General features: G+C 44.6%; 4 protein-coding genes across 4 annotated transcripts in view; 2 read left to right on the top strand and 2 right to left on the bottom strand.

Annotated features, from left to right (window-relative positions):
• The window catches only part of LOC118207487 (peptidase inhibitor 16-like), a 15,525-nt gene extending 10,136 nt beyond the window's left edge, over positions 1-5,389 (bottom strand). Inside the window, exons 1-2 of the mRNA XM_035381120.1 lie at positions 5,375-5,389; positions 630-872 (exon numbers count right to left, since the gene is read on the bottom strand). Coding sequence (XP_035237011.1) covers positions 630-785 — 156 coding nt within the window. The 5' untranslated portion in view covers positions 786-872; positions 5,375-5,389. The remainder of the gene's footprint in view (positions 1-629; positions 873-5,374) is intronic.
• Positions 5,390-22,008: 16,619 nt separating this feature from the next.
• Positions 22,009-38,816, top strand: LOC118208633 (tyrosine-protein phosphatase non-receptor type 7-like). Its single transcript, XM_035383497.1, has 10 exons — positions 22,009-22,193; positions 31,372-31,560; positions 32,242-32,425; positions 32,798-32,882; positions 33,226-33,305; positions 34,588-34,725; positions 35,794-35,904; positions 36,879-37,036; positions 37,579-37,692; positions 38,494-38,816. Exons 2-10 carry the CDS (start codon positions 31,400-31,402, stop codon positions 38,675-38,677), a joined length of 1,215 nt encoding a protein of 404 aa, XP_035239388.1. The 5' UTR covers positions 22,009-22,193; positions 31,372-31,399; the 3' UTR covers positions 38,678-38,816.
• Positions 38,817-40,736: 1,920 nt separating this feature from the next.
• Positions 40,737-54,985, top strand: LOC118208241 (ADP-ribosylation factor-like protein 8A). The gene is made up of 7 exons (XM_035382727.1): positions 40,737-41,155; positions 48,478-48,558; positions 48,939-49,012; positions 49,467-49,560; positions 50,333-50,400; positions 51,262-51,332; positions 52,083-54,985. The coding sequence occupies exons 1-7, from the start codon at positions 41,033-41,035 to the stop codon at positions 52,133-52,135; spliced, it is 564 nt and encodes a 187-aa protein (XP_035238618.1). The 5' UTR covers positions 40,737-41,032; the 3' UTR covers positions 52,136-54,985.
• Positions 54,986-61,440: 6,455 nt separating this feature from the next.
• On the bottom strand, positions 61,441-67,120 carry gpr37l1b (G protein-coupled receptor 37 like 1b). Its single transcript, XM_035380838.1, has 2 exons — positions 65,738-67,120; positions 61,441-64,725 (listed from the first exon to the last, which is right to left on the bottom strand). The coding sequence occupies exons 1-2, from the start codon at positions 66,470-66,472 to the stop codon at positions 63,859-63,861; spliced, it is 1,602 nt and encodes a 533-aa protein (XP_035236729.1). The 5' UTR covers positions 66,473-67,120; the 3' UTR covers positions 61,441-63,858.
• Between the last annotated feature and the right edge of the window lie 4,459 nt (positions 67,121-71,579).

The raw sequence follows: 71,579 nt of genomic DNA, 5'->3' as shown, positions 1-71,579 counted from the left end.
TTCTCTCATGTATTTCAAATCAGTGTTCAAAGAACTGCTGAGACCATGCAGCACACAAAGCTGAAGCTTTTTTTTTTGTTCTCAACAGGGTTTAAAATTCAGGACATCCCGGTTATTTTCCTTTGTAAGTGTGTAAATGCTAAACGTCATTTACCTGACGACGAGCGTTCCAAATCACATCTGCTTCGTCCATTCCTTCAGCGAAGCGAACTCATTTTTTTCACATTTACAATTACAGGCACCAATTAATACGGAAGCGGCCGTGCGGCCGTGCAGAGATCCCTCTGGATCCGCCGAAACGAACCCGCCCCAGCAGAACCATCGCTCCTCCCTGCCATCGCTGTCCCTCAAAGGGTTAAAGAGAGAGACGGCATGGAGACGAACCGAAGGGCGATTCAAACACCCCACGGATGTTGCCGTAGCTACGGTCCAGATGTGATGCGTATGCGCCGTGGGTGTGCCGTAGACACGGGGCAGGCGTGGTGCCTATATGGCGCAGGTGTGCCGTAGACACGGGGCAGGTGTGATGCGTATGCGCCGTGGGTGTGCCGTAGACACGGGGCAGGTGTGGTGCCTACATGGCGCAGGTGTGCCGTTGCTACGGCGTCGGTTTCGCGCGCGGTTCTTACCATCCTTCGCATGTTGGCGGCGCCGGGCCACACCAGCGAGCGGAAGTGGTTGTGCGTCTCCACGATCTCGTCCCGGTCTTCTGCGGTCAGCTGGTGACAGCGGGCGAGCCAGCAGCGCCCAAACACAACGGTCCACACCAGGGAAATCCACAGCATGGTCACAGCGTGTGTGTGTGGATATATGTGTTTGTGTGTATCTCCCACAGTGCGTGCGCCCGAATGTATCTCTAACAATGTGTGTGTGTATTTGTGCGCGTCTCTTCTCCACGCTGATGTTTCGTGTTGCGGGCTCTTATAAAGAGGGACGGGTCAGGGATACACCCATTCCTCAGAGAGAGAGAGAGAGAGAGAACTGGAGCTTTGACTCACTGCCTGCAGGTCTAACACATTCCAGACACCGCGTGGAGCGGACACAGAGAGACCCCCCCACACACACACACACACTCACTCTCTCACACACACACACACACACACTCACACACACACCGGTACACCTTATTCAACAACACACTCGCCCTTTTCACACATCTCACTCAAACACATTCTCACACTCTCACATTCACACACACACACGCACCTCACTGAAACACACACTAGTACCTTCATAAATGTGAACACAAACACACACACACACACACATTCTCAGGCACACACTCACCCTCTTGCAGACACGCACACTTGCTCAACATGAACTTCAGACTTCACACATTTATATCTCTGGAATGCTAGTGGGGGTATTGGATGCACACATAGTTACAGCTTCAGTTACACTAGTGCCAACATGAACCAGTGGTCTTAGGTAAGGTTGTGTGGGTATGGTTCTGCTGATAGCATTTCCCTCTCTCTTATTTTCCAGTTGCACTCTTGCACGCACAAACAGAATGGAATTTGTGATGAGAATCCAAGATTGTTTGTACAATTCTGAGCACAAGACCCAAGAAAAAAAAAAAAAAAAAAATCATCTTGTGAAACATGCTGAATCTTGTGCTCATCCTCCTCTCTAAACCACTGACAAGCCGCAAGTTGTGCCATTCAAATTTAATTTGAATGGCACAACTTGAATTTGAAATAATTATAATTTATAATGTTGGAATTGAATTATTGTATTTGAAAAATAAATTTGAATTGCATAACTTGTGAGTTCAGTCTCTGAGTTGTTGGTATCAAGCTTCGTTAGTGCAATACCAAAACAGGATAGAAAAAATATTGGCACTGCTTAAGCCTTAAGGTGATAATCGCTGTTTGTAGTTCAACTGAATCTTTGCTTTGCGTTTTCTGAATACCCAGATGCGAGTTACAGAAAATTTAAATTGAATTGGAAGAACTGAATGAGAAAGCATACTGAACTCAAATTTTTAACTTGAAATTAAAAGTGAAAATTGGTCTTGACATTCAGGTGAAAACACGGATACGTTTGGCTGAAAAGTGAAAGCTTTCTAGCCAACTAGGACATAGCCAGGCTATATCCATGTAAAACCTGAGCTAACCTAGTCCGTTTATGTCGAACATCTCTCAACCAAGATTTCCACCACTCTAGATGTCTAGATTTGGGCAATGCTCACTGGGGAAGACCAAATTCAATTCCAAATCTTGATATTCAATGTCAAATAGTGAAATACAAATTGCTGATCTCAAATGCGGTATCTGCTGGGACTAATGGCTTCCCATACCTGCTGTGGGGGAAGGAATCGTGAGGGATAACTGTATGAACTGTAAGTATGTGCATTGTGCACGAACAGAGGATGGAAAAAAATGTTTGAATAATAAAAATTACTGAAGGTAAACTGATTTAAACATCAGTTTAATCCATAGATACTGTTCCAGTATCTGAGCCTTCTTCTCAGATTAATATTCCCCGGTATTGTGAAACGAAAAGTCAACATGGCCTCTCTCTCTCTCCGTTTTAGTTTTCAGCATGATTTTCCCAGCATGCCAAAGCACACCCTGAGCCAACAAACATTCACGAGCTCTTTGTTTTTTCTTTGTTCTTCGGTGCGCTCTGTGCCCCTCCTTCCCTGCGGCTGCCCGACCCCGCGCTCCGGGGCTCCTGGGAAGAGCCCGTTTTGGGAGATCTGGACGGCGCGAGGTTGTCGCGCCTCTCCGCGCAGGTGGAAACGCGCGTGCGCCTCCTCTCCCCTGAGGCGGTTTTCGAATGTGGAGACTCCCTGTCCCTGGCTCTCCCTGTCCCTAGCTCTCCCCGTCCCCTGGCTCTCCCCGTCCCCTGACCGGATCTCTCTCGGCGAGCCAGCGAACTGCCTTTCTTTTTTTTAAGTGTCCTCGTTCGTGATTTAACGGACCGTGCGGCCAGCGGCGCAGGGCCGGCCCGACCCAATAAACAAAGTCAACATTTGTTTAGGGCCCCGCGATTGGTTTGCCCCCCCCCCCTCCCTCCAAGATATATATAAATATATATATATTTAAAAAATAATAATAATTGTGTTCCCTAAGACAATGGCTTTTTCACTAATCTAAATATATTTCTCTCGGTGCCAAATCTTGCTGGCTGGGGCTTGGGGGGTGGTTCTCGACCGAAACAGAGGGCCCCATATTGAATTTTTGTTTAGGGCCCCCAAAGACCTTGGGCCGGCCCTGTGTCAGCGGGGGGCTCTGGAACTTTCTGAGCGCTCGGGAATGTCCCCACTTGTTTGTCTTTTGTTCTGGATTTCGTGCGTTGTAATTTCCTGTGAGTCGCCGTCCCGCGGCTGTCTGAGTGGGAGACTGCAGTGCGCTTCAATACCAGCCTGCTCCGACGAGCTCTGCTTGTTTCTGACAATAACACTCCCTCCCGAGTCTTCATTTAGCACTTATCCCATTATACCTCTGTTTATCTGGGTGGTCGATACGTCCATTTATCACGAGCGGACTTGGTTTCTTTTTGCCTCCCAAGAAGTCTATTGACACCTGGAAGCTTGTTCAACATGCAGCTTGTTCAGAATGTAGACTAATGCTAACCGGGACTAAAGTGAGAGTTCACACCCCCCCTGTTATTACTGCCCTGCATTGCCTTTGCGTGTCTTTTAGATTTTATTTATTTTTGTTGTTATGAAACTGGTTTAGTGGTATACTAAATGGTTTAGCTCCAAAATCACTGGCTGTTCATCAAAATGGGTCCCCATTAGAGCCTCAAGGTCTTCCAGTGCTGGCTTGCTTGAACATCCCGGCAGTAAAGCTTACCAGGGGTGTAGTTTTTCATCCCAAAAGTTATGTAATGCTCTATTAGATTCAGATTGCCCGCACTGACATCATTAAAAACGGCTGAAAACATAATTGTTTTTAAATTGGCTTTTATTTTTTTCTCTGTTCAGCATGTGTTTTTCTTCAGCTTGCATTTTGCTTCGTTCTTATGATGTATTACCTCAAATCGACGTGCCGTTTCTGTTTTTTTAACGCATTCTGTTTTGTCTACTGATGACATTTCCCTCCTGAAGACAGTTCACCCTTGTCCGGTGCACATTACTGCCTGACACAACTCAATGCATTCGTTTCTGTAGTGCGCACTGCGAGTTAATGGAGAGAAGGAAGGGGGATCTGGACTGAATTCCTCCACGTTGAGTGCAAACTGGGAGTGATAACCTGTATGAAGGGGGTAGCAGAGCATAGCAATAGCACAGATCTTTTCATAGTTTAGCACAGGCTGAATGACAGACGTGATTTATGCACCTTGGGTGGGAGGGCTGGAGGCTGAGGATGGGCAGTAGATTAATATTATTTTTTCAAATTTCTTTTCTTTTTTTTAATTTTTTTTTTTTACATTTTGTGTTTATTTAAGACATTTGTTGAGCTGCCAAAAAGCGGTTAGCTGTGTGTACGGTGACATGAGCAGTGTGTAAACAGTGCGCAGACACACAGTGTTATGTTACATAACCTCGGCAGTTAGAGGGCAGGGTTACATTTGGGTTAGCCGTAGGGAGTAAGGACTGGGCTGATGAGCTTGATGTGTTTTTACAGTCACAAAAAAATGTAACATGTAGCCACTAGTGCCAGGTCTGCAAAGTAACACATGAAGATCTGGGGAAATGATCCAACCATCATTATGAATTATGTATTCATCTGGCAATTAATACAACATAATACTACAACATAATGTAGTGCACAGAAAGTATTAGCGCAATGATTAGGTACAATGGATTCCTATTCTGTCTTGATTGGTGGAAACATGTTTTTTTTTTATTTTTTTATCCTGAGAGTATGAAAAACATTGCCAATAATAAATGAGCGACAGGGAACCATTGATAAAGCAGTTCCGTTTGCAGTGGGGGCGGATCCCAAGCGCGGGACGAAAGCGATGTCCTCATTTTACGGCTTCGTCGCCTTGTCTCCAAAGCCATCCATAACCCGCCGGCTTCCCTCTCAGGTTCGGTGTTTGCTCGCACCCGCGTTTGATGCTCGGTGACCCGGAGCCGCTGGCGGGGATGGGATGGGGGGGAGGGGGGGGGGGTTAGGAACCGCATACTCTACATCCTCTGTCCCGAAAAATGTATTTAACGTGGGACGCCTGCCAGGGATTTCATTGCAAAAACATTGTGTGTGACGTGTGAAAACGGAGGAATGTAAAAGGCCTTTAACGAGCTGCAGATGTGCCGCTGATGCCGTAGGACGGGACGCGATGGGACGGGACGCCGAACCAGATATTTATTTTGCTCTCGGGGAGAATTTTGGGTGGAGACCATCTGACCGCTTAAAGTCATTATGCTGGAGTAACGTAGCCAAGTCCCTCGCACACGCATAGCAACCAAACACCCGATGTGTGTGTGTGTGTGTGTGTGTGTGTGTGTGTGTGCGCGTTCCCTGCTGTCTCTGCCCCGCTTCAGAATTAGCGCTCCTACATGTCAGTTACCTGGCGGCTGTCGGGACAGTTACCTGGGTGGCTGTGGGGACAGTTACCTGGGCGACTGTGGGGACAGTTACCTGGGTGGCTGTGGGGACCGTTACCTGGGTGGTAATGTCTGTGGCTTTGTGCCCAGGGTACATGGATTATGGATCTGTACACACTGGCAGGAGGGCAGTTTCATTCATGACTGGATGACAGTGAAATGTCTTGCCACTGGGAGACACCACAGAACAAGAGCGGACAAATAAACATCTCCCTACAGCTGTGCACCAGGCACCTTCAGTGGAATGCCACCAGGGCTGAACTTACAGAACAGAACATTGAGAAACACGTGGTATACATGTGCAGGAGAAAAGCAGAAATACATGTATCATTCATTGACAATGTCAGGGGGAAAAGATTCCCGATGATCTTCTGAGGTAGCGTTCCCATGGAAACCAACAGGCTTTTTTTTTTCCATTGGTAGTCCCAAAGTCAATTTTCTTCTGTGTGTAATGATCAAAATGTCCGCGGATTTCAGTGTGTGGCCTGCCTACTCGTACACTCTCCCTGAGTCATACTTTGAACATCATTTCCTACATGCCATGTTCATCACTGGTCATATTCAATTCAGGCTGCCTTTTTTCCAACGGTCACAAGGCTTCAGTTTGAGTCAAATATCAGCCCCACAGAACCTTTACTGATCCTTTACTAATCTGTTACTACCCTTACTAATGAATTAACTTATGAATCCCTCACTACCATTACCAACCCACTAATACCCATACTAATCCTTTACTATCCTCTTTCCACCCATACCTACTGTAGCCCATGGAAATATGTGAGTCTGTTCTTCCTTCTTCACGTGTTTGCATGCAGTTTTGCAGAGTACTCATCTTTGAATTGGACAGTTTTCAAACTTTTGGAGCCGGTTTCCTGTAGCTTGCATCTGGGTTCTCTCCAGATGTTCTGGAGTCCAGTGCTGTCCACGCCCTGACTCCTTATGACAGGCAGTCAGAATGTCCATCCTCTCTACCCAGTACTTCACGACTAGCGGTCTCACCCAATTACTCATGTTCCAATCTCAAACTGAGCAGAGCTCTGAACTCTGAAGAGAGAGACGTGGTGCTGGCACCAAAGCCCTCTTCCAGCCGATGTCCTAACGTCTGGCTCCTGGTATCCAGGTTCCTGTGACTTTTCCCAAATTTCCATGGCAGCAAAACATTACCTAACATTACACTACAGTCATTTAGCAGAAGCACTTATCCAGAGTAGTGGAGAGAATCTCAAAAATACGAAAAAAATGAGGTATCACACCAATAAGACAACAAGAAGAAAACCAATAAGAAGAAAATCTATTTTGTGTAACTGCATCATAAAATGAATACAATTTGAGATGAGAACAAAATTGCTTCCTTTTTACTAGTGATTATTTGCTATAAAAAGCAGGAAATTATGTTTGTAATTTTTTGTTTGTTGTGGAAACTGCCAGTCTCGGAATCATGACTCACAGATTCACACTGTTTTTAATGATGGTCACTGAGTCTTCTTAAAACTTACTGCTCTGACAGAAATATGCAAATATATTGTCTTTCACAAAAGCATTTTGAGATGAGATGTACTGTGGTATTATACAAGGTATGATCTGATCTCTTCTCATAATGACAATTCAAACATAATCACATTTATGTTATCTGCTCTGGAGGTATTCGTCAAACAACATTTTACATCAATGGCAACTGCCCTACCCCTCCTGAAAGTGAAGAGCAGCTGATTTTCACATGAGCACGTGTTGTATAGATATGCCACCTGCCATCACCCTGAACATATGTGTAAAATAACCTCTTCAATGAGGAGATGTGGGGCAACTTGCATTAATACAAAAGTGGTTTACATTTCAGATGTAACATTGTAAATGTTCACTTACAGTGTGTGGAATGGATGCTGGGTAATAAGTTGAAGAATTTTAGTATTGCATTTGCTGTTGTTGCATGAGACATTGTGGCAGTGTAGTATAATGGGTAAGTTCTTGTAAACTAAAGGTCACTGGTTTGATTCCTGGGTAGGACACTGCCGTTGTACCCTTGAGCAAGATACTTAACCTGTTTTGCTTTAGTATATACCTGCTGTATAAATGGATGCAATATAAAAGTTGTGTAAGTCACTCTGGATAAAAGCATCTGCCAAATGCTTGCATTGTACTGATTTGGCCTTCAACTCTCCATCAGATGCCTCCTTCCTGTTTACCTGGATTTTGAGATTCACAGAGGTGGTGGAAGGGGTGAAGAGTAGGTTTCCCTGGATTCTGGGCTACACAGTGGTGGTAGATGGGGTGGAGAGTAGGTTTACCCGGATTCTGGGCTACACCGTGGTAGTAGATGGGGTGGAGAGTAGGTTTACCTGGATTCTGGGCTACACAGAGGTGGTGGATGGGGTGGAGAGTAGGTTTAAGGGGCAGATGAGCAGTTGGGGGAGTACTGTAGATGGAGGTAAGTTCATCAGTCCTAGATTCCCAGGTTGGCATAAAGCTTTTCTGAGTCTGTAAATCCAGGAATCAGTGATACTAATAAGCTGAGAGATAAAGAGAGGATAATAAAAAAATCCACCCAAACTGAGATGAGTCATGTCATAATAATCGATTTGTGACTCAATCCCAAGATTTCGCAAATTTTGTTTAAAAAAAATGTTTTTGAGATGTCTTTTCTCCAATTTCCTGCTTTCTTCCAGGGTGGAATACCCAAACGTACGCAGCTGCACTCATACAGCAATCTCTGCACGGGTTGCGGGAGAGCATAAACCAGCACACACTCATATCCGAAGCACGCAGTGTCACCAGCCACTTTGTTTCACTCCGAACGGTGTCTGTGCAAGCTTGGCTTTTCACCCACAAGCCAAGCTTGCACGGACATCAGTCGGGGGAAGACGCTCAATGTGCAGCTTCAGCGAGCGGAGTGAGAGAACCCTCCCGAACCCTGAACCACGCCCCTGCCCGCTGTGCTGGGTTACCGGCATGCTTGGGATTTGATCCCAGATGGTGGGGCCCTTCCATGCAATAGAACAGTGTCTCAACATGATGATTCACCCAGGTTTCAAAATGCGCTTTTCTGATAGAAAGCATGAGCCATTTCCTCTCTCCCTGGATGTGCCGTTTCAGTATCGGGTAAACACGTCCAGAAATCCTGCTTGTGCACTGACCCTGGCTGCAGGATGAAGGGATGAAGGGATGACTGGAACAGAGGGATACGGAATAATGTGTTCCAGATGCAGAGTGGGGAGGGGGTCCCCTGGGTTTGGCAGCTGGGCCCCAGCGCTGAGGTCATGCTAACAGCTGTGTGTGTTTGCGCACCCCACCCCGAATCTGCCGCCGCGTTGATGTCATCCCCAGGCGACCACCAACAGCCCGGGCCGAGGGAGGAATTAAGGGCTGCACCCCAGCCCGAACGGTCCCTGACTCCAGCGCCGTGCCGGGCCGAAAAGAACCCACTGAAGCGAGACTAGAACCCTTCGCATGCCAACAGGACGCTTCCTCGGCTGGGAGTCCTCTCCCACTTGTCCTCAGGTTTTACCTCCAAATAAATGACATCATACTTTTCTCAGAACTGTTTTTGTCCGTTCTTTTTAGGATTTAGGAGTCGGAGTTTGGGAAAGTGGCAGATAAAATCCAGGTCTCTGTCTGTAAGACCTGAGTGAAGGTGAAGTGAAAGGTAACTTATAGGAAAGGAGTAAAGTAATACTACAGAAAACAGGGCTTTTTTTGGCTCTCAATGAGGCTCAGGTGCATTACAGTGACTGCATTAGGTTCAGCTTTACTGCCACCATCAACTCCACCCATCAAATCCCTATATTTCACTACATTTAGAATGTCAAGTTCTGGTCTTCAAGAGACCACCATTTTGTTTTGAGATGTAAGCTATTAAAAAATCGAACGCGGGACAAAAATAAAAAATTGGAATGATTTAAATATTTATTGAAGGGCTACAAAATATAGCCTATACTGAAGGATGAACACCTTAGGGGGATCATTCTACAGGAATAGTGGTATTTGAAATGTGTTTCATTTTTGTCTCTCAAAACTTAGGGTACAATATTATTTAACCTTTAATCTAAATTAATCCACACAAATGGCAAATTAAAGTAGGCCTATTTAAGTTATTCTGAAACATTCACTCAAAGAATGCTTACACCATCGTTTTTTCAGTGACTTAAACAACATCAAAGGTTTCTTGGAATTTTATTTATCAGTTCAATTTGCACATATAGGCAAATACAGTGTAGGTGAATAATAATACAGTAGAATCCACTTAATTGCATAACAGATCACTGCATAGCCTAATGTGGATATTTGAATAGAACTGTCAAATCCCGTCCCATTTCCCCATTCCTTCCACTGTAAAGAGATTGCATATTTGCATAAACCCTCATCACCATTATTATTATTTCCCTGGAGTTACATCCAATTACATTGAATTATGATCTATAAATATACATCAAAAGTCAGCAGATGCGGCATAAATAATCAGACAGGTGCCTATAAAGACACAAAATGGCCGAAATTTCCAAAGGTAGGCAGTTTCTGTTGAAAATCACGCTGGCAGCGAACACCAGAGTGCCAATCTGCCAAACGGTTCATTACACAGTTAAGCAGATTCTACTGTAATTAGCATGTTTAAGGTTGCATGTAAACTTAAAAGCAGTCAACACTTTAAAAACCCATTCACGACCAAATTGTACCAATAAATGCATGAACCATTTCTCATTGTTTTACAGGTGTTTTTTTTTTTTTTTTTTTTTTTTTTTTGCACAATTTCTCCTACAGGCGGCTTAAGAAAACACTACCTAAGGCACCCAAGCCAGGCAATGCAGGGAAAACCCTGAGCATGTCATCTGATTTAATGAATTTACACAAACTTGATTTGTTGGGGACTGAGGAGATGAGCCATCTACAGATGTAACTGATGACTTGGCATAAATTAGGTCAGAATAATGTTCACTGAGTGAACTGAACTGTGTTCTTGGCTATAAGTAACTGTACGAAATGAGTATTGTACCTTATCAAACCTGTGTTTTGTAGTTGTTCCATGATATGCACTTTTGTACGTCGCTTTGGATAAAAGCGTCTGCTAAATAAATATAATGTAATGTCTCCCCTCCAGGCTCAGAGTATGGACTCATGGAAAACCTGGTTACCCCAAACTATGATGGGTTGTCTTGGGCCATTTTGTAGTGAAAATTTAGTGTTGTGTTTGTCAGTGGGGCTCTATAGACGTAGTTGCCGCTACTAGTCCAGGTTTAACCCTTCCCTACTAAAACACCAGAGGTAAATTAACTCTGCACTCCATTCTCTCTCTCCTTTCTAGCCATTCTCTCTCTCCTCTGTCCCTCTCTCTCTCTTTGACCTTCTCTCCTGTCCCTTCAGTGGCCAGAGGATTCCAAATACGCTTGGCCCCCCTGGGGCTATAACTCTGTGCACCAGTGCTGGAGACAGCGCCCCCTGCAGGGGTAACACTGTCAGCGGCATCCTCCACATTTTATCCCTTTGAAAAACTCGACCCTTTAAAACCATGGTTGCTCGTGACTCATCTCAGTTTGGAATGGTCAAAGAATTAATGATAAATAAATTTTAAAAAGCTCTTTTGGTTTGTGTCTAATGTAGTTGGCTGATATAATTTTTTTTTTAAAATCTACTTTAGGCTGTCAAGGCGAATATTTGCACCCCTAGTTGAAACAAAATATGGGGAACACCCAGCTCCTCCCATAGCTATAGCCCAGTCAGTGTCAAACTGTTGATGTAATTGGTCTGGAGAAACTGTCTGTGTTTTTCCTGCTTTCCCCTTTCTTGAATGGCGACCACGAAGAGTGAAAAAGTCTTCCAACGATTTGTTTTTTGTTTAAACACAGCGGTTTGAAACAATGACAATTCCGCAATGGGGTTTGACTGTTTTGTTGTTTTGTACTCCAAGCCTGTTAAATGTGAGAGGACAATATTCGTGATGGTTTCCATGTGCGCTGGGAGGTAGTGCCACACCTCGTATGTCTGCTGGTGCCTGATTGCTGAGTACTGCGATCGTCCAAGTGAAGACATCTGTCTTTCCTCTCAATCAATCAGTTGATGTAACTTGTTTACAATCATGTGGGAAAAGAGTACTGTGGGATGTGATATATTTGGTCTAGCTATGATAAGAGTTCAATGTGGATGCTCTTTTCATTGATGATATCTGGGCAACTAGCACACAATTCATAAAAAAGTGTTTGCACAGCAATTGAAGAGCACAGCCTGAATAAAATAATGTTCTACAGCATAGTACATGTTTTGATTAACATGTTTTTAAAGTAAGACAATTTACCTAGCCACGATAACAAGTTTAGCCATGGTAACAAGTTTCATTCAAGGCAATCCTAAAACATTCCAAGATTACAATGCATTGCTTCCATCAGAAAATGACATAATTCTGATGTGAATCCTTGTGTACCTTACTCCCACAATAATAAATGAAACAAATGAATTAGACATCCACTCTAATCAGAACCTTCTTTTCTGCTAAGGCTAGTTTGAGGCAGCAAATCCAAGGCCTCTGCTCCTCTTTGCAAAGTGATATCACTGTTTTGAAAATTATGACATTATGTGTCTCTTGATTCCGAGATGAATAATACATCTGACAGTTGTGTTTAGCTATTCAGATGGGGTATACTTGTAGAATAAAATAAGGACAAAGACGGGGCATTGCTTTTGAGATCTATTTACATAATTTTGTAATTTTTTGAGATGTGTGAGGTTCTTATGAGAAGTGGAGTTGGGTATGGATTGGGAGGATGAGGTAAGAATCTGTGTGTGCGTGTTGGGGGTGGGGGGTGGTGGGTCAGTGCTTTTATAATGAGTGTAACTTTTTTTTTTTTTTACCTTTATTTGATTCAGAAGTAAGGGGCTTAGATTGGTGGCTTTGGGTGATGTCTTCAGATCTTGTGAGCTGCACAGACTTGTGAGCTGTAAGCTCAGCCAAACTTAAGATAGGATCTGCAAACAGGCCTTCTGTCTTTTGTTGTTTAGTCAGTGTTATGAAATATCCCCATTGTTATGATATGTGCATGTTGTCTTTTAACCTCCTTGGTTTGTATAAATTACTAGCCTGGCGTGGTGAACCGGTACCCTGTTTTTGTTTGAGATGTTAGGCATTGTCATCCTGGAAGATACCACACCCATCAGAATAGAAATGTTAAATCATAGGATAAAGCTGATGACCCAGAATAGCTTTGTATTGATTTGCTGTGACCCTTCCCTCTAATGGGACAACTGGACCCAAACCATGCCAGGAAAATGACCCCCACAGCATAACAGAGCCCCCGGACCCCCTCACTGTAGGGGCCAAGCATCCAGGCCTGTACCGTTCTCTCGGTGTACGCCACACATACACTCGCTCACTATTCGAGAATATGGTAAAGGATGACTCATCTGACCATATCACATATCTCTGTAGACCGGTGCCTATGGTTTTTGCACGGCTGAACTCTCAAATGTACATTTGTCTTTGTACTGTGGGGTTTATGCACTGCAACCCTATTATAATATCCCTCCCTGTGCAGTTGTTGTCAGACTGTTCTTGCTAACACAGTTTGATCACGTCCTGCATTGACGTTCTCAGTCACCTGAGGAAGAGTTGCTCTTCCGTTTCCTTACATATCGCAGTAATGCACAAGCATCATGATCATCGAATGTGCACTTGCGACCACAATTTCCAGCCCTGTTTACTGATGTCTTTCCCATAGATATAAAAGCAGATGTCACTTCAGTCACTGTTCCAATTGAAACACTGGCCAGTTGAGCAGTCTTTGGGACTGAAGCTCCTGCCATCCGTGCCCCAATAATGAACCCTCTTTCAAAGTGACTTCGATCTTTTCCTTTTGTCATCTTGATCCAAAATCGAGGTCAACTGGGCCTGCTCAGCATTTTTATACATGGCGCAGAGCCTGATAGGATGTTAACTGCTTAATTGTAACATGCAGTACATCTGTATGGAAACATCTGTATTCATTATGTTTCTCCATTCGTTTATTCTGGCTTTTCCTTTAATTTGTCACCTGTCTGCATGGAAGCCATAAGGATGATGTTATTCTGGTGGAACGGATGACACAGCTCATGTAAGGACCGAGAGAGACCCACCGGTTGGTAGACAGGTTTATAGGGGTGACAGACTGTCTCCATGTTCTTTCTGCTGCCCATATTTTGGCCAGCACTGCCACCCGCAGGATCCTCGCTGCTACAACAGGAGACGGAGTACAGCGACACAAGGGCGGCACATGCTCGCCTGGCACCGGCGCTCTTTCCTCGCGGGTCTGTGTAAGCGTATCCATCCTAAATCGCTTTTACCTCAAATTTCAGCGCACTGCGACACACGTCCTTGGGGTTTCAAATCGTTTCTAATTTTGTTCTTGTTTGTCTCGTTAAGGCTTCAAAGTCTGTAAAAAAACAAAAAAAAAAAAAAAAAAATGCTAAATGAGTTTGCGGTAGTATCACATGTTTAACTGAAACTACCATGTACATATAGATTCCAGACTGCTCCGCTCCCAGCAAATATCAATACAAATATCAATGCAAAATATCAATGCGAGGATGTTCTTGTGTTTCTTTTTCTGGGTGGAAAAGCATGGAAGATTGAGGAGTCCATAGGCTGTGTAATTCTAGCTGATATTTTAACCCTTTACTCCTAAGTCCCAAACTGTCACTAGTACAGTGTTGCTTTTCCCTCATTGCCCAATGAGGCTGGACTGTCACCACTTTGAATTCAAGAGAGTGTTATTCCTCTGCGTAGGAGATTTCACATGATCACAAATTCAGTTGCATTGCTCCAGTGATAACACTTCCGCAATGTGTTTTCTTTCTAGAAAAATGCTAACATTTAAATTTGTGATCCGTTGCAGTCTTTTCCATCTGTGAGTATAAGACCTAGAGTGAGAAGGAGAGAGTTGTGTGGACGACTGCATTGTGTTCATTCTTGTTTTATGTGGCAAATGAGTCCCATTTATGAATCAGTCACATTCTTAATGCCTATGTGGAAACAACCAGCTATTTTTAGACCCTTACTTCCTTCAGAGCTAAGACCTTTACTGAATGAATATAGGTACAATTCTCTGACAAGAAACCAAGATTAGTCATCGCGAAACCCTGAAATTTCATTCATGTACAAGCGAGCCCCGTTTGGTGAGAGAGTTCAGCTTTTCACAAGGAAGACGCAAGCATATGCCCAGAGATGTGACCAAGTTATGCAAGTCACAAGCAAGTCTCGAGTCTTCCAAATCAACTCCCCAGCAATAACAGTCAAGAGTCAGAAATGTTCCAAGTTAACTTTGCTCTGGTCAAGTCACAAGTACCTAGTTTCACAATTATATTCTTTTATATAAATTGTCATGTAATAGTAAAGTTTAAAGGACATAGATACATTCCACTGATCATGTTACAAAACATTGTTTTTTATTTTTTTTAAAAATAAAACAAAACAAACAATTTTCATTCAAAATTAAGGGACTAAAATATTTAAAACGATAATAAATAAATAGGTAAAGTAGCCATCTGAGTTATTTTAAGAGAGCAGATGCATAGCACCTAGAATAGAGAGCGAGAGGAAATCTTCTCACGCACCTAAGACTGACGCACATTTAGATACTGCGAGCGGTGTGCGGAACTGTGCGGTTGGGCTAAGAAAAATGTCGATCTGTGATGAGGGAGATGAATGTGTGATGAGTGTGTTATGAGAGGGTGATGAAAGCATGAATTTGGTTAATCAGTGGGCCATGCACAGGTTTCGTTTGAACATTGGGAAGGAAGTCGTTGCCCCACTACCTGTTATAACCACTCTTGCATCACAGTGCAACAGCTTTCAGAATCTCACATGCTCTGCTGTGTTTGGAGAGATCAATCAAATCAATATATCTTGATTTATACCCCCCAAATAAATATATTGATAAACTACGATCGAAATGGTGGAGGCACAGGTTGCTATACCGGTGTGGCACAGGCACAATAAATCATCCAAAAAGTGGCAAGCAATCGTTACTGCACAAGAAATACTGCATTGTTCACCTTTGACAAAAGATGTTTTACATTCATTCAGTATACAGTATTTGTTCAATAGATTTATTGAAAATATTGGAAAGGAAAATGTCCAGTACCAGCCATTGTAGAGCCAACAGGCGAGAACAGAGAAGGTTGGCAGAAACTCTAAAGATCGATATTGTCCTTTAGTGCACACAGAAGCCGCCTAGGCGGATGGAAAAACACACTAAAACTGAAACGATATCAAAGAGAGAGCTCTGTAGGCACGAGGGACTATCGTGTATTTCTAGCATTACCTTTGTCAAAGATGCAGTAATAATAATGACCTAATAATGACCTAATAATAATAATTACCTTTGTTTTGTATAATATATTAGGCTATGAAATTATCGCGTTTTGCTGTTGCTGATATTGTTTTGTGCATCACACATTAAAAATATATCCAGTACTATGATAAGATGATGCTACATCAGTTTGAAATTTTGCCGTAGAATTTAACACGGCCTGCTCAACTTTCTGAAATAATAAGGAAAAAAAAGGACAGTGCGTGTAATTGAAGGAAACTCATCATCAGATCCACAGCAGATCTGGTTTGTGAGAATGATCATTTGTGAAGTGGTCTGCTATTTAGACATCCTGTTTTAGCAGACAGTACAAACAGGTTGTGCAATGTGCAGGTTTAGTTTTTGCTGAGGAAGAAACTAAGATGAGTATTATGTGGGAAGGAAATTACCGTGCGATTTTTCTCCATTCTTTTTTTAATTATTGGCTGAGCATTATTACTACACATAAATTACATAGAAATTTCGCAAATATTGTTACGACACCGTAAAAGAAAATGCATTTAGAATGGATGCAGGTTGTACTAGCCCCTTCTCAGTGCAAGGTCTGAGGGAGGTTCACAACCTAACGACTGATTTCGGCAACTGAAACAAAGGTCAAACTGTCATATCTGGAAACTTTTTCACACAGACAAACGAGTGAGCTCATGCAATTGCTGGTACAGGCAACGGTGGCGCACACGGTTAAAACAAAAAGTCAGCGCGTCACAATATGCATGCTGGCCTCCGTGCATCTATGGCATACTCTCTGTGCGCGAAGGACTGGAATGGCGGTGAGGACTGTTAGTCATTTAATTAAAAATCCCCCCCCCCCAAAAAAAAAAAAAAAATAAATAAATAAAAGTAAAAAATTATGGAAGTAAAAAAAAAAAACGGAGAATGGCTCATTTCCGGGACGTGAGCGCACAGAGAGGGTGCTAACAGGGTCCCGGCCGGCGTGAGACAGAGTCAAATCCGTGGGCTCGTTTATTTCCTTATCAGAGACCGATGACACGTCAGCCACACTTTCAGAAGAGAAGGACGGCGCGCCAGAGAGACCGAGACGAGTCGCGGGAGGAGGCGAGAAACGAGAAGCAGGAGAAAAGCGCGCCGGCAGAGAGCTGTGCAGCTCTCACCCCATTCAGAAGATCTGGGAGCTCTGTGATTGGTCAGAGTACCCAGTCTCTCTGGCACTGTAATACAATCCTGACCCACTGTCTGGAGCAGCTCTGGATCAACCTGCAGAACTGCAGCCTGCTCATGCAATGGACCGAATGTGGAAACTGACTCACTTGACCCTCTTCAGTGAAACAAAGGATATTTATTTTGCGAAAGAACAATTCTAGTCAAGTCATAATCACAAAATGTTTATTGTTTACGACCTGGTCCAGGGATAGACCGTAACAGGGTGAACGATAAGGGAAATGGGTAAGGGAAACGTACTGTGAACCGACCAGTAACTCTACTGGGCACACTTTGAACGCTGAACTTCGGACAGATGGCCGATAATCTGAAACCAAAAGTTTGAATAGCGTACCTCCTACGGAGTGTTAGATCTCCACCCAGAGTACCTTCAAAAATAATAAAGGAAAATGACAAACTTGCGTCCCGCTGGAAGGATCTGTAGTCCGGCTGGGAACGCACTAACTAACCGGAGCACTATACGGCGAGAAGAAGACAAAACGGACAAAATGAGAGTCGAGGATGAGAACGAGCAAATGGTCAAACACAGAATCCAGTCAGCAAACAAAGCAGAGGGGCTAGGCGAGAATCAGAATTGGAATCGAATACGAGAGCGGATGGTCAGAAACATAAAATCACTGGCAAACAAACCAGAAGGGCTAGACGGGAATCGTCTGATTTTACACTACATGGTCAAAAGTATGTGGACACCTGACATCCAACATCTCATCCACAATTATGGGCTTTAATATGGAGTTTGTCCACCCTTGCCTGCTATAACAACCTCCACTATTCTGGGAAGACTTTTTACTAGATTTTGGAGCTTTGCTTCAGGTATTTGCTTCCATTCAGTCAGAATAACAATAGTGAGGTCGGGCACTGATTGGGCGATTAGGCCTGGCTCACAGTTGACTTTCCAATTGATCCCAAAGGTGTTGGATGGGGTTGAGGTCAGGGCTCTGTGCAGGCCAGTCCAAGTTCTTCCACACCGTTCTCTTCCAAATGGACCTCACTGTGTGCCCGGAGGCATTTTCATACTGAAACAGGAAAGGGCCTTCCCCAAACTGTTGGGTAAGCACAGAACTGTCTAGAATGTGATTATATGCTGTAGCATTAAGATGTGCCTTCACTGGAACTAAGGGGCCTAGCCCAAACCATGAAAAACAGCCCCAGACCAAGCGGTGTCCATATACTATTGTTCATAAACTGTATATTGAGCCTTTTGTTTCTTCCCAAGGATCCCGATGTACGTATACTCCCCCACCACAGGCCACAGCTTCTAGGAGGGGGTGGGGTTTATTCGACTGATTGACAAGTCAGAACACTGGGGGACCTTGCTCGAGGGATCTCGCCCTAAAGATGACACTGTGAACGGTGTCCCCAGCAATGCTATGGGGAATTGGTGAGCACTTAGTGGCTGTCATACCACAGGTACTGCTAATACTGAAGCTGTCACCATGAGGGGAAGTGTGTGTGTGTGTGTGCACGTGTGTATGCGCACGCATGCATGTGCATGCTTAATAAGTAATGTGTGACAAGTAAAGACATGTCTAGCTTTCACCGTCACTGTTCTGAAATATCTAAAAACAGGAAATGCAATAATGCTGTAGTCCACATATTTAACAGGATGTACAAAGTTTCAGGCAGACATAAAAGGGAGGAAAGAAAGGTCAATACCAACAGGAGCAAAACAAATAATAATCATTATTATTGGTTATGTGCTATTGTTAGTATCTGTTCTTTTGCCACAGGGCAGAATTTGGTTACAATAAACCAGTGGAAATATGACACACTAATGTTAATGCTAATACTAGTATGCATGGAAATCACATGGCAGGTAGAACAAATGCGACCGGATAACAGTTAGCGTAGCCGGCTGCAGGACTGGGCCTTGACCAGGTCTTGATCCCCTCAGTGGGTAGACTAGTCATGCAGTGAGTCACATCAGCAGTGTACGTGTTTGTTGTGTTTTTAAGAGGAAATGCTGACAGTGCTGTGCAAGGCTGACTAGGGGGGGGGACGTGCGCCCCCCCCCCCCCCCCCCAGGCACCTACCACCCTTCCCCCAAGCACCCAGTGTATTGATTTGATTAAAAAACATCATTGTTGCTGTCATGAAATTTTTTGATAAAATCCATCCTGTACAATAACTGTGCGTTAAAACAGCTGTTCTAGATTGGTGTGCCCTTGTCTCACTTTGAGCATCCGCCCCTCAAAGGGTCTCTGCACAACCCTGCCGATTAGGTACCCAAAATCGACCAAGCTGTGCAGGAGACACTGGTGCGGTGGGAGGCTCTGAATCTTTTAAAACATTTTAATATAATATAACAGATGTTCATCTCCAAACCAAACCAGTCTGTCTTTTCTGAGTCGTCTTTAAAATATGTTTTCTGGGTTATTGCATGGTCTGCAAGAGTGTAGGAGCCAGGGCCTAATATTTTAATTTATTTATTTTTTACAAATGTTTATTATTTTAGTGATTCTTCAGAAGTTCTAGGATCTTGCTTTTTCATAGTACTCCGTCTTGAATTACATAAAATACATTTTACCTGTCCTGTTGTGTGCAGCTGTGTGATACAGTACGTGTGAAATATAGCACATAACATAGTCCTGTGATTTTTCTTACGTTGGAATCCTTGTTCTGCTCCAAATCCTATTTATTATTCATAGACATTATACCAAACCTTTAATATTAATTCCTATAATAATGACAAGGTTCATAGGGATAGAAATAAAGTGTGCTGTATCGACATTCAGCGGAGGTTCTGAATGGCTGTTAATAACAGGAAGTGCTGTGTCACTGCGGCAGGAAGTGGTTTGCTCAAGCCCTGGCTTCCAGCCTTGGGCTCGTTGTTAGGGAGCTCCCGCCCCCGTAGCAACTGCCGGAAGTGCAAGTTGACTTGGACAGTGGGTGTCTGCCTCTGTCATGTGGTTCTCAAACCCCGAGCGCAAACTTTTCTTTGTTTGTTTGCTAATGGACCGTATACTGGAGCGAGAATACACGCCCTGTTTTCCTCTTAGGCTCTCCGTGTTAGGCATCCATCGGCCTGAGCAAGCGTCACGCTCGTCCGCGCATTCTTTCATTTCAGCCGGTGACGGCGAAGGCCAAGCTGGTTTACCGTTTTCGTCTCTTGCGCGCCCTTGACCTTTTGCACGATTTCACTCGCAGGCTGCGGCAGATCGTGTGCAGATCAGACTCGCAGCGGCATTCTGGGAAGGTTCTGTGAGCCGGGGAGGCGCAGACCATCGAGAAAAAACACCTGCTGGCAAACAACCACTCTGCATAACTGGTTATGGTAATTGCAGAAAGTGCCTGAAGCACAAAAATTGGTTCGAAGGAAAGAAAAAAAAAAAAAAAAGAGGCAGTAAAACCAAAAACAAAAAAAAAAAATCTGAAGCTGTTTTTTTAATACCCTTCCTTTTGCAGAAGGAAAGATGAGCTCTGTCGATCCTTCACCAGAGACCCCTTGACATTTGTGTGACCGGAGGCATGGCTGTACGATGCACTGTAGCGGCGCTCATGTCTGTGCGCCTGTTTACAGCAGCGCTCACGCTAGCCCGTTAGCGTTTCGTTAGCATCTGCTGTACCGGGCCCCTGCGGCTCCCTGCGCGCACGCATCTAACACTCTTTCATACCGTCATCGCTCTGTGCATCCCAGCTCGGGAAACCGAGGGGCCCCCTCTCTCCGAAAAGGCTCGCCCGTCCACGCGGGACTCGGTTAAGTGCGAAACGGGGACGCCAATATCGGCTTCTCGCTCGGTAACAGCCGCAATAGCCCGCCGCGCTAATTAAGGTTTCAGTTTGGCGGCGCTCATCCCGTTTACGAGGAGACGGGGAGCGCCGCTCTGCTTCGCCACGTCGCTTCCCTCTCACGTCGTGTGAAATGAAACCGCGGCACGATTTGAGCCGGGGGGGTTTTGGGGGGGTGGTGGAACTGGGAGGGGGGTGGGGGTCTCTGTTTGCCTCCCTCCCTCGGATATGGGGGAGCACCTGTTCTTTCCCATGTTCTGTTTTTCACAGGGACGTGCAGGGTGTTGAGATGGAGGGGGGCAGCAGGGTGTTGAGATGGAGGGAGGGGGGGCAGGGTGTTGAGATGGAGGGAGGGGGGCAGCAGGGTGTTGAGATGGAGGGAGGGGGGGCAGGGTGTTGAGATGGAGGGAGGGGGGCAGCAGGGAGTTGAGATGGAGGGAGGGGGGCAGCAGGGTGTTGAGATGGAGGGAGGGGGGTCAGGGTGTTGAGATGGAGGGAGGGGGGCAGCAGGGTGTTGAGATGGAGGGAGGGGGGGCAGGGTGTTGAGATGGGGGGGGGGGGGGGGCAGCTCGAAGCAGGACCCACGCATGGGAGTGCCGCTGGGCGGCGTTGTTTACTGAGCCGCTGGGTGAGCCGCGCTCGTGGCTTCACTCCTACGACTGCTTCGCGTTCGCCGCGTTCATTCAGACCCAAATCGCTCTGACTCTGCCGCCTCTTCCCCCCCCTGCTCTGATCGTTAGGAGAGGCTGGCGCTTCGCGTGGCCGAAAGCAAGCAGAACTGCCCCCACAGTGGCGGAGCGAAACCCCCCGTGTCGGTTCGGTCGGCTGGGAGCGCGCCGCGCAGACCCCGTCCCTCAGAGTCTGTCGTTTTCAGGACGTTAAAACGCAACAGGAAATGTCTGCGCCGGTGGGGGCACAGCCTTCGTGAGGTAGCGGTAGTGAAAAATTGGTGAGTGTGTGTGAGAGAGGGAGGGAGAGAGAGAGAGAGAGAGAGAGAGAATGTGTGTATGTGTGAGGGAGAGGGAGAGAGAGAGAGAAAGAGAGAGAATGAGTGTATGTGTGAGGGAGAAAGAGAAAGAATGAGTGTATGTGTGAGAGAAAGAGAGAGAGAGAGAGAGAGAGAGAGAGAGAGAGAGAATGAGTTTATGTGTGTGTGAGAGAGAGAGAGAGAGAAGGAGTGTATGTGTGAGAGAGAGAGGGAGAGAGAGAATGAGTGGGTGGGAGGGGAGGGAGGAAGCTGCTGAGAGGTAATAGAAAAAAAGCTCTCTTCAGCTTCCCCTACAACTCAGCAGCACAGTGCCTGTCTCACACACATCTCTGCTCCTGCCTGTGCGTGTGCGTGTGAGCGTGTGTGTGTGTGTGTGCGTGTTTGCGCGCACCCCGGGCTCTAAACAACCGAACACCCCTCCGCGTGGACCAGCGGGACCATGGGACAGCTCTGAGCCGCGCCACTCCAGGTGAGCTCCCTGCCTCCGAGCCTTCCTGCTGCCGACAGGTGCTCGTTTCCAAGACCCGCACGCACTTCCAGGTGGTAGGTGGTCTTTCGGATGTAGACGGGCGCTTTGCGTGAACGTAGCGTTCTGCGTGAGTGTTCAGACCGGGGCCAAAGTCAGCTCAAGAGGCTGCTTCAGCCGATGTTGTTTGTGTGCACAGCAGAAAAAGTGGTTATCACAATTTGATCTGATACGGTGTGTGTGTGTGTGTGCGCCGCTGTTTGCAAGTTTGTGTTAGTGAGCCAGTAGAAGCTTCTTAATTCAGTGAAAATGTAAGTAGTTACTGATTCTAAGAGGTACCAAGTCTCTTGGTAATAATGAACTTCATTCTACTGCCCACCTCCCTCCTTTTTTCTCTACTTTTCCAAAGACTCCCCCATCCCATTCTTGACATGATCATCTCAGTATTATAGCCCTCCCCTGTGAAATAGGAACAGAGGAGTTGGTGATTGCTTAACTTCATTCAACAGAAACCAAAAAATATCACAACTGAATGTGAGTGAAAACCGGAAGATTTTGGAATACAAGTGGAGGAACGCGGATGTTAAAAAAAACAAAATCCAAAAACAACAGGGCTCATCGTAATTCTTGAAAAAAGCCTTTAATATTAAATTATGGAGTTATGAAATTAAAATGATGATAGAATCATGTGCTTTAGGTTTCTAAACTTTACTTCCTTTGTGAATGAAGAGAGAGTAGTTTTCTCAGGTATACAGTTCAGTGAATATAATGAAATATTTGTGGGTTATAAGCATCCATAGGCAGAATTTTTTCACGCTAGTGGCCAAATATGAGCAAACAGCTTTAAACCGGAAAAAGCCGAATTTATGTAATTGTAAGATCTATGTGTCAGAATTCATGAATTATTTTGTTTATTTGTCCACTGTTGATGATTACTTTAAGTGGACTAATTAGCTGGGCAGCTGACGAAATCCCAGTTATGTGTTTGTTCGAGCACATTACTCACAGCACATATATTTAGCACCTGTGGTGCCCGGTCTCAACCCCTCCACATCCAGCGCTAACAGCCCTCTGGGAGAGATCTCTCAGCAATTACCGTGTCAGACACCAGGATGCCGTGCTCTCCATTATTTCATTAGCCATGACACTGAGGAGCAAAGGCTGAGGGGTAACACCAGCCCAGGCGCACCTCTTCACTTAAAGGCTTCACTCCTGCCAGGTATTATTATTATTATTTATTATTAACAATAATAATAATAATAATAATAATTATTATTATTATTATTATTATTATTATTATTATTATCATCATCATCATCATTGTGTTCAATATGGTATTCTAAAAATGTTTAAACAAGATGCTGACTAGATTAAATAGTAGAAATAATAGATGGTAGAATTTAATAGATTAGTAAAAATTAGATTAGATTAGTAAAATACATACTCTTGTAATAAGATGGCGCCGCGGATGGCTGCCTCGGTGTGTTGGTGCGCACTGTTATGCACCACCTGACCAAAACAAATTCCTCGTATGTGTAAACCTACTTGGCAATAAAACCTGATTCTGATTCTGATTCTGATTCTGATATATTGTATATATGCATTTGGTGTGTGTGTGTGTGTATATATATATATATATATATATATATATATACATCTCAATTTAAAGGTTGATAAGAGACAACAACACTCCCTTATGATTCTAATGTGTCACTGGCAATTTTTGGCAGGGTCATTTTGATATTATCTAATCATTTTTATAATGTCATATACTGTATAATGTCTTTTTTGTTTGTTGATGAAATCACATTGTTTCCAATGGCAACAAAAACACACCATGATATTCATACTTGCAGTTCTGCATGTGTAGAGCCTAGACGAGGGGCCACTGGTCCGATCTGCTCTTCGGTCACGAAATGCGTGAAGATGAACCTGCCAAAATAGGTCAAACATAGTGATCGCAATTCAGTGTGTCGTGTTTTAGACAAAAACAGATAACTTGATCTCATTTTATTTTGTATTCTACCTTTGCCAATAAAGGGCATGATTGTTCCCACTGGTTCAATAAAATCAACAAACCAAAACAATCCAATGATGAGCCATGGATAAGATCTATAGCTTCAGCACAGGAAGAGGGAAATTGAATTAACAGGAAGTAGGAAGAGAAAGTACCAATAACATGATGACAACATAGCTGGTGTCATCATGCTATTTGGTTAACAGGTCACGATGGAAAACACACAGATTTTGAGCTGTTAACCTAATACACAAGCGTTTTTAGTTTAGATATTTTTACATTTTGAGTTTAAATGTGAAAAGCAGTTTAGATTAGTTATGGACTTTATTCTGTAGCACTGCTATTCCAGGTACTTATTATAGTAAAATGAAAAATATGAATGTATTTCTTGAAATATAAAAACAAGTAGCTTGGTATGGTACATTTCTTTATTCAATGAGACTTTTGGGCATATTAATATAAACACTTGATCCCTAATTTCTGGGAAGGGTAAATGTTAATCTGTAATGGTTCTTCCAATCTACCTGCTGTGCTATAATTTGTCAATACACTGTACAGCCAAATTCATTTGTGTAATCACAGTACATAATTCTGCCATTGTTGAAAACAATAATTTCAAGTGCAGATTACAAAGCCGTCCTTCCATTATTTATACCCGCTTATCCTGAGTAGGGTTGTGGGGGGTGCTGGAGCCTATCCCAGCGTGCGAGAGGCAGGGATACACCCTGGACAGGCTGCCAATCTATCGCAGGGCACACACACCATTCACTCACACGCTCATACCTATGGGCAATTTAGAGTCTCCAATTGGCCTACCTGCATGTTTTTGGACTGTGGGAGGACGCCCACGCGGACACGGGGAGAACATGTGAACTCCACAGAGAAAGGCCCCAAGCCGAGATTCAAACCCACGACCTTCTCGCTGTGATGCGACAGTGCTACCCACTGCACCACCGTGCCGCCCTGCTATATATTAGTGCATTACAAAATTATACGTGAATACTGTAGACATGCAGGAGTAACTTTTCATGACACATGTGCTTGCCATGTTCGCATGTGTTCTCCCTGGTCCTTGACTTTGAGGTCAGCCTGTCTTATTTCCTGGTAGTCGTGGCAAACCTCTGGTGAACAGAAGGGCAAAGTTTAAGATGGACTTTTGTGGCAACGTCGCAGTAAAGACGTATTCTGCATCGTTCCAATATTCTGTGTGACCTATGCAGAAACGCCTCTGAGCCGACAGAATGAAATGTCCAGTGTTGATTCAGCTCTAACAGTGTTAATTCAGCTCTAACAGTGTTGATTCAGCTCTAACAGTGTTACTTCAGCTCTAACAGTGTTACTTCAGCTCTAACAGTGTTAATTCAGCTGTAACAGAACACATTTGGTCCCAAAATCACATTTTACTGTGTACCCTGTGTGTAATTTTGGAAAATACAATGATAAATACATTTCAAAGTCATACATTATTAAAAAAAACTGTCTACAGTATATTGCTATATCTGAAGGCGCCAATATATTTGCCCATATTTTGTAATCCAATATCATTTTACAATTTAAGAACGTGGCAGACACTTTTGGCCAGAGCGACTTACAAGGGTGATCATTTTTATATTAGAAAATATTTTATCTTATATTACGGTCTTATATTTTATGGATATCTTTTCTGATCTTGATCCTGATCAATGTATCGCAGTATATTTAATCTTGGTGCAAATTAAGCCCCAGCACTATAGAATCTTTATTAAGATGGTGAAGACTTGTGAATTGTTTCCCTGAGCATGCTTTTATATGAAACAGTAAAGCAATATGACATAAAAAGCTATGATGTAATGTGTACATTTCCCAGCTTGGGCTGTCTTCCTCATGCATGTTACCATGCCAACCACACAGAGAAACAATCACCTTTAATCATTGATCACTTCAGCTGTACATACACTAGTTAACATTTTCCTAAGCTGACTTGGCTTGATACTTGAGTTAAAACTGTATTCATAAAGTTTTTGATTTCATACTGTACTGTACCATCTCTGCAGCTCCATTGCCTGTGGGAACCATAGACTTTGTGATGCTCTGCGCCGTGGTGATCTGTGCCTTTTCCCATCCCCTGTGTTCTTTAAGCGCAAAATCAGGGGTTGGTTGGGGTTAGATTTGTATAAATCAGGAGTGGGTTGGGGTTAGATGTGTATAAATCAAGGGTTGGTTAGGGTTAGATTTGTATAAATCAGGAGTGGGTTGGGGTTAGATGTGTATAAATCAAGGGCTGGTTAGTTAGATATGTATAAATCGGGTTGGTTGTGGTTAGAAGTGCATAATTCAGGATCGGGTTAGGATTAAATTTGTGTAAATCGGGTTGGTTGGGGTCAGATGTGTATAAATCAGGATCGGGTTAGGGTCAGATGAGTATAAATCTGGGGTTGGTGAGGGTTAGCTTTGTATAAATCAGGGATGGGTTATGGTTAGATGTGCATAAATCAGGGGTTGGTTGCGGTTAGATGTGTATTAATCAAACTATTATATTGTGCTCTTATTGGCTCCAGTGTACGCCATAATGCTACCCTGTGCTCCTATTGGCTCCAGGTTGAGCCGTGCGATTATCCTGAGCTCCTATTGGCTCCAGGTTGAGCCATGTTGTTATCCTATGTTCCTATTGGCTTCAGGTTTAGCCATCCCATTATACTGTGCTCCTATTGGCTCCAAGGTTATCCACAATGTTACCCTGAGCTCCTATTGGTTCCAGTGTGTGCCAGACTGTTAACCTGAACTCCTATTGGCGCCAGTGTGAGCTATACCATTATCCCAAGAGTTTATGTTTTTGAGCAGCAGACAGAAGGCAAGTGGGTTTGCAGATAGAGCAGAGGAGGAACCTAAGAAAAACCACATAACATAAGCAAATTCCCCGTTTGCCAGGATTGGAGGGCTTATTCATATGAACAGAAATGTGACACTTTTACAAATAAATTAAGAAGAAGAAGAAAAAATATATTCATATATATATATATATATATATATATATATATATATATATATATATATATTTAAATGTACTTAGTTTAAATTTTTTTTTTTTTTTCCCTTAACTGCTGTATCTTCCCTTTATATTATGTATTCCTATGTGCATTGCCCTGTCATTTAGCTTGGTTTGCTTTCTCTGAGTCCTTGTTTGGAAAGTGTATGAACAAGGCATTTTATTTAATCACGAGCATCTCCAGTCAACACGTTGCAGTGTGCACACGACAGCAGTGCAGAATTATGGGCTCAGGGGTGCTCTGCAAACGACCCTCTGTACATCGGCTTAATTTGTGACTCCTGCAGAGAGTCGGGGCTTCGGGGAGCGCCGGTACCTGCTGCGGTCAGCACTTTTCAGACAGCCCCTGGATCCCGAACGCTTTTAAAACTCTCAGAGCTCCACCTTTCAGGAAGCAGAAAGGGAAACGGATGGCCAGTGAAAACCAGCTCTGAATGCATCACTGCCGAGTTCATATTCAGATTTTTTAAAGATCTCCTCGCTGATTTTTAAGTCTCCCTGTGCCGGTTCTTGCCTGGGGGGGGGGGTGTAATCACAAGGTTGTGGAATGGGGAGACTCAGTCGGGTATAGGACGTGGAGATTTGAGGTACGGTGGGGATGCTTCATTCACCGCCCTGTGGGCTAGTAGCAAGCCTGTAAACGTTATGAGGGCTGTATTCCTGTCTATGGGACAACACAATCACTAGGCTTTATACTAGATGTTGGAGCATTGCTGAAGGGATTTGCTTTAATTCAGGCACAAGAGTGTTAGTGAGGTCGGACACTGATTGGGCGATTAGGTCTGGCTCACAGTTGGCTTTCCAATTGATCCCTAAGGTATTGGATGGGGTTGAGGTCAGGGCGCTGTGTAGGCCAGTGAAGTTTTTCCACACCATTCTCAAAAAAAAAACATTTCTAAATGGATTACGTTGTGTGCCCGGGGGCATTGCCATGCTGAAACAGGCAAGGGCTTTCCCAAAACTGTTGGGGAAGCTCAGAATTTTTTGGAATATGATTTTATTCTGTAACATGAAGATGGGCCTCCACTGGAACTAAGGGGCCTAGCCCAAACCATGAAAAACAACCCTACTTCAAGGGGTGTCCAGATATTTTTGGTCATATAGTGTATGCACACTGATATCCCCACTATATGGCACCAGTGTGAAGAAATACCCCTCAAACAGGGTGAGAAAAAGAAAACAGAAATGTAAACGGAATAGGAACTAGATAATTACAATCATATAAACTACACATGTAGAGACTTGAGTATAATATGAAAAAGACCCCAGGGTGCTACGCTATGCCTGTACATCTACAAGACATGAGCAAGTGAACGGATGGCGCCCTCTGGTGGATGAATATGAAAATAATTTTCTTGGCTTCGGTTAATTTACTTTCAATTTACTTTCGGTGAATGTTCGATCAGAGCAGGAATCAGCAGAGAATTAATGAGTACCCAGAGAGTGAAACTGCATGAACCCTTTAATGTGTGGGGCCATCAGTTTGTGAATGAAACCGTGGGCGCAATTGACTCTGGTCCACAGGTTAACTTGAAAAGGTACTCTATTACCATTGTGTGGAATTAGAAGTTAGGTCATAATTCAGGTCACCGGAAAATGAAACGTTCCTCCATTCATCATCACGATAAACGTGATTACAAAATCATACAACGTGACATTGTTACCAATGCTGAATTTGCATAATTGAAATGTACATGTACAGTGCTCTCCAAAAGTACGGGAATGGGAGAGAGAAAATTATTATTTTTAAGCCATCTGGATTTGAGATGAAATTCTGAATTTGAGACAAAGGTGCAGATGATCAGCTTTTATTTCATGGTATTTAATTTATTATATACATGCGTATATGTTTTACTATTTTACAGAAGCAGCTGGAGTCCCCCCATTTTCAGTTTTTATTTTATTTTATTTTTATACCAAATGTAAATGCCTTAAGTATGTCGGGAAAATATCATTTAATTCTCCCATTCTCGTACTTTTGAGCACTTCTGGTTATAGTGCTTTCCAAACATACTTCCCAATAGGCTACTTAGGGTCGGTCTACGACTGCTTATCTTGGGGGTAAAACAGGCTACTTGCTTTCAGTTAAGTGATACACTGCATACTTTCTGATGCCAAATCCTGACAATGCTGTTTCGCCTGTGGCCAGCCAGGCGAAAAAGCCAGTGCTGCTTATGTCTGTATTTAGTTTTATCCCGTGTAAAATATTCTATCACATGAATTGGCCTACGGTAGAACCAAACCGAATCTTCAAACCCGCAGTTATGAGGCTCATATTTGAAGTGAGTGAAATGATGTCATGGGCATCCTAACTTTTGCCCTCAAGGAAATCTCTCCGCAAGCATCTGCTTCGCTCACGTTTAGACATGCGGAGGAAGAACGCCCGAGGAATAGTTTCTTCACTGCCGTGTCAAAGCTGCGCGTCAAAAAAATAATGCATGTCCGTTCCTGCTTTCACTCTACTTACCCTGGGAGAGACACCTTTCCTCCCACCCTGCTCCGAATCCTAATCACACGAAGGACTAGCTTAATCCATTTTGGGATAATTCTCAGATATCGTGTGTCCGGATAACAGGTATGGATCCAGTTTACTTGCGTAGGCTACAGTGGAAGAGAAAGGAAGATTAGCGTTCGGCTGTATGGTGCTATCTTGGCTAATTAACAGAGGAACTAGTCTGCTTTTATACATTGCTTTCTGTCTTACATTCTTTTATGAATCATGCTACTTTTAAAGTGCAATGGAAATAACAACAACAACAATAATAACAACAATAATAATAACAACAAAAAGAAGAATAGTTATAATAATAATTAATAATAATATTATTATTCATATTGTTATTATCAATTCTGTAGCATGAAATTTTTGCATTAGAATTTTGTCCAGACCTTAACGTGTATTGCCGTGAACTTGGTGTAAATGGTAGTCAAGCACTGTTCTCTACTTTGGTGAGGCGAACAGTACCCGTGAGTTCGTGACTCATGTTTGTTAAATTAAGAAGTGGATGTTGTTAGCGGGAATGCTAGATGGCCTTTAAATTGTGCTTTGATGATACATAAAGCAATTAGGTTACCTCATAATGCAGAATGTCATTAAACATACACAAGTAATTCATGGTAGGAATCAGTTTTAAGAATATTAAACGTTAATTGATATTTCTTAAATTAAATATTTCATTTCAACATAAAGTAATGAAAATTATTAAACTACCCTACCGGGTTATATCCTTGCTGAAAAGCTGGTGGTCAACTGGTGGACTAGCTGACTATATAGGCTGGTCAGCTGGTAAACAGCTGGAGCTGGTTGACCAGCTAAAAGTGTCAAAAACAGCTTAAACCAGGCAAAGCTGGCCAAGCTGTGTTTTTGACATTTATAACTGATCAACCAGCTGTTCACCAGCTGACCAGCCTATATAGTCAGCTAGTCCACCAGTTGACCACCAGCCTAGTCTACTAAATTAACCAGCTTTGTTTGGCCGGAGACCAGCTTTGACCAGCCACAGACCAGCTACGACCAGCAAGAAATGTCGAAAACACAACTTAAACCAGTTTAGAATTTTCAGCAGGGACACCGATTAGCATAAAAAACTTCCAAGATGTGAAATGAAAAATAAATCCACCCGTTTTCTTCCTGGCAGAGGAGATATACCTGTATTCTCTTCATTTTGAGACCACTAAACAAACACGTTTGTCTTCCAGCTGAAATACAGGTTACCCTGCGAGAAGCCTAATGTTAGATAAATTAACCCTGCATGCCTGCAAGATAGATACAGCCAATATTTACATTACATTCGGCACAATATGTGCAAGCTGCACCTGCTTTATCCCACTTTAAAAAGCTGATAGGATATATCAAATATCGCTTAAAGCTATGATATTTTGATATTGTATGTTCCATTGCATGGGAGATTTAACATTTGGTTGGGAGATGTAGTCTGCGGTTGGGAAATGTAGTCTGTATTTGGGAGATGTGGTGTGTACTTGGGAAATGTAGTCTGTATTTGGGAGTTGTGTGTAGTTCAGAGATGCAGCTGGCCAGATTTTATGTATACAGTGATGGATGTGTAACACAAAATAACTCTGTGAGGAAAGCACTGATGTGATTTTTCTTCCTCTTCCCTTCTCCCTCTCTGCCCCAGACCCTCCCTAATTTGGGGCCCACACAGTATGGTTGTGTTGCATTCCTCCAAAGTTCCTGTCCATTCACCCCGTTGTCAAACTGATATGGACCCCTCCACAGAACCCCTGTCTGACCCTACACCCGGGGACCTGTGTGGTTCCCCTCCGTCTGTCGCAGCCCCTCGAAAACAAATCCGTCTCCAGGAGAGGTAAAAACCATCAGTGGTCACATCTGCCATGTGTGTCAGTGCCTCACACTCAGACTTCTGCTCAGTGTGTCAGTGTCTCAGCCTCAGATTCTGCTCAGTGTGTCAGTGTCTCAGCCTCAGATTCTGCTCAGTGTGTCAGTGTCTCAGCCTCAGACTTCTGCTCTGTGTGTCAGTGCCTCACCCTCAGACTTCTGCTCTGTGTGTCAGTGTCTCACCCTCAGACTTCTGCTCTGTGTGTCAGTGCCTCGCCCTCAGACTTCTGCTCTGTGTGTCAGTGTCTCGCCCTCAGACTTCTGCTCTGTGTGTCAGTGTCTCACCCTCAGACTTCTGCTCTGTGTGTCAGTGCCTCAGCCTCAGACTTCTGCTCTGTATGTCAGTGTCTCACCCTCAGACTTCTGCTCTGTATGTCAGTGTCTCACCCTCAGACTTCTGCTCTGTGTGTCAGTGTCTCACCCTCAGACTTCTGCTCTGTATGTCAGTGTCTCACCCTCAGACTTCTGCTCTGTATGTCAGTGTCTCACCCTCAGACTTCTGCTCTGTGTGTCAGTGTCTCACCCTCAGACTTCTGCTCTGTGTGTCAGTGCCTCACCCTCAGACTTCTGCTCAGTGTGTCAGTGCCTCACCCTCAGACTTCTGCTCTGTGTGTCAGTGCCTCACCCTCAGACTCCCTTGTGTCTGCAGGCGGGGCTCCAACGTGTCCTTAGTGTTGGACGTCAGTAGTCTGGGCACAGTGGAGCCCCTGTGCTCCATCTCCACCCCAAAAGAAACCATTCTGCACCTCCTGCGGACCAGCACACGCCCCCTGACAGCTAGCCAACTGAAGGAGGCCTCTGGCCAGGCCCAAGCCCTGGACAAGGAGTACCAGGTACCTGAGCTAATTACGTTTGCAGGAAAGCTACCATTGATTTACATAAGATCATAATGCCCCTCTCTGATGCACCAATCACTAATGGATAACTCAACGAAACATCTACAGTTCATGCTCTTCAGCAGTGTAACCAACCCTGTTCCTGGAGATCTACCGCCCTGTAGGTTTTCACTCCAACCCTAACAAAGCACACATCATTCAACAGCTATAGATTTCATTGAGCTCCTAATTAATAGAATCGGGTGTGCCAAAATTAAGGTTGAAATGAAAACCTACAGGATGCTAGATCTCCAGGAACAGGGTTGGTTACCACTGCTCTACAGGGACTAAAAGGGCCGCATAAATCTTTTGTTCTCTGCTCCGTAACAGAAAATACCTCCAAACTTTGTGAATTCGTCGGAGTTGGACATCCCGGGCCACGCCCTAAAGGACCGCTACAAGACCATTCTCCCCAGTGAGTAAGCTCTGATGCTCCTAAGGGCAAAAGTGAACACAGCCGCTGAGTGGAGGAATTCTTTTTAATGCAAGAGAACACCACATGCTTTGTCGAAACCTTGTAGGTGTTCTTCCCTTTCTTGTGAATGCAAAGTTTTAGGTTCTGCTCTAGTGTAGAATAGTTCCCCTGGAAACCCTTGAGAAACACCGATTTGATACTGTATGCATTTGCACTGTAATCATTTCTGAAGATTCCATACAGTTTATACTGTGGAATGCAGAACGCTTCAGTGCTTATGAAGTATTTAAATGCTCAGGGATTTTGCAGAAATATTTCCCTGTTCTGTGTGTGTCTCCATCAGACCCAGAGACTCGCGTGTGCCTGCAGACCCCAGGGACTGATGGGAAGGCCGAGGGCTACATCAATGCAAACTACATCCGGGTTCGAGTGACGCTTTCTCGCTCATGGAATGCATTGTGGTTGAATGGTTATTTGTGACTCAGAAAAATCACAGGTTGTTGATTCCCAAGTGGCACACTATTTTTGCACTATGACCAGGATACTTAAAGGATAACACCGGTAATTTTCTGTTTTCCGTTATCTTCAACGTGTCCTATGAAAAGACCAAAGCTGAAAATGTTTCTATCAGACTCTCACCTACCCCATTTACCATTCAAACAGGAAGGCCATTCATTTCAATTGTGTGCTGAAGTCACTAAATACAGCTCTGATATATTTCCATTTTCAGGAAATGCTACTTATTATCACGAAAAACAAGGCCAGTGTAGTTTTTACCAAATTTACTTCAAATTGTTAATTTCGATGGGGACCCTTTTCAGTATGCCTCTGCCGTGTCGATCTTCTTTCCACATATCAAAATAAGCTATTGTTGTCACTTTGAATAGTTGTTTCAGTAAGAAGCACAAAGGCCAGGTTCGCTGCAATGATGAATTATGCAGACCAAAGTGACAATATCTCTTTGACTTGTTTTGATACTTTTTTGGACAACAATTGAATTCTGTGACTTCCAGTACATTGCCGTTGGCTGGATGGACAAATAATTGTTCGCTGGATAAATTCATTGTGAGTTGGACAGACGCATTGGTTTTGGTCTTTTCGTAGGATATGTTGACAATACAGAAAAAATGAAAATTGCCGGTTTTATCCTTTAACCTGTCTTGCTTCAATAATTATCCAGCTGGAAAAATAGACTTTAAATATGTAACCTCTAAATAGATACAAAAGAACGATCTACTGAATTCCTAAACATAAATAAATTCACTCCTCCCACAAGTCATGTGGCAGTTGATAAAAGTCAATGGGTTCGAGTGCTGTCAAAGTAGTCCCTGCTGCCATCACGTTTATTTCTCATGTGTGTAACATGGATTAAGATTGCATGGGCCTTGCGCTCGGGTTATTTTGCACTTGCATGTTTAAGTGTCTGACAGCACAGAGGATGGAGGTGGATGTGCTCTTAGATGAAGCACAGTGGATGGAGGTGGATGTGCTCTTAGATGAAGCACAGTGGATGGAGGTGGATGTGCTCTTAGATCAGCACAGAGGATGGAGGTGGATGTGCTCTTAGATGAAGCACAGAGGATGGAGGTGGATGTGCTCTTAGATCAGCACAGAGGATGGAGGTGGATGTGCTCTTAGATGAAGCACAGCGGATGGAGGTGGATGTGCTCTTATATAAAGCCCCTGCTTCCCCTCTTGCCTGCAGGGGTACGGGGGAGCGGTGAAATGCTACATCGCGACGCAGGGCCCGATGCGCCACACTGTGGGGGACTTCTGGGAAATGGTGTGGCAGGAGGAGTCCAGCATCATCGTCATGATCACAGACCTGAAGGAGAAGAAGGAGGTGAGCCCAGTGGTGCTCCCGCCTTTTCTCAATGAGTCAGTCAGCCTCCAGAAGTTTACAAAACCGTTACTGTACATGAATATTGTAAATAATGGGGAGTAACTACTGTGGATACTGCTGCTTCTCTCTGTCTCTCTCTCTCTCTCTCTATATATACATATAGACAGGTGACAAATATATAAAGTGTCTTAGTAAGGTGTTGGGCCACCATGAGCCACCAGAACAGCTTCAATGCACCGTGGCATAGATTCTGCAAGTCTCTGGATCTCTACTGGAGGGATGGAACTCCGTTCTTCCAAAATATATTCCCTCATTTGGTGTTTTGATGATGGTGGTGGAGAGGCTGTCATAGGTGTTTAGTTGGGTTTTATTTGCTGTGACCCTTCCCTTTAAGGGGACAAGTGGACCCAAACCATGCCAGGAAAATGCCCACACAGTAAAACAGAACCTCCAAACCACCTTCTCTGCAGGGGTCAAGAATTGGTGTAGACCACACATGTACTCGGCCACTTGTCGTGAATATGGTGAAGGAGGACTCACTTTTTTCCACATCTCTGTAGACCAGTGCCTATGGTTTTTGCACCCCTGAACTCTCAAATGTGCAATTATCCTTGTAATGAGGGGTTTATGCACTGCAACCCTACTAAAATATGTCTCTATGATTTGCTTCCATTCAGCCAGAAGAGCATTAGTGAGGTCGGGCACTGATTGGGCGATTAGGCCTGGCTCGCAGTTGGCTTTCCAACTGATCCCAAAGGTATTGGATGGGGTTCTGTACAGGCCAGACAAGTTCTGTCTCTGGTATGGCAGTTAAGTAGCACGATAGAGCATGAAATAGGCTTCTCCCTCACCAAACCCAGCCAGTCTCAAATTTTATTACAAACTGCCTTTGAGTGGAACAGACATACCTTTTTAAAGGGATGAAATATGCTTCAGGGTTCGCTCGAGATTCGCATAGCTGAGCGAAGCAGTGTGATGGGAAATCCACTTTGTGGTCAGAGCACGTATCGGGGGGCGGTGGCGGTGGCGGCGTGGTTGAGCCGGAGGTCCGTTTGCCCTGTGTTTCAGAAGTGCGTGCTGTACTGGCCACAGAAGGAGGGCCGGTTCGGCAGGTTTGACGTGAGGGTGACCGCGGTGAGAGAGTGCGGGGGGTACACAATCCGAGACCTCAGCCTCCAGGTGAGCTCAGCCCAGCACCGCACCACCTCTAATTCACCAATCAAATAAGCACCAGCTGAAGCACAAACGACAGTTAGCCTTATCATTACCGAACGCTTCTGGGTCCCCATCGGGAACGGGATTACACTGCAATATATTGTAAATATGTGGACATTTTGAAAAACATAATGGTAAAGATATTTCACAACAGTTCCTTTTGAAACAATATTGCAATGCAATTAAGAGGCAATATTTTAGTATATTTGCCAATATATTGTGAGGTGTTGAAGTCTATTAGTAATATATAATATTTAATAGTAATATATTTAATTTCACAATATTTCAGTACATTCATGGTTATAAGCTGTAGTCTTATCATAACCATGACCAATTCCTGTAGTGACTAATGTTCTCTGTAAAAAAAATAGAAAGCTACCTGTTTTTTTTAGTAAGGAGCAGCAATTTCTTTAGAATCAGCAGTGAAATATCATGCTCCTCTTTTTTTTTGAACAACCTTTCAATCAGCATCTGATTTGTCCCTTGAACAGCTGTTGAAATGAGACTCAGACTTTTTGGGCTAAACAATGGTGACCTGAGGACTAACTAAGAAATGTAGTACAAAAAAAATCAGATCTGGCCAAGCACTCGAGCACCCATTGAACAGATGCTGCATTTGGCATAAACATTAGTGACCTGTGTAAAAAGGAAATTGCACACACCTCATTGAACTTCAGAACAATGCTCAGCAACCCCTGCAAATAAAGTGTACTACTGTCCTCCACTGGTGTATAAAAACATTATTTCCTGAGAGGTACGTATGTTTTTTTTTTCTTAATTTGAAGATTTTATGTCTCAGGTGTGTGATAATGCCGTCTCTCAGGTGTGTGATAACGCTGTCTCAGGTGTGTGATAATGGTGTGTGATAACGCTGTCTCAGGTGTGTGATAATTGTGTGCGATAATGCTGTCTCAGGTGTGTGATCATGCGTCTCTCAGGTGGGCAGTGAGAGCAGGCAGGTGAGGCATTACTGGTACTCCTCCTGGCTGGATCATCAGACCCCAGACTGTGTTGAGCCGGTCCTGCGGCTGGTGTGGGACGTACAGCACGAAAGAGAGGCTCTCACACATTGCGGACCCACCATCGTCCACTGCAGGTACACACACACAAATACATTCACACGCAGGCACACACACACATACACGCGCACGCACGCACACACACACACACACACACATACACACATTCACACGCATACACACACTCTCACACACACACACGCACACCAAAATGAACAGAAGAGTGAAAAATAAAATCAGGAATTGAGCAATGTAAATAATACAGTGTAAAAGAAAATATATATTTAGATAGATGTAAATTTAAATACAGGAAGATTGATCTATTTTGTAACATCTGTGTGTGTGTGTGTGTGCGTGCGTGCCTGCGTGCATGTGTGTGATGTTTGTGACATGTGTATGTGTGTGTGTGTGTTTATGTGTGTGACGTCTGTGACGTGTGTGTGTGATAACTGTGACACGTGTGTGTGTGATGTCTGTGATGTGTGTATGTGTGTCTGTGACGCGTGTGTGTGTGCTGTCTGTGATGCATGTGCGTGTGATAACTGTGACATACGTATATGTGTCATGTCTGTGATGCGCGTGTGTGATAACTGACGTGTGTGTGTGTGTTGTCTCACAGTGCGGGCATTGGGAGGACTGGTTGTTTCATTGCCAGCAGCATTGGCTGCCAGCAGCTTCAGCACACCGGAGAGGTGGACGTCCTGGGGATCGTCTGCCAGTTACGGCTCGACAGGTATGAGCACCGCGCATCGTAAGTGAGCAAGCAGCCTCTGAGCTCCCATTCGCGCTGGAGTTAGTGAGGTAACCGAGAGCAGCGCCGTGCCCCCCCCCCCTTCCCACCCCCCACCCCTCTCCCAGGGGAGTGCTGTGTGCAATTTGACCTTGTAGCAAATGCAACTTAGCAATGCCTGTCTCTACCAGCTTTCTACCTCCATTGTTCAGCTTTCAAGTGCCATTGTGATAGTTTTGTGAAATAGAGCTTATCATTATTATAATAATTATTGTTATTGTTATTATTGTTATTATTATTATTATATTATTATTATATTTTATTATTATATTAATTATTAGAGGAAGAAATGATTGAAGAACTAGAACACATTTTCAGCAATGCTAATTTCATCAGGCCTGAGTTTGAGAATCCCCGTCATAGGGTTTACCAGTAGAGGGCACTATATTCAATGGCATGTGTGAAAGGACTCTATCTTAGCTACACTTTTCTGACCATTATCAAATTCCTTGACTACCTTGTAATGTAGCTTCAGTAAAGTCTAAAGAGTATTTTGGAGCAGCAACAACATGGGGTTACAGCACATCTGTGTTAGACATTGACCAGGTTACAGCACAACTGTACTACAATTGAAACAGGCTGTGTTTCAGGGGAGCGGTGAGAGCTGTGTTTCGGGGGTGGGATGAGAGCTTTGTTTCAGGGGTGGAACTAGAGCTGTGCTTCAGGGGTGGGATGAGAGCTGTGTTTCAGGGGTGAGAAGAATGCCGTTTCAGGGGTGGGATGATAAACGAGACTGTGTTTCAGGGGCGGGATGATCCAGACGAGTGAGCAGTACCAGTTTCTGTACCTCACCCTGGCACAGTACAGCCGCCAGCTGAGCCAGAGTCGTCATGGAGACAGGGGGCGGAGTAACACCAGCCAAACAGACAGAAAGGCCCAGGAGGACCATCACACCCCAGCAACAGCAGCTCAGCTTCAGGATCCCTGAGCCCTCCAGCTTTTATACGGCGTATTGTATGATTCTTTAGGGACTGTACTTTCATAATGGCTTTGTTTTAATCCAGATTTTTGTTTATAATGCCTCAGCAGATGGGCCTGGCTAAAATAAATGTTTCGATGTCCATGTACCTTGCTGTCTGTGTGAAATTGGAGTAAATGAATGGGAGTCAGTGAATAAATGGAACTGAGTGAGACTGAGTGACTGGGTGAGTGAGTGGGACTGGGTGAGTGGGAGTGGGACTGGATGGGTGAGTGGGAATGGGACTGGGTGAGTGAGTAGGAGTGGGTTAGCCAGTGGGACTGGGTGGGTGAGTGGGAGTGGGTTAGCCAGTGGGACTGGGTGGGTGGGACTGGGTGAATGGGAGTGGGAGTAGGACTGGGTGAGTGGGACTGGGTTAGGCAGTGGAACTGGGTGGGTGAGTGGGAGTGGGACTGGGTGGGTGAGTGGAAGTAGAGTGGGTTAGCCAGTGGGACTGGGTGGGTGAGTGGGAGAGGGTTAGCCAGTAGGAGTGGGACTGGGTTAGTGGGACTGGGTGGGTGAGTGGGAGTGGGTTAGGCATTGGGACTGGGTGGGTGAGTGGGAGTGGGACTAGGTGAGTGGGAGGGGGTGGGTGATTGGGACTGCACACTTGTACAGCATTGCAATGGCACAGACCACAGTCTGGGACATTCACATATAAATTAAGCTCGCAATCTGATGACTACATTGCTGGTTTCTGTCTGGAAATGCATGATATGAATTCTCCCAAATAAATACATAAATAAATGGTTTTAAACCAGTAATAAACTGATATCCAGTGGTTGGGGGGGGGAAATCACTAAAACTGTTCGGCTGCCTTGTAAAGGCTCCACTGAGTTTGGTTCAAGGCTATGTATCCTGTACAAAATAGCAACAGGTAAAACAGATAGGGTATTAAAGTATCTCAAGGTTGTAGGGAGGCATCTGTATCCTGTAGGAAGTACATTTATACCATTGGGGGAACCTGAAATGCTTGCTTTGGTTAACCTTCCAAAAAACTTTAGTTTTTTTTTTTTTTTTTCATTTCAATGGGTCTGGCTATTTCTTTATTTAGACAGAGTTGGTCCTCCACATAATCTCTGTCAGATCGTTTCTGTGAATATTCTCCCAATCCAATCCAATCCAATTTTATTTGTTAAGCACTTTAAAACAGCCATGGCTGACCAAAGTGCTGTACAGAAGAATAAATAAATACATTGCAAAATAAACACATCATAGCTATAGTCATATAGGTAACAGTCATACAATCGGAGAAATAAATAGGAAGAAATAAAATAAAATAAATAGGATAAAATAAGGAATAAAATAAAGGATAAAATAAAATAAAATAATAAAATAAAATAAAATAAAATAAAGTCACTGTCTTGCTAGGAGTCAAAAGCCAAGGAGAAGAGGTGGGTTTTGACGAGGGATTTAAGAACATGATGTGCTGAGGCAGGTCGTTCCATAGTGTTGGAGCTACAACAGCGAAGGCGCTGTCCCAGTGCGAGTGCGGAGAAGGAAGAGTACCTACATGTATCCACAAATAATGTTGATAAAATATGCACAATTTTGCAATGCAAATTAAAATAGTTTTATTACTCGCTAAATTGCCCAATTGAGGAGAGCTGGCTATATATGACGGTATTGGGTAATTAATCGCTGTATTGATTATCAAGGTAAACGACAGTTGACACCAATAACCAGCTTAAGGGGAAGTTACCCCTTTTGCAGCTCACCAGTCTCCACTGGTTATAGTTGGTAGTAGGTCTGCCTCTGCTCTCATCGTAGGTTTCTTTCAGGTAAAATTACGGACTTTCTCATTCGCAACGGTACATCACAACGTTTTAATTCAATTAGATTATCTAAAAGTAGTAGAAGTGGAAAAAGCGACCGAATAAAAACACACAAATACAAATATTAGAGTCGTATCACAGTAGTAGGCCTATAGGAGCAAAACAGCTCGGCGCCTGAGCGGTGTCGTCCTCCAGGTTCGCGTCTCCGGTAGAAGGCGCAATGCTGTGCGGCGCACGCTGCTGTCCGCCGTGCGTTGTCTTTACTTGGGCGCTCCTCACAGACCATTGTCCCGGATCAGCTGTGCATGGCCCCGAAACCCCACCCAATGAGGAAGGACAAGGCGCAGGGAGAAAGACAGGCGGAGAGAATACGGGCTTGGATTCGTATTAAACGAGAGAGGTGTTTGTACGTCGTCGATTAAAAACAACGCACGGAAGTAACCGTTTCAAGACCGATATTGGAGTTTCTCCAACTGCGTGCGATACGAGTGAGGAGGCTGCATATATAGTCAGCTGATATCTGTTATTCGTAACAAGCCACTTTTCAAAGATGATCGCCTTGTTTAACAAGCTCCTGGACTGGTTTAAAGCGCTCTTCTGGAAAGAAGAAATGGAACTGACTCTTGTTGGGCTCCAGTATTCAGGGAAGACCACCTTCGTCAACGTGATTGCGGTAAATCGAAAAGGCTTTATTTTGTGTATCCACGTATCTATTGTTATGGGTCATAACGAGCTATTGACGCGGCGCCCTCAAATTGCCTGCGAGACGCATTATGCGCGCTCATCGCCCTCATATAACTACTTCTCAGCTGAATCTACCCCGCATTTGCCGAGTGGAGAATTAGAAATGTTAAGATATTAATTATTTCACATTACAGGTTAATTGGTTAATAAGCACAGAAAACCATTGCGCATGACTCAGTGTAACGTTCGCTATGAGCTGGTCATCAATGACAGCATCGGAAGACAGCAAGACAGGCTACCCTAGCTCGTCCACATTTAGTCTGTATACGAGCTAGCATTTATGTCTTATGCTGTTATTAATAGAATGTTAAAACATGCTTCTCTATTTAAGTGGGCACATTTAGTACAAATTTACGACTTAATACTGAATTTGTTTATTTATTTTTCTGTGGTAGCAACCTTAGCCTACATATAATGTAGCCAAAATCGTGTTAACACCTCGGGACGAGTCGGTCGGTTAGAAATTAATAGGAGGACATAGGCTACTCGTATCACAAGCGCTAAAGCCTGGAGTAAAGAAAATGTCACGTGCAAGTTGTTCCTCTTCGAGTGAAATGTGGCCCAATCTGTGCCTTGGTGTCTGATCGGCCGCTGACAGCAGCCTACGCAAATGTTAGTCGAAATGAAAGTGGTAAATGTGAATTATGTGTCCAGTCCGCCTACACTTGGGTAATTATTTTACGGGAGTGTTCCTCTTACTGTAGTTATTGCCACTGCGGGTCAGTTGATGCTCGGTCGGGCTGTAGCCTTTGGATGTTCGTTCCTCAGACCTTAGAAACGTGCTCAAGCTGAAATTGCCTACGTATACATGCTACTGAATTTAAAATATGTTCTGCAATATTCCATGGGATGTTCTATAGAGCGCAGTTATTTTTGCAAGTTCGAATGTGTTGCTTATGAGAATGCGAACGTTTCAGTTCTGTAAAAGCAAAGCATAAGATGAGCCACGTTTTTTTGCTGAGTTGTCAAGTAGGCTATGTCTACCCAACATGGCAACAGTGAGGTCGGATGCGAGGAGTTAGGCCTGTCTCTTATTATAACGGACAAAATGATGTCACTGTAGAGTGGGTTCCTGTTAACGGTCCTCCCTCGGTTTTTTGATCATTTGAATAAAATAACTGCAATAATAACTCTAGTGCCTTTAAACTGACCCAATTCTGGTGAATGTGAACACTCAGATATAGTATGATGGGGACAGTTACTGCAGAGCATTATAGCATGATTTTCAGTCAAGAAAGAGTAGTGTATAATGAATCTGAAAAATAAGTGTAACATCAGAAGGATTCTCTCATTACACGGCCCTGTGGGTTAGCCCTGATTTTCCTGAAGCAGAGGTTTATGTTTTAGGTGTTACTTCCCCTTGGCCTTCTTGTCCGAGTCATTAGTCGTGTAACCCGCCCATCTCAGATTGAGTTCTAAGCTTCTCATAGGAAGTCCTGGGCCAGTTTAAGTGATTCAGAGATACACATATCTGCTGAAGGGGAAGCAAAACTGACCACGAGATGAAAAAGCACCCTGACATTAATCAGAAAGCTGTTTTTGTGTGTAGCCTATCATAAAAAGATGTGGGCTTTCCAGTATGAACAATAAATTCCCAAAACTCATATAAAAAGAAGTGATTTTATACCTGTTCCTGTCAGCACAGTTCCACAGAATTAGTGTTGCAGCCAGTGCTGCATGGGCCAGTGGTCTGGACACCAGACATGCACTACATGGTCAAAATGTGGACACCCGTTCTAATTAGTGGGTTTGGCTACTTCAGCCACACCCATTGCTAACTGGTGCATAAAATCAAGCATACAGGCACGCAATCTACGTTGACAATCATTGGCAGAAGAATAGATCGTACTGAAGAGCTCAGTGACTTTCAACGTGGCACTGTCATAGGATGCCACCTTTCCGACAAGTCAGTTCGTTTTTGCCCTGCTTGAGCTGCCCCGGTCAACTGTAAGTGCTGTTATAGTGAAGTGGAAATGTCTAAGTGCAACAACAGCTCAGCCAGAAAGCGGTAGGCCACACAAGCTCACAGAATGGGACTGCCGAGTGCTGAAGCACGTAGCGCATAAAAATCATCTGTCCTCCAGTTACAACACTCTCTACCGAGTTCCAGACTGCCTCTGGAAGCAAAGTCAGCACAAGAACTGTTCGTCAAGAGCTTCATGAAATGGGTTTCTATGGCCGAGAAGTAGCACACAAGCCTAAGATCATCATGCACAATGCCAAGCATCAGCTGGAGTGGTGTAAAGTACACACACCGCCATTGGACTCTGAAGCATTGGAAATGCGTTCTCTGGAGAGATGAATTACTCTCTGGCAGTCTAACAGACTAATCTGGGTTTGGTGAATGCCAGGAGAACGCTACCTGCCCAAATGCATACTGCCAACTGTAAAGTTTGGTGGAGGAGGAGTAGTGGTCTGGGGCTGTTTTCATAGTTTGGGCTAGGCCCCTTAGTTCCACTGTAGGGAATTCTTAATGCTACAGCGTACAATGGCATTCTATAGAATTGTGTGCTTCCAACTTTGTGGCAACAGTTTGGGGATGCCCATTTCCTGTTTCAGCATGACAGTGCCCCTGTGCACAAAGAGAGGTCCATAAAGAAATGGTTTGCCGAGTTTGGTGTGTAAGAACTTGACTGGCCTGCACAGAGCCCTGATCTCAACCCTACCGCACACCTCTGGGATGAATTGGAATGCTGACTGTGAGCCAGGCCTTATCGCCCAACATCAGTGCCCAGCCTCACTAATGCTCTTGTGGCTGAATTTTAACGAATCCCCGCAGCCATGTTCCAAAATCTAGAGGAAAGCCTTCCCAGAAGAGCAGAGGCTGTCACAGCAGCAAAGAGGGTCCAACTCTATATTAATGGCCATGGTTTTGGAATGAGATTTTCTACAAAGACGTGGGTATGGGTGTGATGTTCAGGTGTCCACATAATTTTGGCCATGTAGTGTACATTCTCTCTTTTTAGGATGGTACAGTCTTACAGGAGGTTATGTGATATGAATAAAGGTAGAAATAGCTCATTAATATCCAAAACACATATGATTAAGAAGCATAGATTTGCCTCAGTGGTATGCTTAAGATTAGTAATGTGGGATGTAAAATTGTTTTAATAAGACATCCATCAGAGTGTACACCCACTGTAACGATTGGTAAAATTGTGTTCAGTAAATTCTCACTAATGTTTATTCACACCAACTATCTAGCTCAATGGATTAACAACATTAATTTTATTTAGCCATTACTCCAGGCTGCTAATGTTATATTAACATTAGCTGAATTAAAGAAGTGCATCAGAGAAGGGAAAATGTTAACTTGTGTGAGAAATTTAAGGAAATGAAAAGCATTCACATGGCCTGGACTGTACACCAGTTTATTGCACACATTATTAGTTTAGGCTAATACTTTGTGATTTGATGCCATATCAGATAATGGGATTCACCACTGTATTTGACTGTCTCTCCTGCTGCCTGTTGCTAAGTGTATTACTGCAGTGATGATGCTGCAGTTTTGCAAAGAGCACGGATTCAGAGCACTTCAGGAGATCTGTGTAATAAACTGTGAAAGATGTGCTTGTTTTGGTTGTCTGTTTTTTTGAATATACCGGTTTCTCAGTCCCTGGCAGTCAGGCTGGACCTCTAGCAAGGGTGTAAATTTTGGGGGTGGGGGTGGGGGGGGTGGATCGACGGGTTACCCTTCCCATCCCCCAATATTACAGAACGGGCCAAATAACACCCCCCCCCCCAATTAATATTGCATGATGATGAGAAACATCATTTTGTTTAATATAGATGGAGACTTTGTGCAGTGATATACTGGCATATACTGATCAGTAGTCTGACGTATTTTCCCCTTAGAATTCACCGGAAATGATTATTTCACAGCTTTTCCAGGGACCCCCCCAGGCTTGCAGTTTTCGGGGTTTATGCATTCCAACCCAACCCCCCCCCCCCCCCCCCCCCCCCCAATATTTAAAGTTACGCCCTGAAGCTAGACTAGAGGGGCACCAGTTTGGGCTGCAGGTCGTGTGGTACCTTTGACACCTTCGTTGGGCTTTCATGGTGGCTGTGTGAGACTCTGGAGGAAGACCGGTCTGCATTAATGGGGTGTTTTTGTAAGGAGGCGGCCCCAGTGTGGGATTCAGATGAGAGATAAACAGTCTGATAAATACCCCCCCCCTGTGCTCGGGGGGGGGGGGGGGGGTACGTAAAAGCACACGCCCACCAGAAGGTCATCGCCGCGTACGTTTTTTTTTTTTTTTTTTGTACCTCGGACAGGAAATAAATTCTGGTGAGCTTCAGTAGTGATAGATTGCCGCGTTTCGCCGGGACGGCGTGAGCAGCCCTGAGCTGGGTGTGACATCACGATGAAGACGAGAGAGTTCCTGGTTTGCACGTGTGGCCAGCAGTGAGGAATAAATTATGCTCTCGGTTGAACTGCTAATGACACCTTTTAATCAGCTGAGAAAAGCAAAGGTGGAAAGACCTGCTGTTGCACATTGCAATGCCTGTTCTGTACTTTCACTTTCATCCTGTTTACTGACTCCTGGCAGTGGGGGGGTTGCTTTACAGTCTAGGTTGTTTTCCAGCAGCGCACTTGTAAGTATAATTTGATTGGTGTAGTAAACTACGCTTGTCTTGAGCAAATTCCCAAAAATGTATCTGAATTTTATATGACTAGAATGGGGAAAAAAAATCTCACTCTCAGGGTTTTGAGCAAAAAACACCAGCCATAAAAATAAATGGTACATCACGTGTCTGAAACGATACCCAGCTGATGAAGTTTTACCGTCCTGCGGAAAGACCAGCCAGTCCGTCACAGTGGCCTAGCCCAGAATAACTTGGTGCTGCCTTTTCTTTTCTTGGGGGGTCTCAATGGAAAGCAGACTCTAGGCAGCAGGTGGTGAATTTGCTGTTGATTGATGATTGATTAACAAGCGTTAAAGTACAATACTCTTCTACTGAACATAACTGCCCACCCATGCCGCTTGTCCTTATGAAGTAAATTTTGGACATCAGTTTGACACAATTGTATAAAACCCAATTCAGGTCAATTCAAATTTATTTTGGGGGGGGGGGGGGCATCCTCCGCTGGCCAGCCCGGTGTAATAATTAAGCTGGAATGCAAGTTACAGTCAAAGGATAGTTAAATTAGCCGGTTAAAGTGGCAGTCCAAGCAGAGGTGTGCAGTAAAGTGCAATTCGGAAGGGTGTAGTGATGCATATAGGCCTCCCGGTTGTGTCATGGTGTGGGAACACTGCTATATAGGTGGGTCCAAAAAGTAAACGATTATGAAAATATTTTTTTAGTGCATGCTGGTATGCTAACCAGTTGAAGTGCAATCTGTCAGCATTCACACCTTTTTACTAATGCAGGTTATAGTATATTTTATTGGTTTTACTGACATTTTTGTTAGCATATTTCATATTTTTGTTACTGGTTAGCGCAGGTAAAATATATTCAGTACTTGCGTTATGTTGTAGCTCAGCTGGGAATGTTGTTTGGTAAGTCTTCCACTATGGCTCGCTCACTCATGCGGTCAGGTTTCTCCTAAGAGTGTAGCTAAAGTGGCTTCTTTGGATAAGAGCTGTTAAATGAATCTTACATAAATGTGCTAGACAGTTAGCACGCAGTTATCTATCCAGCCATTACAACTATATAGTAGCTTGGTTTGGGCGAAGAACACTGCAGCAAGCCAGTACCTGTTTATTTATGCATGAATAAGCGCCCTAACCAGTTATTTGGATAAAGTATGCCCTTGTTGAAGGTTATGGCCCCCTGACTGCAACGGAGCCCATTGTCCGTTACGGGACTATTAAACAATTTAACGACATTTCCCAGTACAAACACAAACACATAAATTATTAATTTTTCATAAATCTTTATTCAGTAGGGAACGGCGCTTTTCCTCGAGCAACCAGGCGGCAGTACGGTGCACCTTTGTAACAAACCGAATATAGAAAGTTTAGGACTGAGTTGAGTAAGACTTTCATTGTGAAACTTCCCTTGTCAGTAGTGTGGCCAGCTCCTGTCGCTGTGATGAGGTTTACAGTGCACCAGTTATACACTTTGTGCTTTGCTTATTTTATTTTGCAGATTAATGTGCAGATTGTTATATGCTTACTGCAAAGTTTGATCTGTTGCTTCCGGGTTCTGTAGACGAGAGGCAAAGGAAGCGCGATGGATCTAGACGGCTCATTAACTGTAAGACTGCCTCCAGTGGAGAAGACGTGGTACTGTACGGCGGTGTTGAGTTTGTCAAGTTCAACTGGTTATCATTCTGTAATTGGAACTGTTAATATGAATATCATTTGACAATATTCTTTACACTTAATAAAATGCATATTTATTAGAAATTTATCGGGGGTAATCGTTTATTCCACCATTCTGACCATCATTGGGATTGGTTGGTTGGATGTTACAGCAGGTGACGAGCCAATTTAGAGCCTGTTTTGTAAAGGCTATAATTGCAAAGCCTGATAGTCAGTAATAATGGTTTTGTTATTATTGTTTGTTATTTTTACATATTTTTTAACGTTTGTTTTCTGGTCCCCACTGCAAATACTGAGCACCTTTTCTGGGAAAAAATCACCGCACCCGGTAGCACCAGTTTGTCGTCAGCCTCATGTTTGTCTTTTAGCCATGTGACATCACCGCCTTACCAGCCCTCTCACACGCCCATGTCTTCATGTGCTAGTAGTTTTGCAGCTCTTAAATATTTGTGCTAACTTAACCGGCCAGCCAGCCGAAGTGGCATCTGCAGTAAGCTGTGGGAGTCTCAGTAATGGAAGGAAAGCTGAACAGTCTCCACAGGTCTAACTTTCGTAGACTGTTATTTTGCACTCCCTTATTTTCCAGATAAAGTGCATGACTGCTCTTCATTTTATGGTGCTTTTTTCAACCTGAGATAGTTCTAGCTGATTTGATGCAGAAAACAATACTCCTCTTTCCACCCCACCATCTGCCCTTGATGCAAAATCTCAAATTTTAACCTTAAGAAATCTATTTGAATTGCTTTTCGCTTGGTGCAGCCCTTCATTCCTCAGACTGTGGTGTTATGAGCCCACCAGCAGGTGGCAGTGTAATCCAATAAACCGGCTGTTTGGCATGTGGACAATCCAAATCCAATTCCGTTACAGTGAACCTGAAAGCTCTTTGTTTGTGATGCCTCGTCCACGCGAGTGATCGGTTATTTGCGTGTTCTCTCTGGTGTGATGGAACTGAATGTTTTCTCCGCGCTTCTGTCCTCCGTAGTCTGGCCAGTTCAGTGAAGACATGATCCCCACGGTGGGCTTCAACATGAGGAAGATCACCAAGGGAAACGTCACCATCAAGGTCAGAGCCCCTGGGCGGCAGAAGCCAGTCCCTGTCTCCATTAGCTGCATTTTTATTGCATCACTGGGACCTCAGTCTAACGGCCAGTTATATTTAGCTTTTGCAGTTTCAGCGCTAATGCAGTAAGGAATGCAGAACGCAGTTATATTCTGCTAAGTATTTGCTAATGCTGTTGATACAATTACACATTTATCCAGTCAGAAATATAGAAACTGACCCAGTGACATGTTTCTGTATTGAAATGCACTATATGCATGTACCTGTATCAGATATATAGCTGGTTGGGTTGTATCACTGCTACAGCGGGTTGGGTAGTGGCTGTATTAGCGATGTAGCAGGTTGAGCTGTGGATGATGACATCTCCCCTGTGCTCTGTCCAGCTGTGGGACATTGGCGGTCAGCCTCGATTTCGGAGCATGTGGGAGCGGTACTGCCGTGGGGTCAGCGCCATCGTGTGAGTACCAACGCCGCTGTTCCTCCTCTTCTCAGACTCTGCCCTGACTCTGTTTCATTGCACTCTCTGTGTGAGATCACAAATGTGTGATTCGAACGTTCTTTACTCAACATTCTAATGCTGATGTCACAATCACTGCTGGTAATTGAAAGCAGTGGAGTTCTAGAACACTCTCTTGGAACTTCTAAAGAAACTACTTACGCTATATGATCAGTATTCTTGGCACTATCTGCATGTCTCTCTCTCAGTTTGTAGTCTTCAGCACAATTACACCCATTAATAAAAGTGGACTAAAGGTCTCCTGTCTCACACGTTCTCTTTCTCGATTATTAGGTTTGAGTTGGAGCGGAATTAAGCAAAGTGTCAGTTATTTTAGGTGTGTGGCAGGCCCTTACACCCAGCCCTTCAGTGAGGAAGCCCTCACACTGTTTCCCTCCTTTTTGTTTTTGTAAAGGTACATGGTGGATGCTGCGGACCCAGAGAAGATCGAGGCTTCTAAGAACGAACTGCACAACCTGCTAGACAAGCCTCAGCTGCAGGGCATTCCTGTGAGTACCTCATCTCGCTCCGCTTTTCAGTTCTTCTTAACTCGCTGGCTAATGGACCTCTGAGCAAATTACAGGGTCGATACTCTGACTCAGATCCTCCGGTAGTTTTAAGCAGACCTGAAAGTGGTACAAGACTGGAAGTGGCGAGTTAACTCTCTTTCGCTCTCTTTTGAAATCCCTCCTTAAGACCGTGTTACGGTCCTCCCTGTCGGATTTCCTGCTAAAGAAAGGTTCCAGTTTAGGAGCATTGAAGGTGACACGACGTTCAGAAAAAAAACACCACACAAAGTTTACATTTGGAAAATGTTTCACGTTCGAAAGACGGAGTGAACCCGACAGATCCACTCCATTCAAAACTGTGAGAGGGACGCTGTGTCTTTAAAGCATTAACAGGCGAGGAAGCAGGGGGTGGAAGTCGCAGTTTCGCGAAAGAATCGAGGTGGAACAGACAGATTTCAAAAACACACCTGCAAAGGATTATTTATCCATTTCCTGTGTGTGAACTGGACTTAATGTGTTTGTGGCTATGTATAACTGTTAAAAAATGAGTATTGTACCTTATCAGACCAGTGTTTTGTAGTTGTTCCAATGACCTTCAGTATGCACGTATTGTACGTCGCTTTGGATAAAAGCGTCAGCCGAATAAATGTAATGTAATGTACTGATGTCCCTGTTGCTGCGTGGGGAAAGAGTGCTTCAGGTGTAAATTTTGTGGAGCAGTGGTCAAACATGTTTACATGTGACGGTTTTGCGATTGTTGTCCTACTCGCAGGTCCTTGTTCTGGGCAACAAGAGGGATCTTCCAGGCTCCTTGGATGAGAAAGAGCTGATAGAGAGAATGTGAGTATGGGCGGCTTCTCTCTTTCTCTCGCTCGCTCCCTCTGTCTTTCTCTCTGTCAAGCTCTCTGTCATGCTGTCTCTCTCTCTCTCTTTCTGCCATGCTCTCTCTCTTTCTCTGTCATCCTCTCTCTTTCTCTCTGTCATGCTGTCTCTCTCTCTCTCTTCTCTTTCTGTCATCCTCTCTCTCTCTCTGTCATGTTGTCTCTCCCTCTCTCTTTCTGTCATGCTCTGTCTCTTTCTCACCCTTCTGCTCTCCCTCTCCCACTCCTTTCTCTTCTTCTCCTGCTTTGTTTCCTCCTGCCGGCATCGCCTCTCCTCTGTCTCCTTCTCTCTCTCTCCCCCCTCCCTCGTTGTGTAGCAGTGTAGCGCGCGAGAAACGGAGTGTAGCAGTGTAGCGTGCAAGAAACGAAGTGTAGCACGCGAGAAACGAAGTGTAGCAGTGTAGCGCGCGAGAAACGAAGTGCAGCAGTGTAGCGCGCGAGAAACGGAGTGTAGCGCGCGAGAAACGAAGTGTAGCACGCGAGAAACGAAGTGTAGCAGTGTAGCGCGCGAGAAACGAAGTGTAGCACGCGAGAAACGAAGTGTAGCACGCGAGAAACGAAGTGTAGCACGCGAGAAACGAAGTGTAGCAGTGTAGCGCGCGAGAAACGAAGTGCAGCAGTGTAGCGCGCGAGAAACGGAGTGTAGCAGTGTAGCGTGCGAGAAACGGAGTGTAGTGTGCGAGAAACGGAGTGTAGTGTGCGAGAAATGGAGTGTAGCGTGCGAGAAACGGAGTGTAGCGCGCGAGAAACAGAGTGTAGCGCACGACTCCGGCGGCGCTGCGTTTCGTGCGTTGCGTGACGGCTCCCCGTCTCCCCACAGGAACTTATCGGCGATTCAGGACCGGGAGATCTGCTGCTACTCCATCTCCTGCAAGGAAAAGGATAACATCGGTGAGAACCGGCTCGCGGGCGCTCGGACACCGCTCCACGTTTGAGGATTTTGCCCTTTGGTTTCAGCATTGTAGAATGACTCCACTTTAAGGAGACCGCACCTTACTACACAGTTCCAGTCCGCAGTCCCAGAGGGTCAAAGAGCTAGCTGCAATTACAGCGCACACTATAGGGCCCACTGGTGTCCTGACTGTTAGGTGTGGCAGTGGGGACCTGATTACCTGTTCAGGTGCAGTGAGGACAGTACGGAGGATTGCAGTGAAGCAGCTTGCCCTGGTCATCCTGGCAGTGAACGTACAAACCCTCACTTAGACCCTCAAACTCCCATCCTGGCAGGGAACACATAAACCCTCACTTAGACCCTCAAACTCCCATCCTGGCAGGGTACACACAAACCCTCACTTAGACCCTCAAACTCCCATCCTGGCAGGGAACACACAAACCCTCACTTAGACCCTCAAACTCCCATCCTGGCAGTGAACACACAAATCCCCACTTAGGCCCTCAAACTCCCATCCCGGCAGTGAACACACAAACCCTCACTTAGACCCTCAAACCAACCTGGCCCAGTTATATGAGCCTTTAAACTCCTTTAAACATTTAAACATGTACTCCGTGTTGCATTTGTCCACTCCTGTCTAAGGTCAGTGCTTGGTGCACAGTAGTCCCAGGTGGGCTAATCGATTTCTGAAGAGAGAATGTCAACGGCAGAAGAGTTGCAATACACAGCGCTGTCTCTTTGTATCCCAGATATCACACTACAGTGGTTGATCCAGCACTCCAGAACAAGGCGGACCTCTTGAAAACCAGACCCCGATGACATCGCCTCGATGACATCATCCTGACGACATCACCCCGACGACATCACCCTGAGACTGACCGCTGTCCCTCGTTCATCCCGCCCCCCCCCCCCCCCCCCCCCCCCCCCCACAACCTTCCATTCTCTTCTCATTAAGATGGTGTAAAGACCGTTATTTGCAATATTTCAGTACTTCTTATTTTATACTTTACATTTTTTTTAATTTGTGACTTATTTGAACTGGATAACCTGATTTTTGCCAGTCCCTGGTGCAATGACCTTGTTTTCATGTGATTTTGGTACTAAAGTCCCCCCCCCATAGTAAGCCTGTGTAAGGGAGCCTGGCCTGTTCTGCTCCTCCCATAGAAACAGTGAAGCAGTGTATTGCCCTGCAGTCCAGCCGTCTCTACCTGTAACGTCAGTTAGGATGGAGGAATTACGAGCATGAACGTCTTTCGCAGACACACACCGTGTGCACCATCTCATAAAGCATTTAGTTATTTATTACTTCAGCCTGGCTGTGGTTTATCTCTTAATAATTTAATGTGTTGTATTTCAGTGATTTTTATTTGAATATTTTTGGTTATCCATGATAAAGACACATGGCTATCCATTTTTTTTAGGCCATTTAACAGTTGCTTTTTACTCCGGTGGTTATCTGTAAATCATAATCAGCCATTGCATGGTGGGAAAGATGGCAACATTTGGACCACAGCTCAACGAGGCACATCTGTTTGTGACATCATTTAAGGCAACCAATCGCAACATGATCAGGGATATTGAAACGGGGATGGGATGGGATGGCATGTCATCATTTTTGTTTTTGAAACCAGAGAGGAGCGATCATCATACATTGGTAACAAATAGATGATAACTGGTGGATACCTTCTGGCTGTACTGCCTAGGTGCCGTAATGGATCACGGAATTATAGGCAGGAAGTATCCACCAATCAGTATAGACATTGTAATATTTCTCATTAGCAACACACTTTGTGATTGGTGGAGCACCTCTCCGGTTTTCATGCTAATAGTGACATCATTCCCATCCCTGTTTTACTGTCCTTGAACCCTATCGGGAAGATTTATAATGAAGGGTTGTGCCATGTGGATCAAACACAGGGCCATCAGACCAGTTTGCGCTGAACACAATTCTGCTCACTCTTAAGGCTTCACCTAATTTAAAACTGCTGAAAAAAAAACCAGACCGTGCTGCTAACCTGCAGAATTGCTAAATTTCCTGGTTTAGACCGAACTTTCACATGAAAGTTTTACATGCATTTTCTGAAGTGGAGTAGATTGTTTACAGAGCGCTTTGAAAATGGGTTTGGTGGAAGGCCATGGAAACTTCCCTATTTGAAACACAAGTGCAATAGTAAAATACATTTCAGGCAGTGCATGATGGTCACACTGTGCTGTAAATTGGCTATATGGTAAGACAGGTATGCAGGAAGGGTGTAATATTTTGGGTACCTTTAAAATATATCCCTTTATGTTCACCACCCTGATAAATATATGATATGATATAATATTAAAGACAGCGGGGCTACACTTAATTCACTTTAATATTCTGGTTAATTATAGCTATATTTACAATTTTGTTTGTAAAAACAATAGCAAATTTGTAGAAATGTATCATGTATTAAACCGTTTCAGTTAAAAACTTGTATACTTGCCAACTATTTTAAAACTGTAAACAGCAGTTTCATTCTTGTGATACAAAACAAACTCATAAACAGACAATAATTGTTTTCATAGTATATAAGCATTACTGCAGAAACAGTTTTGTTTTTGCTTTGTATTTTAGACAATGGTCAATAATCATCTTTGCCATTTTGAATGTTGTCAGAAGTTTCTTGTTTGTATCTTTTGACATAGTTCACCTTTAAGTTTCCATTCTGTGGAAATGGATTAGTGGTGGAAAGAGTGCAGATAGAACTGTTGCATCTGTGTTCTTGTCTAAAAGGTAAAATATCTGTGGCCCATAGAGCTTTCTTGTTGTCAAAATAGATAAGGCAAGTATAACTAAGTGTAACTTGTCTCTAAAAACAATCAATCATGCAGCAAAACGTTAACAGCAACGTTGATTTTGTCACACAGTATGTTCATTGTTTGTATATATCATTGATTTTTAACATGAAGGATGAAGAAATATTGTGCATTATTCTGTTTATACGTTTCTTCTTCTACTGCTTACAACATGAAGGTTTTGACCTTCTAGACAGGTAGATATAGGTGTATTTTGGTCAGGTGGTCAGTGTTCCATAAGTTTGCTCCTGTGGGTCCCCCCAAGGCCAGCTCATGGACTCTGAGATTTTGTATATAACCGTGATAATAAATGAACAGCAAGTGTATCTAAATTGAGATGAATGTGGCATATTTTACGTCTTAAACGGACAGCATCCCCTCATAAATCATAAGGTAACCTGAATACTCTTCTTTGTCATCAGTACCACACCTGAATGCATTTCCACTCATCTTGCTTGTCTTCATCTTTGGGATAAGAGCTCATTTTTCGTGAACTATGTTCATTCACCTCTGATTAGGGTTATTGTAAGATTTATCTGTGTGTTGTTTGTTGTCAACACTCAGAGTAGTTGGAACTGGAAAGGACACCCTCTGAAACATTTATGTTGCCTTTTAATTCCAAATGTATTATCATTTCTTCATTTTAAGCATCTAACATGTTCCAGAGTGCAAACAAACTTTATTTTAATGGGTAATGAAGAACAGTGTATTACTATCATTAAAGTAAATTTGTGTACATTGTAATTTTGTATGTTTTAAATACCTTCATAACTGTGTTTTTGATGGGACTTTCCTGTATATAGCAACTAAAACCAAATAGTGAAAGTTATGTTGTGTGTTATGTGGAATTATTGTCGTTTGTGTGGGTGGTATGTGAGTGCGTACGTGTGTACGTGTACGTGTTTGTGTGTGTGTGTACGTGAGTTTGTGTGTGTGCACGTGCACGTGTGCGTGAGTGTGTGCGTGCGTGTATGTGTGTGTGTCTGCGTGCGTGTGTGTTTGTGTGCGTGTGCGTGTACGTGTGTGGTGTGTGTGAGTGCGTGCATACGTGCGTGTGTGAGTGCGTGTGTGAGTGTGTGTGTGTGTGTGTGAGTGCATTTGTGTGAGTATGTGTGTGTGTGTGGTGTAAAGGTTATTAGGTGTAAAGGTTCTGAGGTGAGGCATGGGCATTCTGTGCCCTTTCTGCTGTCTGTCACCATGGATACTGGCCCCTGCTGCTCAGTACCAGTGCTGGAGAGCTACAGGTGGTTACCATGACATCCCCTGTATAAGTCACATGCATTATTCCTGTTACCCCCTATTGGTGGACTAATTTACAGGAAAAAAATAAAACTGGTGTTTCTCTCTATATTGCCTCTTAGTGTCCCAAAAATACATATGCATCAGATTTGGCTCTGTTCAAAGTCATTTACAGTAACATTGACATTACTTTTATTCTATAAGATTATGATTTCCCTGAAAAACATATATATTATAAATACAAAAACTATTCAAAAATAAACCGGTGAAAGTTGAGAGCACATATGTGTACCACACTGCCAGTGATTGTAACAGACTTCTATTATGCTGGTATATGTGTGGTTGCAATCTAACAGAATCGCTGTTTTATTCTAAACCCCACTAAGTCAATTGATCAAATAGAACTATTAACTGGTGTTCAACCCGTTCTGAAGAGCATTTGTAGAGTTTTACGGCCACGGATATTGCACAACATTCCCAATCTACATATCTATCATTATTTTGGCATTCACTTATGTCGGATTTAAAGAAAAATTTCATTTATAACTTGCAGATAAGCTGTGCATTCTTTGCAAAAGTCTGATCTTTACTGTTTGACTTTGTCTTGCAATTCTTTGATGCCATTTTGGGAAGGCCAAGTCCTGGCACTGGCAGGGCATGCAGCAGGTTTTCTACATTGGGTTCAGCTTTTTCTGACAGTTACTGGCATGAGGTAGTGAGGGGATCATGTGCACCGCTGGGTTTCCCTGCCTAAGATGGAGGACTGGGGTCTGGCCCTGCCTAAGATGGAGGCCTCAGCCTGCCCAAGTTGGCTGACTGGCCCTACAAAAGGATTCGCCCAACTGAAATGTTCCAGCCATGCTGTTCAATCTTTCTTTTGTTTAGCTTTAATTAATGCTTCATTTTACCCTTCCTTTTTCCATAAATACAGGAAACTGCCATCAAAAAGAAAAAACCATCAACAACAAAAAAATATTTACCCAGGTCACAGGGATGTGGATGCAGGTCACAGCGCCAATACACCTGATTCTACTCACCAAGTTCTTGATTGAAGACCATGATTTGTTAATTAGTTGAATCAGGTGTCTTAGTGCTGGGTTAAAATAAAAACCTGCACCCACACTGGCCCATTTTGGATTAGATTGGACACTCCTGTGCTAGAATGCAGGTATATAAAATGTGCTTTCTGACAACCAAGACGTACCTCTGCAGTGTAGACAACAGGGGGCAGTAGCAAACCATCTGAAAATTGAAACGTACTGCAGCAAACATTTCAACTGCTATTCATGAAACAGATTCAGCCCTCTTTGCCCACCTCTTCAATACAGGGAAAGACACATTACAAATAATGGTGATGCATGACATTATATACGGGTTAATCTTTGTCATAATTTACACAATTGTTGATGTAGTTGTAATGAAGTGATTTTGTTTGGTATAAAATGTAGTTTCAATGCAAATCTCCACATGCAAAGCAAATTGCATCACAAGTAGTAAAAATATTGGGCTTTGACTGTATACTGAAGTGAGTCCATGTAATACATACCACCTATTGGGACAATAACAGGGCCCAGATGAGTACTTTGTCTCGTAAAATCTTTTTGAAATCCCTGTCTACCTGCCCATCATACTGTGGGTTTGGCCTAACATTTCAGGAATTATATTCTAGTCATATTCCATTTCAGCCGTTACTGTTCTTCCCAGTCTTACGGCAGTTACCTTTAAGCAAGGTAGAGCAGGGCTGGTGTGTGGTGGAGCTGGGTGGAGTAGGGCTGGTGTGTGGTGGAGCTGGGTGGAGTAGGGCTGGTGCGTGGTGGAGCTGGGTGGAGTAGGGCTGGTGTGTGGTGGAGTTGAGAAGAGCAGGGTTGGTGTGTGTGGAGTTGGGTGGAGCAAGGCTGGTGTGTTATGGAGTTGGGTGGAGCAGGGTTGGTGTGTGCTGGAGTTGGGTGGAGCAGGGTTGGTGTGTGCTGGAGTTTGGTGGAGCAGGGCTGTGTGTGGTGGATCTGGGTGGAGCAGGGCTGTGTGCGGTGGATCTGGGTGGAGCAGGGCTGGTGTGTGGTGGATCTGGGTGGAGCTGAGTTGGCATTAGGTGGATCTGGGTTGGTTTTAGGTGGATCTGGGTGGAGCAGGGTTAGTTTTAGGTGGATCTGGGTGGATCTTGGTTGGTTTTAGGTGGATCTGGGTTGGTTTAGGTGGAGATGGATGGAGCAGGGGTGGTGTTAGTTGGAGCTGGGTGGAGCTGAGTTGGCATTAGGTGGATCTTGGTTGGTTTTAGGTGGATCTGAGTGGAGCAAAGTTAGTTTTAGGTGGATCTGGGTGGATCTTGCTTGTTTTTAGGTGGATCTGGGTTGGTTTAGGTGGAGCTGGATGGAGCAGGGGTGGTGTTAGGTGGAGCTGGGTGGAGCAGGGTTACCATTAAGTGGAGCTGGGTGGAGCAGGGTTACCATTAGGTGGAGCTGGGTGGAGCAGGGTTACCGTTCGGTGGAGCTGGGTGGAGCAGGACCGTACCCCTGGCTGGTGTTGCTTGCTTGCGTCCACAGTCAGCTCCTCATGGTCTGACCTCAGCCACACAATGCCCATTCATCATCACCTCTGTCTCTCAGCCAAAGCTGACAAACACATGGGAATTGGAGCGGTCTAAGTGCTCTGATGTGAACCGAAGTGAGCTACTGGCACAGAATGGGGGTGGGGTTTGGCAGTGAGAGTGAGGAAGGGGGTGGGGTTTGGCAGCGAGAGTGAAGAAGGGGGTGGGGTTTGGCAGTGAGAGTGAGGAAGGGGGTGGGGTTTTTTGGGGGTAAGCGTTAGGGGATGCGGGTGTGGGTGTGGGTGGAGGTAGACTGGGGGAGGTGGTTTGGCAGCGAGGGCGGGGGTTGAAGGGTTTGTTGTTTGGCCAGTTTCCAGACGGCTCACACTGAGACCAAAGGAGCGGGTGGGAGCAGGATGGCTGCAGTGAATCTGTGTGACGGAGACCCCCCCCCCCCCCCGCACCAACAGTGACTCCTCCTCTTGCTGCTTCCATATGAAAGACCCGTGACAGCCAGAACACCGGGAGCTCTCTCGCCATGGCAACATGGTGTGGGAGAAGAAGGCTTTCCAGAACTTCCTGCCAGCTGACCTTGGGGCCCCTACTCTGACTGGGCCCGGAATCCAGCGGAACCCGGCTCTGTTTGGACAATCTGGGGAGCCAGAGCTTGCTCTCAGCTTCTCACCATGGCGACCAGGAGATTCACTCTACCGCCCCCCCCCCCCCCCCCCAACCCCCGCCCCCATCTCCCCATCCATCCCCAGCACCCCCAGGCCCCGTATTTTGCTGAACAAGACAAACATTGTCCCACACCGGGGGAAGAGAGGGGAAGCTCTATTCATCTGACAACAACAAGTAGAGTGAGTGGGACATTCAGACCCTTTAAACATGCACTGCCTGAGCCTGCCAACAGGGACCTGGCTAAGAAAATATACACACACACACACTCACACACACACACACACATACACATACACAGGCACACACACACACACACACACACACACACGCATGCATACACACACACTCACACACACACACACACACACACACACACACACAGAGGAGGGTGTGATGCTGGCCTAGTGTAGTACGATGAGCAGAGAAGAGGACGAGTGGAGGATTTTCTCTTTGGGAGCTTTCTCTTTGGGATATGACACATTTCCCTCCTCAATGCTGTCTGTACCCTCCCCAGATTGAGTGAGAAAACCCTTATTACTATTCCGAAGGAGACGACTTGTGTTCATGCCAACCGCCACACGGTGTTGAGCCAGAGTCTGATCTGTGACATCAGCTCAGCGTTGGGTCAACACCTGTCCATCAGAAACTCAACGTTAATGCTATATGAAGTGTGACGGTCTGCTGTTGATACGTGTAGAGATTGAAGACATGGTCATTAATAAGAGTAATTTTCTCACACAGGCATATCAACAGTCATCCAATAAGACCTGTCCGTTTATAAAACCGGTTCCATCATAGATGTTTCAAAAATGAAAACCCCGAAATCCTAAAATGAATCAGCTGTGTTCTCATCTTCTTTCATTTGCTCGCTGGGCATTGTAATCTTCAGCACCCAGCGTCAATACTAAAATGACACTTTTTTTGTCCAAAAAGCGACGTACAACAAGTGCATACCGAAGGTAATCGGAGCAGCTACAAAGCACAGGTTTGATAAGGTGCAATACTCATTACGTAACAGTTATACATAGCCACGAACACATTATGCCCAGTTCACTAAGCATAGGCTAGGTCAGAAAATTACGGCAAGTAAAACTAGGAGCCATGACGATGAGCCGCAACATCAAGTTGACGATACAAGCGTAACGTGAAAGTGCTACAGGAATAATTTTGAAGTATGCAAGTGATAAGAGCAATCCTAGATTGGGAGTGCCCTGCAGAGTAGTGATTGTTAGTCCAGGTACAGTCTGAAGAGTTGCGTCTTCAGACCACGGCTGAAGATGGGCAAGGACCGAGTGGTTGGTAGAGAAAAATGTATAACTAGAAATGCTTATCTAAATATTGGTTTATCAGAAATAACTTGTAGTAGGATACAAATATTGTCCTACCATGTTCTGACTACTCTGACCATCATGGACCAACCGTCATGGAAGGGGTGAAAATGAGGGCCACCAAGAAATCTCTTTTTTTTTAGGATTTCACACTCTTCCCTCCGTAGACACGTTTTTCTTTTCTTTTTTTGGATAAGTGGTAGCCTCCATCATTAGTGGTGGTGGTGAGCTAGCGCTGCTCACATTAAAGAAACAGAAGAGGGGCTGTTCCATTGAGAGCACTGGGAGGCCAGACAGAAAGAGTGGGAGTTTTGATGTGGCTCTCCGCACTGTGGTAATGAGGGTCCCTCTCTCACACATATTTCCCCAGCTCCCAACACCAGCTGAATGATTTCCAGCCCCCCCCCCCAAAAGAGCTCAACGGAGCAGGACCACAGTGGGCTGAATACGGAGGAGGGATCAGCCCATGGGGGAAACACTCCATCCTCCCTCCACCCCCCTTCAGCGCTCGTGGCGTGTACGTATTAATCGCATGGCACAACGCAGCAGCAGGCGGACATTTTGAATGAAACCACGGTGAACTTATGTGCACCTTGTCGCCTCACTGCCCCCCCCCCCCCCCCCCACGTATAAGGATAAGATTGTGTCCATCTCCTCACTTCTTTTTATCTTCATTTAAGACTTTTCCTAAGGCTCCCCGTGGAGTGGAGGTTTCAGTTTGGAATGATTATCGGCAATTTCAGACGACTGACTGTCTGATTTCAGACCAGCAACGAATGCCCAAGATCGTGTCTTTCTCTAGTGTGAAAATGCACTTTTCAGCCATGTTTCATTATACAATGGGCGATCATTTGCTCTGTCGTTTGAAAAACACGAAAACCTCTTTTCAAACAAGCAGCCACGACCCCCGCTTTCCTCTTCACTGCGATCACTTTCGTTCGAGCTTCGCGTACCAAGTCCGTCCAGGTTCGAGAGACAAAGGCTCGGTCGCCGTGGAAACTGGTCGGGGAAAAAGTTGTTTTGCTCCAAGCTTGGCCTCTTTGAAATGAACTTGGATTTTGCAACGGTAACCTGGCAACTCTGTTCTGGACGCAGGGCATTAAAATTCAGAGAGGGAGCTGGGAGTTGGGGAAAGGAGAACAAAGATGTCCTTATGAAAGCACCCCTCTTTTTCTCACAGACTGAATCATCCGGGGTACAGTTATCCCAGCCAAAATTTAATACACACTCCACCAGAACCAGCCAGTACCGATACACCCCTCATCAGACGGCACTCCGCTGAACCAGTACACCCCTACTAGAACGCATCAGCCCCGGACCCACAGAGTCGATGCACATGTAGGCATGTGGCACACAATGAGGACACCGGCCCAACCGCTGAGTCGTCCATAGCCTGTTTAAGTGAAAACGTAGCCCAAACACACTTTTTACATCAATAACTCGTCTGATTCCCGCATGATATCGGAACCGTTTCTGTGCACGACGTCTCTCGACAAACCACAACAGCCATCATAAATTAAACATTTTATTGGGAAGACTTAAGGACAATACCATAACATTGTAAGCTCTAAAGGCGTCCTATTTGTATTTTGTACATTTTTATCAAACAGCATATTTTTATACTTTCAGAAAAATACATCTATCGTGTTAAAATCTATAAAAATATATTTACATTGTTTTCTTGGCTCACAATTCAGCTAAATTGCCTCTCCCATTCTCTTGAAACCTTGAAACCTTTCCTAGATTAAGAATAAAGACACATTCTGTTAATCTAATGCTTAACTTACACGGCACCTATTTGAAATCAAAAGAACAACATTTTTAGGTTTAGGGTTTTTTAAAAAACTTTCAGTCAGCCCCAGGAAATAGAACAGAAAGCATGTGCCACTGGGACTGGAGTTTCAGTGTAAAGATGAAATGTTAATCAGGTGGTTATTTCTCCAGAGTGGGCCAGCCATATTTCTCAGCACATTCGCAAATGTGTATTTCACTGCATCAATATAGCCCTTTTCGACCTGATAAAATTTGATAATTTGCACTTTTAATAACAAAATTACACATTCTTTTAAAAATTCTTGCGACAATTTTAAAGAACTCTCAAATTTGATATAGTAGTAGATGTGCAAAGTCACAGAGTAATAAACTGATTCACAGTATGACGTCTGTCAAGTGCAGCTCTCTCTCACTGTTAGGTGAAGGAAAGCCCAGAAATTCAGCAGTCAGAGGGAAGCAGCAGGTCATCTTGTACATGAGGGTGTTAAAGACTAACTTCACCCTAAAATCACAATGCAATGGACCGCAATGATGTGGTAACGCACCACAATGATGCGGTAACGCACCACAATGATGCGGTAACGCACCACAATGATGTGGTAACGCACCACAATGATGCGGTAACGCACCACAATGATGCGGTAACGCACCACAATGATGTGGTAAAAACAAAAACGCACCAATTACAACACACTTCACAATCTGCCCAAGCACTGTGTTTTGCATCACTGGGGTGGCTATATCCACTCGGAATGCCCTGGTAATGCGTAGCTGAGTCGGAGAGGTGTGTTTCAGGTGCCGGTCTGGGCAGGTAAGATATCTAGACAGCCACAGCTCAGAAGTAGGTGATTTTGTAAGATACAACAATATAGAATTAGAGTGCAGTTTCCTTTCATATCAGGCAAGTGTATATTATATCAACGGCATATTCAAAATTGTTCTGTTTTTTTTTTTTTTAATGCTGTTTGCAAATGTGAGAAGATGAAAAGATGATGAAGGACAGTTTACTTCGGCTGAGTATAAACTTTGAGATGAGCATTTTTATGAAAAATAAGTGCCAACTGTTAGCTATTTTGGTTGGAAAACACCAAATTTTCAGGTAAATTGTGGCAAAGGTCTAGCGTTAACAGAAAATAAACCAAGGAAAAGATTGTAAGACCTGTTCGGTTAAAAATTTGAATGTTCAGAAATTCATATTTTTTCAGTATTTATGTGTTGAATGTGAACAAATTTGCAGAACGTGACCTCCCTGTTCATTAATGCAACATCATTCATATTGCCTGTGATGTGTTAATCAAAGGTAGAGACCGCGGCTCTGTTTTCATTTTCAGCTGTTCCTATTGGCTATGATTGTCTAAAAGGGTGACCATAGTAAACCAATGAAGTGGACACTATTGCATCATTGTACAAAGGGAAGATGAGCTCTATGGACCAGAAATAGAAATAATAAATGACACAGAATGACCCAGTCTGATGGGCACCAATTAGACACGAGCATTCCCTGACGGACAGAACAGGAGCACCTGCTTCTGTGTTCTCACCACCACAGGTAGGGTAATGAGGCTTCCCTGATGCAAACAGCATGGTCATACAGGGGGCGGGGCGGTTGAGCTGGTCATCAGTGACATCATCAGTGACATCACCGGTGCCATTCTCCTATGAAAAAGTTTGCACTCACTGTTACTTCCCAGTTAGGATCTTTTTTTTTCTCTTTTTTTATTTATTTATTTTTTTTACAATAGTTATCAAAATCAAAAATATAATTGAAATATAACTGATTCTATGTTATAATTTGAGTGATCACTGAGAGCTGTCTCAGCTCCTTTCCCTGTAAGGCACGGTCGGCTGATCTTCCTCTGTAATGGCCTCCACCTGACTGTGCAAATTTACTGGGGAAGAACTTTTTTTTTGTAGAGGCTTCATTTTTCAGGAGGGGGAAGAGAGGGACATTCGACCTGAAATCTGCCCACCCATTTGGGGTTGCACAGTCCTGGCTTTGCTTCCTGGGGGGGGAGGGGAGGGGGAGGGGGCAGTCCTAGAAAAAAAAGGGGTGGGTACAAGTGCGCTGGAATTATGATGTCACCTGGTGAGCTGGAGTAGTGGTATTATGATGTCACCCGGTGAGCAGGTGCACTAGTTAAGAGAGGCCCGGCGGCTTCAGCAGTTGGAGCCGATAGCCAGGATGGAGGAGCTGTCCTTGGCCTTGTCGAAGAAGATGGAGGGGGAGATGTCGGCGGGGGCTTTGTGCTTGGCCTGGGCGGGGCCGCCGGGGGTGGAGGGGGAGTCGGGCAGGCACTCCTCGCAGCAGCAGCAGCAGCAGTCCATGAAGGCCTGGCCCAGGGACTTGCACAGGCAGAGGAGCAGCACGGGCGTGACCGAGGACTTGAAGAAGAGGAAGAACTGGTTGACCAGGCCGAGGAGGGTGGCGGTGGAGGCGGAGACGGGGGCGGAGGCGTAGGCCAGCGCGATGTTGCACGCGTTCTCGGGCAGAGCGCACACGCCGTACACCGCCGCCAGCGCCACCACCGTGCAGTTGAGCTGCCGGTCCCTCCTCTGCCCCGGCTGCCCCTGCGCCGGCTGCTTTTTGGGCGCGGCCAGGGGGGGCCGCCCGTCCTGCTCGCCCCCCGCCGCCGCGTCGCCCGCCACGTGCCGGGTGGCCAGCTGGCAGGCCAGGGTGAAGAGGACGGGCAGGCAGAGGTAGCAGCCGAAGAACCACCAGACGCGGGCGTCGTGGTAGGTGAGCACCAGGGAGGACAGCCACTCGGGCAGGCCCGCAGACAGCCGCATGGAGCAGGAGTCCACCAGGCCCCCCGCCGCCGCCTCCGAGACCTCCTGGCTCAGCTGCCACAGCAGGAGCTCGGGCGCCGCCAGCACCATGGAGCCCACCCAGATCACGCCCAGCTTGGCCAGGATGGACTGGCAGCGCTCCACCTGCCCGGGCCTGGGCTGGGCGCTGGCCGCCGCCTGGAAGCGGTCGATTCCCAGGGCGCACAGGCTGAAGGTGGTCACGCCCAGGGACGTCACCTGGGGAGAGGGGGGGGAGGAGGGGGAGGGGGGCGGGGGGCACCGTGTCAGTCAGCCAACCGAGAAACGCCCCCACAGCACTGTTCTAACGCCACAGCAATGTTTCTACACAGTAAAATGTCCGGTGTTATTTCAACACTAACGGTGTTAATTAAACTCCAACTGATAGCACTTGGTCCCAATGGGCACTATAACACAGTGGGGTAACATTACACATACTCCACAGGTAACGTTACACATACTCCACTACACATAATCCTAACCTTGACATACATTTATGTCTTTAGCAAAGAGTAGATCGCTCAAAAATATTCCACAATCCTGTTTCATATATTTGGCTACAGGCTACTAGTGTTGACTGGGTCAAAACAACTTTTCCTTCAGCCAAAAATGATGCTTTTTATTGAAAATGGATATGTTTGTGGTGTATGTGGCATTAATACACTGGATTTAATTATGTATCACTAGAAATAAATGAAACATGAGTACTTTGAAATATATTAACACTCGGAGGAACGTCATGCCTCTTTGGACTATAAGTTCCCAGAATTCATTTTTTATATAACACTCCAGCAATTGGGTTGATAAGGCTTCCTTGCATATTCAAGTTATTACTCATTAATGAGACTTACTCATTCCAACGGATTCATTTTTAATATACCACACCAGCAATTATATAGGTATGGTTGCCACAGCCTTACCTCAGCAATTAGACTTCCGCAGATTGGAACGGAACTCATATGCATAACAATGGCAAAAACTGCACAGGAATGAAAAGACGTTTAACGGAGGCCATCCTGCACAGTGAACCTGGTGGGAACTGGATGCATAGAGCAATACCACCGATACAAGTTAAGGTGATCAGGAAACTGAATTTCCCAACAAACCAATTATGCAAAAGTTTTATTTCTGCGCTTATCTTGCCTGTGGGGACGCTGACATAATTTATATCAGTTGTGAATTGATGTTGCATGCGCCAACACAGCATCACGATAAGAGAAATGAAACCCACCTCCATATAGGGTACGGCTCTGCATGAAAAGTCCCCCAGGAGCCTTTTGTTGGTGAGTTCGTTAAAGATGACCACCGGCAGACAGAAGAAAAGTACCAAGAAATCCCAGAAGGCCAGACTCGCCAGGATGCAATTCCACGCGCTTTTCATGTAGTAGTTGTGCCACACGATACACATGACCGCGAGGTTCCCTACTATACCCACAGCGAACACGATGAGCGAGAGGAACATCACCGCATAGGCACTGTATGAGCTCTCGGTCAGCGGGTACAGCGGATTGCGGATTCGGGTTCTGCCCCGTGCGGTGACATTGTTGCTTTCTACTACAGATCCGCCGGTACCCAGCCCGGTCACTCCGGTCTCGTCGTCCAGATTATATGTGGCGTTGTACAGTAGGACAGTTGTTGGAGTCGTGAAGTAATCATTCGGGTCGTAGGGCCGCGGATACCTGTGGCTGAAAGGTGATTGTTGGTCTCCTTTTTTGGTGCTTCCACCTTTTGCGCCCCGCGGAACTCTCTTGTGGCTTGTGTCTGCATCATCATTTTCTAAACTCTCGTTTGGAATAAAATTATTTCGCGAGGTCAGCCCATCACGTTCGGTAAACGAATCGTCTGCCGCATCATCAGGTGTCCTTTCCAGAGCCGTTTGCACACTGTCTCCATTTGGCCAAAGGATATTTCTGGGCTCAGACGCACTTATGGCTAAAAGCAGTAGAAGTATAAAAGAGAAAACCATCTTGCATATGTCGGAACGATTGTTTTCTCTATAACTAAAACACTGAAAAAAACTGAGCACAGGCTATATAGTTCAGTAAAAGTAAACGAATGCCTTCAAGTCAATTTGAAATGAAGAAATGAAAGTTGCCTGAATTGCACAAAAACGCAAATTCGATATATCAGAGCTAAGGCGGGTGCTGGATAGATGGCTTGTCTCTCTCGGCGTCCAGACGCCGCTATTCACAACGCCACTGGAAACCAGACTATGTACATCCGCGAGCGCACTGTTGCACGAGGCACGGGAGAATGGTCCCGCTTTCCGAAGAAAAAGTGGAACAGTTGGTTTTCTCTCTCATTTCAGAAAGGCGATACACCATTTGTGCCATCTGCTGGTCAGTGTAAAGTTGTATTCCACAGTATCTCGTATGGTTTCGTTTTTTGCAACTAGTCGCATGCATTTTAATGGTACATTTTGCACTGGAATATCGCACTGCAATAATGAGCTTTTCTGTGTTTACCCAGGGGTCCACGTTGGCTACCCTTAAATGCCCCGTGACCTATACTCCTCCCTTCATTATTTCATAATGAATGAGATGTAATGTAGTAACGGTCAGCAGCGGAACCCTTAGCCCAAGTACCCCGAAGCACACGAAACGATTCATATTTCTGAGACGGGTATGAAACAAAAAGACCCTCACTGAGTTACTGAACATGCAACCACTAATTGCATGCATCCAGAATGCATTCTTCAAGAGGACTGCCGTCCGCTTTCCCTTGGTAATCGTGTCTGGCACAGTGCGCAACTTGTCTGAAGTAAGAATGGGGATTTATCCAAGCCCCATGACTAACACTAATGGCACATTGGATAGGACCCCGTGTGCCATTAATTTGTTCTGGAGAGAAAAAGGCCTTTTGGTTATGCACTCATAATTTAGCTGAACCCTAGCTCTCTATCCACTAGTATAACGTGCATAATGCATAAGGCTTAGTTTAGAAGGCATCTTTTAGTGACCTGTACTCTACACCACACACTCTACTCTCCATACTCTACACCCAACACCTTACCCCTACACCCCACGTGCCACACCCTACACACTACACCACCACCCTACACCCAACACCCAACATCTTACACCCTACACCCCACATGCCACACCCTACACTCTACACCTCACACTTAAATCCTACATGCCACATTCCTCTACATGCACGCTACACCCAACACCTTACACCCTACACTCCACATGCCACACCCTACACACTACACCTCACACCCCCACCCTACACCCAACATCTTACACCCTACACCCCACATGCCACACCCTACACTCTACACCTCACACCCCCACCCTACACCCAACACCTTACACCCTACACCCCACATGGCGCACCCTACACCTAAATCCTACATGCCACATTCCTCTACATGCACCCTACACCAACACCTTACACCCTACACCCTACATGCCACACCCTACACTCTACACCTCACACTCCCACCCTACACCCAACATCTTACACCCTACACCCCACATGCCACACCCTACACTCTACACCTCACACTCCCACCCTACACCCAACATCTTACATCCTGCACCCCACATGCCGCATCCTACGCTATACCTAAACCCTGCATGCCACATCCATACGCTGTACACCATACACCCAACCCCTCACACCTTACACCCCCACCCTACACCCAACCCCTCACACCTTACACTCCCACCCTACACCCAGCACCTCACACCCCCTACACCAAACACCTCACACCTTACACCCTAAACCCCATGCCACACCCTAAACTCTATACCTGAACCCTTCATGCCACATCCACTACCCTACACTCAACACCTTATACCCTACACCCCACAACTTACACCCTCACCCTACACCCAACAGTTGTGCTTGCAGTTTGCACACATGGTCTAAACTTTGCTTGGAGGTGGGCACATTTTCACATCGCCAGCGCCTCCACCGTGCAGTTGGTGTTTAAAAACACAAGTTTTAAAACACCAACACTGACGTGGCTTTCAGCTTACACACAATTTACGATCGAATCGAGTATGTGCGTGCAAGCGTTTTATAAAAGAGGCCGCTAGTGTTTTAAATTTGGGATGAATTGAGAAACAAGGAATTTAAAAAAATGGTTCTAAATGCACTAAATGTTCTTAATTTTCATACCTAATCATAACCCTCTGCTGGCTTGTATTATTGGTTTTGTAGCCTGACTGGTAGAACTGTCTTGAATTGGATTTTCTGTTTATTAAGCTACAGCTGGGTTATGTTATTAACTAAGTATTAATATAATTTTTCAGTTCCTGCAACTTGCTAGCATGCACTGGTAGCTACACAGCTCTGAGAACAAATCATTGAGCGTTTTCTGTAGGCTACGACTGAATTAGTATAAGTGCAAGGCATCAAGGAGAGTTTGGCCACGGTTGTACCCCATCGCTCTATAGCCTGTCTGCTACCTCCCCATGTTATATATGAAAGATGCCAGAAGGTGGCACTGTGGTGTAAATCTCTCTGTTCATCAGACACTTGAGAGGTTCCCACTCGCTTTGTGTGTCCTGGGTCAGTGCTGCATGCCCAGATCTCCTTCTGAATACCTGCGTGTGCTGTAGATGTATTTAAGGGACAGGTCCTATAAGGAAAAACCAATGTGTTTTATTCAATACCTCAGCAAATGCCTTCTCTCCAACATTTGGATGGCAATTTCTATCCGATTGTCTCAAACTGAAATGTCAGCTTACTCTTCATTCATATGAGTTGGACAAATGAGTGGACAGCTTTCTCTTCTCAGGAAGAGAGGGCAGGAGTCCTGTCACACTGAACACGATGCATCTGACTTGGGCTTATATGTGCACAAATAAGCTTTCCTGTAGTACTCATACAAGCTCCAGAGCAGGGCTGCCCAACCACGTTCCTGGAGATTTACCGTCCTGTTGGTGTTCATTTCAACCCGAACAAAGCACACCTCATTCAACAGCTAGAGCAGGGTTGCCCAACCGTGTTCCTGGAGATTTACCGTCCTGTTGGTGTTCATTTCAACCCTAACAAAGCACACCTCATTCAACAGCTAGAGCAGGGTTGCCCGACCCTGTTCTTGGAGAGCTACAGTGCTGTAGCTTTTCATTTCAACCCTAACAAAGCATACCTCATTCAACAGTCATAGATATGCTAATGGAGCTGCTAATTAGCAGAATCAGGTGTGCCAAATGAAGGTTGAAATGAAAACCTACTGGACGGTAGATCTCCAGGAGCAGGGTTGTGCACATGTGAACGGACATTTCCGACGAATGAACTGAAAATGCAGAACAAAGCTTCTGGTGCCTTCAGAGGCTGAAAGAAAATAGCCTGCAGTATCTTAAACTCCATGAGATCAGGAACGCCTTTACCCTCAACAAAATTAAGAGGCAAAATGTCCTTAGTAATCACAGAAGTGGTAAAATGTGTAATCTGCTCTTTTTAGGAATTGGAATTGAACTTGCGTTTAACTGTAGCGAAGGATCTTATAGGCTACTTGATTGTTTTCCTTCATCGAAAGATTTGTTGTGGTGCTTTTGTCACACACGGACATGGTATCTCTTTGTACTCGTTGAACTTTTGTGAGTTTTACGTAGTTTATCATACATAGAACTTATTAAATTATAAAAAATTTACTAACTAAATTAAACGAAGTAAAAAATATTGCCATACTCCGCTCATAGCAGAGCCATGTTAGACTGAAATTTCACAACCCCACTGCTGTAAGGTAACACCACATCACCAATCGAAACACAGAACACTCTTTAAAATGTCTTTCATTTTTAAAAGGTTCATTTAAACATTAAAGCTAATTGTAGACTAATGTTATATATGATGCATATAAAAAGTTTAAATAAATATATAGAATAAAACCAAAAAACGATTTAACTGATTAAGAAGTTGTTGTCAGTAAAGTCATTTCAACAGATCTTAGGATATGGCCGAGTTCTGAAGTATCATAATGGAAAAAAAAACTCTGCTGGCGCAAAAAACATTACAGACAACTGGCAGCTAGTTTACCCAAACTATAAATATATTCCTATTGATAAAATCTGAGTCTTCATGCGGGCCAGGGCTGCCCAACCCTGTTTCTAGATATCTCCAGTGCTGTAGGTTTTCATTTGCAGCTTATGTTTTTGTTAGGGCTGGAGTGAAAACCTACAGGACGGTAGAGCAACAGAAACAGGATTGGGCAGCCCTGATGTAGCTTGTCCCACCATGCCAATCACAGAATGCAACAGAATTACTGCTGTAGTTTCTGTGTGAAATCTCATGTCTCATGCTCTGCGGCCAATGAGGAATGAAAGCACAGAGTTATTTGAGTTTTTGCATGTGATATATTATCTATGTACAGTGATCAAACCCACTGAGCAAATAATGGGATCTCAATGTCAAAAGGGGGGGGGGGGGGGATCTAGGTTAAGAGACCTTTTGACATAAGCAGACTAGATTAGCCCCAATAGTGCTGAGGTTTTACCCAGTTATAGCTTGGCTATATAGTTTGGCTGTATCCTGGCTGGCTGCGAAACTTTCACTTTACATTACATTACATTACAGGCATTTGGCAGACGCTCTTATCCAGAGCGACGTACAACAAAGTGTATAACCATAACCAGGAACAAGTATGACGAAACCCCTAGAGAGAAGTACCGGTCCAAGTACAGGGAACAACCGCATAGTTCAACTTGGACCCTGATGGTTAAACTGATTAACACTAACAACGAGAACGGCAACAACGCAATCTATGTAAAAATAAAAATAAATAAAAATACAAGTAGTCGTTAAGACAGGCGCATCAACTAAGTAACCTATGAAACAGCTGCCTAGTTACAACCCTAAGTTTAGTCATTTACAGGGGGGAAGGGAGGGATGGAGAGAGGTGCACTCCATTTTGCACTTCTTTACCAAATGGAGCTGGGTTCTCACCTGAATGCTTGAACTGCGTTTCACCGACTTCTCACCGGAAAAATGCTCAATGGAACTCTGCAGGCCTACTCTGCTACCTGCTCAGGCAAGGACTGACCATACACATGCTGAGCAGCGAAAAGTCTCCCTTCATAATAACCAGGCAAAACAGGGCATATCCACATAAAACAAAT

Source organism: Anguilla anguilla, chromosome 11 (assembly GCF_013347855.1).
Source record: "Anguilla anguilla isolate fAngAng1 chromosome 11, fAngAng1.pri, whole genome shotgun sequence".
Taxonomy (NCBI): Eukaryota; Metazoa; Chordata; class Actinopteri; order Anguilliformes; family Anguillidae; genus Anguilla; species Anguilla anguilla.
The sequence above is the reverse complement of the archived record's forward strand: the minus strand, read 5'-3'. Positions and strand labels throughout refer to the sequence as shown.

Bases quoted from the DNA above. Each gene is read 5' to 3' on its own strand.
- LOC118208633 (XM_035383497.1), top strand. From the start codon at position 31,400: ATGGTTGTGTTGCATTCCTCCAAAGTTCCTGTCCATTCACCCCGTTGT. The intron at 33,306-34,587 runs GTTCGAGTGACG...TCTTGCCTGCAG, and splicing joins TCAATGCAAACTACATCCGG to GGGTACGGGGGAGCGGTGAA. The intron at 34,726-35,793 runs GTGAGCCCAGTG...CCTGTGTTTCAG, and splicing joins ACCTGAAGGAGAAGAAGGAG to AAGTGCGTGCTGTACTGGCC.
- LOC118208241 (XM_035382727.1), top strand. From the start codon at position 41,033: ATGATCGCCTTGTTTAACAAGCTCCTGGACTGGTTTAAAGCGCTCTTC. The intron at 48,559-48,938 runs GTCAGAGCCCCT...TGCTCTGTCCAG, and splicing joins AGGGAAACGTCACCATCAAG to CTGTGGGACATTGGCGGTCA. The intron at 49,561-50,332 runs GTGAGTACCTCA...TCCTACTCGCAG, and splicing joins CTCAGCTGCAGGGCATTCCT to GTCCTTGTTCTGGGCAACAA.
- gpr37l1b (XM_035380838.1), bottom strand. From the start codon at position 66,472: ATGGTTTTCTCTTTTATACTTCTACTGCTTTTAGCCATAAGTGCGTCT. The intron at 64,726-65,737 runs GTGGGTTTCATT...CCCTCTCCCCAG, and splicing joins GAGCCGTACCCTATATGGAG to GTGACGTCCCTGGGCGTGAC.